The following is a 72,089-nucleotide window of genomic DNA, read 5'->3' on the forward strand; positions in this document are numbered from 1 at the left end:
TTCTTGTCCTGTTTGTACGCCTCATTTTCAAGGGTGATTAGCTTTCTCTTTAAGTTGGCGATTGTCCCCTCATATTTGCTTTTCATTTGTCGCGCAAACTCTGTCCGCCTTTCTGCATTCTCTGCCAATTGTGCTCGTACTTTTGCTAGACTAACCTCGGATTTTTCTAGGTCATCTTGACACTCAAGTACTTTCCTTCTTAGACCGCTTATAAGCCTTTCATCTGCCCGGCTTCTTTCCGGGTTTCTAGCAGCCATTCGCATTTTATGGATTTGAGCCTTGAGAGCTTCATTTTCCTGAGTTAGCCTTTTCTTTTCCCCTTCATCCGCGGCAGCTTGGATACTGTGGCCGAATTTGAGGTCCCTGATTTGCCCCTCTAATTTACTTATCTTAAACCTATAGCTTTCTTCTTTTGCCAACCAGCCCCACTGCTCCTGCGAGTCGTTAGTGAATTGATGGAAAGGAGGTCTCTTAGCAGGTCTCTCGGGCTCTCGAGGAATTTGAAATCTTTTGCCAAACCAAACCATATAATTGGGGTCCACCTCACCTCTAGCTAGATCCCGCAGCATAGTCTTGGGTTCGAGAAATCTGCCCTCATTCCAAACTTGGTGAACTCTTCCTTCTGGAAATACAGCCTTTGGGCCCAATTCGATGACATGCACACTCAAATCTTCGTCATGGGGGACGGTTTGAAATCTTCCTAGTTGGCGCAAAACCCTGTGAGGAGCATATGGCTGAATGCTTCGGATGCCCATTAGGAGAAAGTAGCATACTTTAGCTGACATGTATCTGACTTCGGTGGCAGGGAGCCATCCAAACGTCCAGTCAATTTTATCCGACATTAAAGAACTCAAATGGGCAAGCCAAGCTTCAGTACCCTCTGGAAATTCAACTCCCACCACTCGGCTTTCAAATTCTTCGATGCAATCCAAACCGGTCATGTCGTAGTTCATATACACGACACGGTGGCAGAGATGTTCCAGTATCCACAGTTGTAGTAGTAAGTTGCAACCTTGGAAGAATTTTCCCCCTTCTCGGCAGATGGTCAAAGCGCGGTAAATCTCAGATAAGATCAGGGGAACTAATGTGCCATTAGCTTTCTTGATTGCGACATCCACCATTCCTATGAGGCCCAATTCTATGTTGCCATCTTTTGCGGACATATTACAACACCCAAGAATGCTACTATAAAAACCAAACCCCGTCTTGCTTCCCATTTATCTTTATTTCTGGCATGGGTCAGACCAGTATTCGGTGCTTCAAAACCTTGGGGATTGCCATAGCATTGGTACAAGAACTGGAAAGTGCAGAACCCTTCAGATAAATTCCCATCTTGAATGTCCCGGCTAATACTCAACATATCCAGACACTTGTGAGGAGTTACTGGTCTCAGTGACACTGGGTACCGACTTCTAAGGTTTTCGCTAAGGCCGGCATAACCCGCAATTTCCTCTAGCATGGGTGTGAGCTCAAAATCAGAAAAGCGAAACACATTGCGAGTCGGATCCCAAGAAGGTATCAAGGCTTCAATCACGTCCAATCTTGGCTTGATGTTAAAAAGTCCGCCAAGACCACCCAAAACTTTATCACAGTTCCTCGGCTACCTTTTCCTAGGTCATTCCACCACATGAGGAGCTGTAAGGGGATCTCTTCAAGAGCTGCGAACGGTTCGCTTTCATCTGTGCTCATCCTGCACATTTATTAGGGTGATTTAATTTAAAATGTTATGACTCATTTTGACTCAAGGAAAGGTTATCACTATTTTATTTATTTTTAAATTTTCATAAAAAAACCGGCCTTGCAAATACGGCCTTTCAGCACCTCGGGGAAGATGATTTTAAGGTTGTGTTTGCTAAACGGCCAAAACCTTAAAAGTGGTTGTTCTTGCAAAAACGGCCTTCCAGCGCCCTTTTGTGGACATTCAACTATTTTAGACAAGAATGACACCACTTTCTTATTTACAAATCAAAACAAAAAAAATTTATTCTTTTTGGGCTATTTTTACAAAAATGAAGTTGGACCCAATGGGGGTTGCCTACGTATCCCACATCCGGTGAGAATCAAACTAGCGTAGTTCGCCAGTTTTGACAGAACATGGTACTTGAAAAAATTGGCTCATTTGGAAATTTCGGAATTTTCTAAATACCTACCTCTCATTCCTATATTATTATTATTTATTTTTTCTTTTTGATTTTTTGATTTTTTTTTTTATTTTCTTCCTCTATTCTAGAAGCCGGTCAACATGCAAGCCGAAACAAACAGATGCGCAAGTAACACGTAAGATGCATCAGGATGGTCTTTTTCAATTGGGTACACCTGTCCTAGACAGACCCAACCCCTGTGTTAAGTCTCCAAGGTCAAATGCACATGATGCAAACAAATGTTTCTACTAGGGATCGGCATGAGGCTTGTTATACTAAGTTTAAAAACCTGGGTTTATTGTTCTAGACCTGGCTTACCCGAGCAGACAGCTCGAGCCGAGGGGGGGTAGCGTACCGGAAATACAGAAGCTTCACCGGCTTTGCAACTTGTCCGAACCTCGTTCTTAAAATTGGGATAAGACTCTAACATAAAAGAAGTCACACGAAGTGCACACTTCCCAGATGATTTAGAAGACTCAGAGAGAGGAGGGTTTCGTAGCAATTTATATACAGTCCAAACAATATCAAAGCGGTAAAAATTGCATTTAGCACATTAGGCTCAACATGTAAAAATCAGATAAAACAAGCCAACTATAACAGTTATTCTAAGCTCGAATTCTTGAACCCTGAACCGAAGTTCTGGGTCTTGTCCCTAGCAGAGTCGCCAGAGCTGTCACACCTCCTTTTTGCGCGCCTACCCCGAAAGATAAATGCGTGAGGGAGTTTTTCCAATTTAAGTGACAATATTCGAAATGGGATTATTTATTTAATTCAGAGTCACCACTTGGGAAAAGTTTGGCTTTTGGTGTCCCAAGTCACCGGTTTATCTTGAATCCCAATTTGAGGAAAATATTCGACTTTCCAAATGAAGTCTGCGAACCATAAATTCTAAGTAAGAAATTCTGTTGACCCGAGGGAAGGTGTTAGGCACCCCCAAATCCCGTGGTTCTAGCACGGTCGCTTAAATTGTTGTAATGGCTAAATATCTGATTTTTATACATGTTATAACTTGTATGCTTTTATTAAGTTTAAACCGCTTTTATTATTATTTTTTAAATAGAATTGCAACGTCGTGAAAATGCATCTCGAACCACGTCACAATCAATGCACCCGTGGATGTTAATACGTTCCGACTCCGTTGAGATTTGGATTTGGGTCACATAAATGCGCACCCGAATTTAAGCATGTAATTTAATTAAAATCGCGTCTAAAGAGTCTAACGCGTTATTATCTTTGGGGAAAGCCGTGAAGTTCGCTAAATGGCCACTCCCGAAATCTAAGTAATTATTAACATCTATTGAGGGCCCCGCAGTTTGTGCGTCTTTGTTTGGCGAGGCTCGCCTCATTTATTTTAAGGATATCCTAAAGTGACTACATTTCTATTAAATTCGTTTCTAAAATAAAAGAGAAAAAATCCTAATTAGTTACATGCTTAAAAAAAGGCGTAACATATTAAATGCTAGATTAAGACAAATGTTAACGGAAAGGAATATTACTAAAATTGAAATTATAAATAAACTACGGAATCGATAAATAATATGTTCAAAAGAAACTAATTATCCTATAACTAGATTAAACTCGCATTGTTAGATGACTTGAACCGTTGGAATTAATTATTTACGACTATTTGAAACTAGAATCAATCTTAATTACTAATGCATATTCGAAAGTTTATTAAATTCAAACGTTAATTCGTCTTGTTTGAACTCAAATCATGCCATAATGCCTAATTCACGAAACTAATTTAAATTCATGCTTTAACTAAATTTAGCTACATGTTCACGATTAATCTACTGTTGACAATATTAAAACCTTCAAGCTAGTGAACTAACCAGTTTTACCAAGCCGATTCACTAAAGACCAACTTATGTTATTTTCCTCTTACTCCAATTGTTAAACAGTTTGACAGTAATGAGCATGCTTAAACATATACTACCTAATAACCAAACTAAAATAGAGTATTATTTAATACATCACTACAAGATGCCTAGTTATGCAAAGCAACCGAAATTTACAGAATAATAATACATGAGATAACCTAAACACAATCAGTAAAAGAGACAAAGAAAAAAGCTAAATTAAAACTTCAAAGTTCCATTCTTCATATGTATTCATGCTTTCACATTTCAGCTTACAATATCGATAAGGTTACGGCCATGTACCTGGTATTGGAAGTAAAAGAAGAGGAAGATCAGTAGAAGCAGCAGTAGCGTAAATACACAGCAACAACAGGTTCAGCAACAGCAAAACCAGTAACGACCAGTAGAATAACCCAGTAACAGATTGAAAACCAGCAATACCAGAATGCAATCGCAGTCAAAGCAGAAGAGAGACGGATACAAGACGCAATAGTTTACTGATTTTTGAATAACACTCAAGGAAAAGCAACCTGAAATTATTCAAGTAAAAGTTCAGCTTGTTTTTCTCTTTTTGCTCTCAAATTCTGATTTCTCAAAATTCAGTCAACTCTCTCAACTTTCTCCTCTATCCTCTTCCTCACTGTGTAAAAAATGACTCTATTTATAACCAAGACTCTTGTCTTGAACCACTAACCCGAAATATTCCCATAATTGCATGTCTTGCCCCCACTACTTAATGTTTTTCTTATTTAATTCCCTTGTTCCCCATGCCTACATGTTTTGTCCCCCACTATATTAAACAAATACATTATTCTCACTCCATTATGTCTTGTCCCCCACTATATTAAACAAATACATTATTCCCACTACATTATGTCTTGTCCCCCACCATGTATTATTGTAATATTATTAATGCCTAGTAGACGGAGCACTCAAAATTAAGGCTCGTTTCCCATTTTACCCCTGAAATAATTTGAAATTACCATAACTCCCCCATCAGCTATATCCAAATCTTAATCAATTAACCGATTACGACAGCTATAACCAATTCCTAATCAAATTTCATCAACAAATTTAAACTAGAAACTCAGATTATGTCAAATATCATCAAAACAAAGACTAAGGATTCTATAACAGTAACTAATTGAACAACATTTTTAACAACAAACATACTTTCAGATTCAATAACAGTAACAAATTGAAACACAACAAATAAGTAGATTCAAATCACTAGACCCAATAATCAATTGAACTTCAAATTAAATCTAACAACATTACAACCAAGATGAAGGATTCAAGTGATTAAACTAACACACTTCTGTATTTAAAACTAAACAAGAAAAATGAATAAAAACAAACTAAAGAAATAATCAAGATATGACAAACAAACGAACAAGAAAAGAATCAAACATATACTGATTTCAGATCCGAGAATATCAAACAAAATACGGACAGAACTGAAACTTAAACCAACTAACCGGATCGGAACAACGACGAACTCGAACAGAAACAAATCTGCCTGGAAACTTTGAAAGGAAAATAACTCGGCGAGTAGGAATGCAGCAGTGGCGGCGCTAGTTCGTTTGTTTTGACAAGAAGAAGAACGAAGCAGCAGCAGCAACGCTGCTCAACTGGACGGGCGATAGAGGCGACGATGCTCATTTGGACGTGACGATCGAGCTATGGTCATTTGTGGCTGGAGGCGAAGGACAACTGTGAAAACTGTGGGTTGTTTGAGGCGATGTGGCTGGAGCTCGAAGCAGTGGCATCCATAGTCGTCGAGCAAGCAGTGGTAGCCATGGCGATGAGGCGAAGACGAAGTAGAAGATGAAGCAGTAGGGATGGCTGCTGGAGCTCGACGAAGCTGGTTGTGTTAGAGAGGTTAGGGGTCATTTGGTCGTTCATATCTTGAGCTTCGCGGCAAGGGGTCGTTTGGTCGTTTGGACGAAGCTGGACGAAGCAGCAGCAACAACCCTGCGTTGTGGTCGACGACGAGGGTGGCTGTGTTGTGTATGTGTTGATGTGTGTGTGTATGCATGAGGATGAGGAGGCAGCCATGGTTGTTGCTCGTGTTGGGGTCGTTTGGGACGACGGAGAAGAAGATAGAGGGGGGGCGGGTAGATGGTTTTTTTTTAGGGTTTGGGGGTTTTTTTTTTTGGGGAATGAAAATGAAAATGAAAATGAAGAGGAGGAGTTGGATCTTTGGGGTTATGGGGCGGACCGGGTCGGGTTGACCCTGTATGGGTTTGTTTCTTTTGGGTTTGTGGTTTAAATTTGAAGAAAAGGCCCAATCCGGTTTTCTTCTATTTTTTGTTCTTTTCTATTTATTCAAATTCCTAATTAATAAAGCTAAAAATGCTAAGATTAAATTATAAAACCCAAAATTATCTCAAAATACTAATTAACTCCTAATAACAATTATCACACATTTAAGTAGCAATTAACGATAAAATCACACAATTTGGACGTTAAATGCTAAAATGCAACGTACATTATTTTTTATGATTTTTTCGTTTTGTAAGAAAAACTTAAATAAATATCAAATGCAAATGCGACATATTTTATATTTTTTATTAATTTAACACATTAACATGCACAAGCAAAAATACAAATAATTATCAAAAATGTCACGAAAATTCAAAAATTGCACACAAAGGAAAATTGTTTTATTTTGAATTTTTGGGAGTAATTCTCTTATAGGGCAAAAATCACGTGCTCACAATGTTGACTTTCAAGTAATAGATGTGCCAACTTCTTACAACCTGCTCCTGGGACGACCGTGGATTCATGCCGCTGGGGCTGTTGCGTCAACACTACATCAGGCAGTGAAGTTCGAATGGAATAATCAAGAGGTGATCATTCACGGCGACGGTAGCAATCCCATATACAGTTGCCAGACCATCCCGGCCATCAGAGGAAGAAGAAAGATAGGTGGGGAGACATATCACCTCATCGAGCGAGTCAACACCGTTGATAAGGACAAGTGGTGGGACAACTAAATCGAAAACATATTGAACTGGTGCGGATACGAGGCCGGTAAGGGACTTGGCAAGAATCTCCAAGGGATCGCTAAGCCTATCAAGTTGAAGAAACATGGTACTACATTTGGTTTGGGATACGAGTACACCTGGAAAGAGTTCAATGAATGGTTGCCACTATGGAGCAGTTCTTACTACCCGCTAGAGCGGCCGATACCATGTTTAGAGCAAACCTTCCAGCCAGCCGATGTTATATATGGGTCGGAAGAAGAGGAAGCATTGGCAGTAGTAAGGAATCTGTTCCTAGAAGATAATGACATGGATAGTTGCGTCATTTTCAAGGAGGAGTGGGAGGAAAGCCCTTCCATACAGGTCGTAAGCCAAGGATCATGCCTTAACAATTGGACCATCTGAACTACCAGGGCCTGGAAAGCTTTGGGGTAGCAAGGTTGAACAAAGCATCTTTCATTGTCTTTTAGTTTACTAGTTGACTTTCTTTTCGCACTTTTAATTTCGAAATAAAATCTCTAATGTTCAAAATAGTTATGGAATTTATCAAAGCACTCCAATTTCTTATGAATCTTACTCTTATTACTTTCTCTCATTTACTTTATTTATACAACATTACTATTACTTATCTTGATGAACCAATGACTATGACATGCAACGAGACAACGCAAAAAATGGACATAGACTCAGAGGAAGATGATATACCAGAAGAAATTGTTAAAGAAGTTGAGAATTTTGAGAATAGACCTAAGTCCAACCTGGACGAGACTGAGGTTGTTAACTTGGGAGACGCAGAAAATGTCAAAGAAACTCGCATCAGTGTTCATCTGTCACTGCCAGAAAAGGAAGAGTGCACAGAATTTTTTAAGGAATATGAAGACATATTCGCCTGGTCGTATGACGACATGACTGGTCTGAGCACATCTATTGTGGTTCACAAATTTCCGACTGATCTAACATGTGCACCGGTAAAACAGAACCTCAGAAAGTTCAAGCCTGACATGAGCTTGAAAATCAAGGAAGAAGTCACTAAGCAAGTTAAAGCTAAGGTTCTCAGGGTAGTAGAGTATCCGACATGGTTAGCCAACATTGTACAAGTACCAAAGAAAGATGGGAAGGTTAGAGTCTGTGTCGACTATCGGGATCTCAACCGAGCCAGTCCAAAAGACGACTTACCCTTGCCAAATATGCACATCCTAATTGACAACTGCGCCAAGCATGAGCTGCAGTCATTTGTTGATTGTTTTGTTAGGTACCATCAGATATGGATGGACGAAGAGGACGCTGAGAAAATGGCTTTCATTACTTTGTGGGGAATGTATTGCTACAAGATGATGTCGTTTGGGTTAAAGAATGTTGGGGACACCTACATGAGGGCCATGACTACCATTTTTCATGATATGATACACAAGGAGATTGAAGTATATGTAGATGATGTTATCATCAAGTCCAAGAAAGCCAGTGATCACATGGAGGATTTGAGGAAGTTCTTCAACAGACTGAGAATGAACAACTTGAAATCGAATCCCGCGAAATATGCATTCGGGGTTCCTGCCGGAAAGCTGCTTGGGTTAATTGTGAGTCACTGTGGAATAGAATTGGATCCCTCAAAGGTCAAAGCTATTCAGGAATTACCACCGCCAAAGAACAAGAAGGACGTCATGAGTTTCTTGGGAAGACTTAACTACATTAGTTGGTTCATAGCACAATCTACTATCATCTGTAAGTCAATCTTCAAGATGTTGAAGAAGGACGTCGCTACCAAATGGACTGATGACTGTCAGAAAGCCTTCGACAGAATCAAAGAGTACTTATCCACACCACCAATTTTGGTCCCGCCCGAGCCGGGCAGACATCTATTGCTCTACTTTGCAGTATTGGATGGAGCATTCGGTTGTGTTATGGGGCAGCATGATGAAACGGGAAGGAAGGAGCAGGCCATCTATTATCTCAGCAAAAAGTTCACCCCGTACGAGGCCCGATATTCTCTGTTAGAGCGCACCTGTTGTGCTCAAAGTTGGGTAGCTCAGAAGTTGAGGCACTATTTCTATGCCTACACTACATATCTCATATCAAGAATGGATCCCCTAGAAGTACATCTTTCAAAAGCCCATGCCCACTTGCAAGTTACCTAAACGGCAGATCCTATTAAGTGAATTCGACATTGTCTACGTAACTCAGAAGGCAATCAAAGGACAGGCATTGGTATATCATCTTGCTAAAAATCTTGCGGACGGAGAATACGAACCCCTAAATACGTATTTTCCTGACGAAGAGGTATAATTCATAGAAGAAGACATTGCAGAATCCTATGATGGATGGAGAATGTTTTTCGATGGGGCAGCAAATTTCAAAGGAGTTGGCATAGGAGCAGTCCTAGTATTAGAAACCAGTCAGTATTATCCGGTGTCCGCCAAGCTCAGATTCCCGTGCACCAACAACATGGTCGAGTACGAAGCCTGCATCTTGGGGCTCAAGATGGCCATTGATATGAACATTCAAGAGTTGCTAGTGATCGGAGATTCAGATCTCCTTATACATCAGGTTCGAGAAGAATGGGCAACCAAGAACTCCAAGATACTCCCTTATCTGCATCATGTACAGGAGTTGAGGAAAAGGTTCACAAAGACAGAGTTCCAGCATGTCCTCAGGGTCCAGAATGAGTTTGCCGATGCATTGGCTACTCTATCGTCTATGATTCAACATCTAGATAAGAACTCCATTGATCCCATTCTGGTAAGGGTCCATGATCAGCCAGCTTACCGTGCTCGTGTAGAAGAGGAAGCAGATGGAAAACCATGGTTTCATGATATTGAAGGATACTTGGCAAAAGGACAATACCCTGAGCTCACAAATCCCACTCAGAACCACACACTTCAGAGGTTATCTAACAATTTCTTTCACAGCGGAGGAATCCTATACATGAGGACTCCTGATTTGGGACTACTAAGGTGTGTCGATGCAAAAGAAGCATCCAAGCTACTAGAGGAAATCCATGCCGGGACCTACAGTCCACATATGAATGGTTTTGTCTTAGCAAAGAAAATACTCCGAGCTGGTTATTTTTGGATGACTATGGAAACGGACTGCATCCAGTATGTCTGAAAGTGCCATCGCTGTCAGATACATGCATACATGATAAGGGTGCCTCCAAACGAGCTTACTGCAACAAGCTCTACATGCATACATGATACCGGGGTAACCTCATATATGCCGGTTTATGGTACAGAAGCGGTCATTCCCGCTGAAGTAGAAATTCCTTCCTTGAGGATCATACAAGAAGCAGAACTCGACGATGTGGAATCAGTGAAGAGTCGTTACAAACAGCTGGCTCTTATAGACGGGAAGAGAATGAATGCAGTTTGCCACTGTCAGCTATATCAGAACAGAATGACCAAAGCCTTCAACAAAAGAGTCAAGCCAAGGCAATTCACACCGGGGCAGCTGGTGTTAAAGAAAATCTTTCCACATCAAGATGAATCCAAATGGAAATTCTCTCCCAACTGGCAGGGTCCATACATGGTTCACCGGGTTCTAACAGGAGGAGCCCTCATACTTGCAGAAATGGACAGAGAAGTTTGGCCAAAGCCAATCAATTCAGACGCAGTCAAGCGATACTATGGGTAACCTTCATGATTCATTTATGATATAATTTGAACTACGCCTGACCTGATGCCCGTTTAAGAGGGGATACGTAGGCAGCCCTATGGGTTCGGTCACAATTCAATAAAACATTCATTTCCCCGCTATTGGAAACTGGGGCAGAAGTTTGAGGTGGACCCTCAAAATTCCGAAGTTGACTTCAGTTGTTTATTGTCAGCAGTCGTCAGAAGCAGCAGCCCTATAAACTGGGGCAGAATTTTGAGGAGGACCCTCAAAATTCCAAGTGAGAAAGCTTGCAATATTTTGGACCACGTCACAATCGTTGGTTCATCTAAAGAAAACTATTATCAATTACATATTTACATTACTTTTACTAAATCATACCTGTTTGCTACCAAAATTGCTTTGTTTAGCGACGCTACCCCAGAGATACGCACAATATCACCAAATTCAAGCCGAGCAAAGTCAATGGGGATACGAGCTAACCTCCCCCCCCCCCCGCCCCTTCAAAACTCACGATTTTTCTTTGGATGTAGGCCCAAGTCGCAAAAAATCATCAGATATATTATGCACTCATATTGTCCAGAAATACAACTCTTAGAACCGTCACCTATCCATAATTGCAATCCGTATACAATGACCCTAGCAGCCACAATATCAGAATCAGCTATTAGCTAAGAGATTTTACTACTCGCCTTTTATTTCCTGCATTGCAATAGGCTACTATTCTACCTTCCGAGACTGAGCTCTGTCTCCATCCTGCATTTTCTGCATTGCATAAGGCTACTATTCTGCCTTTCGAGGTTAAGCTCTACCTCCATTTGCATTTCTACATTGCATAAGGCTACCATTCTACCTTTCGAGGGTAAGCTCTACCTCCATCTGCATTTTCTTGCATTGCATAAGGCTACCATTCTGCCTTCCGAGACCAAGCTCTACCTCCATCTGCATTTTCTGCATAGCATAAGGCTACTATTCTGCCTTCCGAGGTTAAGCTCTACCTCCATCTGCATTTCTGCATTGCATAAGGCTACCATTCTGCCTTCTGAGGTTAAGCTCTACCTTCATCTGCATTTCTACATTGCATAAGGCTGTTATTCTGCCTTCCGAGGTTAAGCTCTACCTCCATCTGCATGGCTAAAAGATCGCCACCTTTATTTACACTTGCATGGATGAAATATTGCCACCTTTATTTACATCTTGCATCAGCTGAAATATCATCACCTTTATTTACATCTTGCATCGGCTGAAATATCGCCACCTTTATTTACACTTTCATGGCTGAAATATCGCCACCTTTACTTACATCTTACATCGTCTGAAAGATCGCCACTTATTGCATCTCATGGGCTGAAAGATCGCCACTTTTTGCATCTCACGAGCTGAAAGATCACCAAATTGTCCAAAGGCGTCATTGTTCGAAGGAACCATTTTCATAGCCCGAGAACGCCATGCCATGGCCTGAGGACCCCTTTATCTTTTGCATATCATTATTCAAACGTATCATGGTTCGGAGGCATCATTCTCATAGCCCCAGAACATCATTTCATAGCCTGCGAATCCTCTATTATATGCTTCATGGCCTAGGACACCATGGTTTGAGGAAGTCATCCTAACCATCCAAAGACAACATTCATCCAATGGGAACTTGCATCACGTTTAAATTTATGCACAATATATGTTTGTATTGCTCATTTGCAGGTAAACCGGCTAGCAATGTCCGTCTCAGCAGGAGCGATCTTGCTCCAGTTCCTGTAGCCCTGATTAGACTATAACTATACACCCCAACCTGAATATCACGTTCGTTCTTGCAAAATTTCCATCGGCATGTTCCGCCGATAGATCCTGAACAACATATGGCCTGATTCATGTAAGATGAGGGATATGTAGGCAGCTCAGGAACCAGAGCACGGTCAAATTCTTCAAGTTGTTTCGTTCGGTCAAATTGGTCATCATATCTTTACCCGACAACTCTTTCATCCTTCCCGGATAAAGAATGGCAGTTGTTGACACCCAATTTTCCCTTGTATATTTTCATATATACAAAATACTTTCAAAACACATGAAAACTGCTTTTTCAATGATATCGAAGCATTTTTGCCTCACAAAGTGGTTTATGATATCATGAATAGTGGTATATTCACATCTCATCAGGAGGACAGGGGGATATGGAAAAAGAATCGTAGTGAGTCATTTATTCTCAAAGCTGGTTGGGAATCGATAAGAAATCGAACGGGCATTCAAGCTTGGACTCAATTTGTCTGGGATAAATCCATTCCTACAATAATTAGCATTTTTGCGTGGAAGCTCTTATTTGACTTTGTATGCGGGGATTTCAGAATCAGTTAAGGGAATAAATTCAGACGAAAGGTATAAGATTAGCAAGCAAATGCTTGTGTTGTTCGGAGCATGATAAATAAAGTATTGATCACCTCTTCATCAAGAGTGAGCTTGATATGGAGGTTTGGAACCATTTTGATCGCCTTTTCTCAATCTAGTAAGAGGGGTTGGTTAAAAGAGATGGATTCCTTTCTTCAATGCATTCCACCGGGGTGACTAGGGTACCTTTTTTCTAAGATACGTTCATTCAAGCTCAAGCCAACTTCTATTAGTTCAGTCGGAAGGCAACGGTCCAGTATATTAATCCATTCAAGTTATTGGGGAATTTCTGCATTGGTTGAGTGCCTAGTAGGGGAATCGGTTTCATCTGCTACGCTTTATGCGCCTGGTTTTCTGGCCAATCCTGTTAGATGAGTGGCAGTGTTGAAAGGTGCAGATCTTGGTCTTCTAGACCTGAGCATCTTTTTCATAGTGGATCCTCCGCTTGGAGAGAAAGAGATGTTAGGTGGGTAGCTATTGTTGGCCCAGTCAAGAGTTGCATGTGGTCGGTCGTCAGATGCCACCGCTTCATCGTTCAGACAGATGCGCGATATGTGAGATAGAATGCCCGCCTTTATACAATCCATTTTTTCTTGTCTCTCACCAAAGTTCATAACATATATATGCATATATAAGCATGTCCAAGTATTTTTTTCCCATTTTTAAATCAATTTATTATCCATTTTTAGTAGTATAAAAACCAATAATTATTCCCAAAATTATTATTTTGGTGAATAATTTATTTTATTCCCATATTTATACCAAAATATAGCTAACGTAATTTTTACACATTTTTACAAATTCATTTGGTATGTTAAAAGCTAAATTGCATATAATGCAACTTTAGCCTATTTTAAGATTTAATAGCATTTTATAATTAGAAAATTAGTTCCAACATTTTTAAATCAATATTTATATATTATTAACTGATTCAGTACTCTTAATTTACTTTCAAAATCATTTTACTATTTTTATAAAATAAAAAGGGAAAAAATTGGCTATTTAAAATCTGACCCATTTTTATTTCAATCATAGCCAAATTGACCCCCCCCCCCCCAATTGACCCAATTTTGAATCCCAATTGGACCGTCCCAATTCTAATCTAACCCGACCCCCGACCCAACCAAGTAACCCGCCTGGCCTTTTCTTTCAATCCAGGCCGTTGATCATTTTGATCAATGGCCACGATCACCCCTTACCTTTTTAAATTCACTAACCCTACCCTAATCCCCTCATTTCCATCTCTCATCCGCCTTTGAATACTCTCCTTCTCTCAAACTTTCTCGAAGATTCCTGAAACCCTAGCCTCTCTCACCCCCTTCAACTGCAATCTCACCGGAATCCATGGCTTCTCAAGCTATGGATGACATGTACTCACCTCCCTTCACTCTTAAACGTTTGGGGTTCAAAGTTTTGAGGTCTGACCTCAATGGTGTTCGCTTAGATCTTCTCAGATCCATGGTTTTGGGGCCTCTCTGGCCTTGATCTGGCTCATCCAAAGCATTTCGAGCCTGGTTCTAACTCATCCGACTCAGGATCGGACTTTTTCAAGCCTTTCTCATTCTAGGATTCCTCTTAAACCCTAGATATTCGAGGTTTTCTATGATTGTTCTTTTAAATCTATGTTATATCTGTGCTTTACTGGAGTTTTAAAATGCTTTCCCCAATTTTTCTTTCAGAAAATACTTCTTTCCGATCTAGGGCTTCTGAAAAGCTTAAAATGTTTTTCTGGCTCTTCCTTTTCTTTTATTCGTATGTATTTGTCTATACTATGTTCATATGTTTTCTTTTCTACCACACATGTGTTTTCTTCTGCTTTCTTTCTACTATATATGATTCGTCTATGCTTTGTGTTCTACTGTGCTTCTACACCAGGCTCACATGTTCATCCTGATGTGTTTTTCTATATGTCTTATTGATATACTTTTCTGGTATGTTGAGCCCTTTTATTGTATGTATTTCCTACTGAGTTCTTAAGTTCTTTATTTGCCTTCTTCTGGACTTTGTTTGAGTTGTTTTAAACATGTTTCTTCTATTGTTCTCTTAAGTGCTATACTATCTCCCCTCTCTTCTGAACTTGTTTAAAGTCCCAGGTTTCTTTTTTTCTTTCTTCTTAAACATGTCTTTTCTACTCTCACTATGTTTCGAATCAATTTCTTCGCTCTGTTGCTTCAAACTTGCTATTGTTTGTTTTCTCATAAGTCTTTGAAAGAGACCTATGAGCCTGTTTCAGCTATTTGTCTTCTCTTCTCTGTATCTGATTCGAGTTGAAAACCCTAGGATTTGGGGGGGTTTTGGCGAGTTTAATCTTGTGTTTGGACTAGGGTTCTATTGGGAACCCTGGACTCTCTCAAACTCATTCTGAGTCTATGTACTGAATTTGAACCTCTTTGTTTATGACTCTGAAATCTTCTATACTAGACTCTTCTAATTGCAATGATAGTTCTTCGTGTTTAACATGTCTGTATGTTTTATATATGAGAAATTTTTCCTTCAAAAGGGTTTTGCCAACTTGTGATTAATTCAGAATTTCTTTTAATAAGGTTCGATTGATTGTTACCTATTTTCTTTAAGTAAAACCTTTCTTCACTTTTTCTGACTAGATTCATTCATACCAAAACTCAGACTTTGTGATTTACTAGTTGTTGATTGATTTCCTTTCCTTATTTGCATAAACTGTGTATTACTAGACTTTTGCCTTAAATAAACCTCTATGTATTTACCTTTCTTGTACTTCTTTGGAAAAGATTTTGATCAAACTCTTTCCTTAATTATCTTTTACCCGTTTGAAATCAGAATCCTTAAATTAAAGGGGAACTTCTGTAATTGATTTTTTTTTTGAATTATTTTCTTGTCTAGTTCTGCTCGTTTTCTACACTATAAAAAGGGCACGACCCCTTCCCTTCTCAACACACCTTCAATTTTCAATATTCTTACACTTCACACTCTCAATTCAACACTCTGCTCTCTTCTAAGATTTTCTGACTATTTGCTTGCAATTTGGTTTTTACAAGACTACTGCTTTTCTTTTCTTGTTTCCCTAAAACTGGTATGTTCTAATTTAGTTTTCAGCTTCATCCCAATATGTATTTATTTTACAGCTTCTACAACCCTGTCTATTTTGGTATTTATGTTCAGTATTAAATATGCTATTCTCTTTGCATCTGTTGCTGTTGTGAATCCCCATACCCCAATTCCATTCTATGTGTTTGAGTTAAATTTCAAAGCATGGCAACATCCAAATTGTTTCTCATGTCTGGACTTGATCCTTTAATGGATCATAACTCCCAAACAATGTGGCTAACAGGCTGGTTGGGGTGTGCTAGCACTTCCAATTGCTGGGTATGACCACCAACCTATCTTGGCTTTCCCCAAAATCCCCTCTATTCACTTGAACTCTCTCTTAGATTCTAAGTTCTTCCCCGGTCCTGTGAGCCTTGCTTTGGGACCTTGAGCTCCCTCTGAACTTGGACATTTGAGAGCTGGCCCTTCCATACTGCGCTATAATTCAGTTCTGCAATGCATTTGGGTGTAAGCACTGCCCGGAGTCCATTTGAGACTCTTAGGGAACTCTGACACATCCCAAATAAGAGAAAAGCTTTAGAAATTTGATCTTTGGAGTTAGTTTACTTCATGCTTCAGACAGAAGTTTGAACCAGGCTCTCCTTGGTTGGGATTTTTAGCTTTCTGATGTAATTTTATTTTTACTTTTCTTTATTCATTCTGGGTTGTAATAATTTGTAATAACTTATGGGGTTTTACTGAAAAGGGGAGGGTCACTCATGTATGCATAAGGGTAGATATCATGTTCATAGGTATTTACTTCTACAATCATATTCTGCTCTCACTTCTGCATTTCATGTGTAGAAACCATGTCCATAGGCTTCTGCATTTTCTGCATCTTAGAAATCCTGCCAATAAATTCTGCATTTCATACATAGATATCATGTCAATAGTTTCTGCATTTCTGCATCTCATATAGAGAACATGTCTATAGGGTCTTGCATTTCTGCCTATCATATAGAGAGCATGTCTAGAGGGCTTCCTAAATTCTGCATACGTATCCATCACTAGGCAAACGTGTATATAGGTTTAAATAACAATCAGCATTTTAGATACCATGCCTATTGGAATTCTGCACTTCTGTAAAGGTTAAAATCAATAACGCTTAGAAAGCATGCCTATAGGAGTAATCAACTAATCTGAATCGACTACTCGCTTATGAGTTTAAAATCAGTAACACCATTGCTTCAATGTCTGCAGAACTTATGTTCCTGAAGTTAATAAGTCTTTCTTCTAAAATCAGTATATCTCTCACCCCTATCATTAGATATCATGCCCATAGATTTCACTTAGGCAAGCTATAAGGTGAATTAGCTAATCAGGCTTTGTTAATTCCAACCAGCAGGAAGGTCTGATTCCGGTTTCTTATCTAAAATGTGTAATAAACCAGTCTGCCTTCTCCGCTTTTAGTTTAATCAGACCATAACCAGTATATGCAAGACATGCTAAACAATCTGTCTTTAAGTGAGGAGGTATGTTTAAGCCTTTTAATTGTTATGTGTTTTCCTATATCTTCTTTATGTGTTTTTTTGTCGCCTTAGAATTTTATCCTTTTGAAACCATAAAAGCCCAAATCTCCCTTACCTTTAGGACTAGTAGTCCCAAATGCCTCCAGAACTGATATGATTGGGGCCGGTACTAGCATGCAATAAGTAATGAAACCATTCCGTCTTTTATACCTCAACGGGTTGGGAAAGGGTAGATATGGATATGATGAACGGTGCGCTGATACCACGTGTAACCCCTCTTCTGAGGAGTGATTACCGGGTATTGCATTGATGTGATCCATATTGTTTATAAACCTAGGACCCCCTTCCCTTTTATTTGTTTATTTTCAGAACTTTCTTTTAAACTATTTCAACTTCAGCTTTTTTTTGCTTTCTTTCAATCTCAACTATTTGCAACCATTGTGTGAAAAATCTATTTGAAATCCTTATGTGTCTATCTGTTTGCATTTAAGGTCACAATTGTAGCATGGCCGGGAACCACACTAGTGGATCTCGAGGGGTGCCTAACACCTTTCCCTCGAGATAATTTCTAGCCCTTACCCAAACTCTGGTTTCTAAATCAAAATCCTTCTTAGTGTCCTAATGCACTTTAATCATTAGGTGGCGACTCTCCAATTCAAAACCCAATTCCCAAAAGGGAACGAGTTGCCCTCCCAAATGTCATAAACCCGATTTCACGAGAAAAAGGGGGCGCAACAAGGGCATGTCGCGATCGCGAAGAACAATTTCGCCCAGTTATTTTAAAGACCCAAAACAGAACACTTACGGGATTTATCAAAATTTCACAAAATCTCTTCTTCTCCAAAGCTTTTAGGCGATCTTTGAAGCAATTCTTCACCATAATCTCTTGGGTAAGTAATATCTAACTCGTTTTCTTCATTTTCCATCAACACCCACTAGATTTCTAGGCCTAAAACATGTAATTAATGGTAGAAATTAGGGAATTGGGTAGAGTTAGGGATTTTTGATTAATTGTGATTTAGACCTCGTTTTGGGGTCGAATTTTGAAAATAATTATATATTTGGGCTCATGGATGAATGAGTGATTTGATTTTTGTTCTAACCTTGTGTTTTGACCAAGCGGGCCTACGGTCGATTTTTGGGATTTGGGGAAGAAATGATTGGAAAGTTATAATTAAACATTGGAATTAGATTTTTTAGCACTTATTGATGATATTGAGTCAATTATGTATAGATTCGATTGGTTTGGAGCCGAATTTGAGAGGAACGCGGTGTTTGAGGCTTGAGTTGGCCGTGGAAGTTCGAGGTAAGTGTCCAGTCTAACCTTAGCTTGAGGGATTAGGTGTTGTGTTCTATTTGCTAATTGTTACTTGTTGAGTACGACTTATAGGCATGGTGACGAGCATCTATACGTTGGAGTCGAGCATGACCGTGAGTCTTAAATTGATAATTGTTGAATTCTTAATTGATTCTACGAAAGCTTTGATTGTTGATTCTCGATACTGAGCAAGGATTTAGTTTATTTTCGTGAACTTTAATTAGGACTGAGTATTGGTATTAATTGAGCTAAGTAAATGTTGGGTTAAGATTGGTTATAGTTGATTCTCTCTTGTCGGGATGTTTGTTTTGATATTGTTGTTTCCCTTGCCGGGAAGTTATTATATTGCTTTGTTCCTTTGTCGGGAAGTTATTATGCTCCTTGTGATTTGGTATTTGCTTGAAATGGGAGCGGGTGGTACGCCTACCACAAGATTGATAAAACGGGAGCGGGTGGTACGCCTATCACAAGATTGATAAAATGGGAGCGGGTAGTACGCCTACCACAAGACTTGATGAAATGGAAATGGGTGGTACGCCTACCACAGGAATTACTTAAATGGGAGCGGGTGGTACGCCTACCACGAGATATGAGAAATGGGATCGGGTTGCACGCCTGCAACGAGATGAGTACTGAAAATGAAATCTGCCTTTTTTCCTTATCCATGTTAGCAGTTTAAATTTTTGATTTCTTTATCATTTTCTTGAGATTCTGTTGATTTTCTATCCCCCGAAGCATGTTTCCCCACCCCAGCTTTACTTGTTTATTGCATGTCTATTTTTTCGCTATATATTATATAATTGCACAGGTTTTATCTGGAAACTGGTCCTAGCCTCATCACTACCTCCCCGGGGTTAGGCCAGATACTTACCAGCACATGAGGTCGGTTGTGTTGATGCTACACTCTACACTTATGTGCAAATATCGGTGCGTAGTGTTTGAGAAGCAGAATTCGTTCGGGAGCCAACCTTCAGACCACGAGACATCGAGGTAGCCTTGCAGGCGTCTCCTCTATCTTATTTTGTATTCTGTAATCTCATGTATTCGTGACACAGTTTTAGTTTTCTTCCAGACTGTTGTATGTAGCACTCTTAGTATACCGTGGATGTTGTGACACCAGGTTTTGGTTAGAGGCATGTGTCGGTTTCGAGATACTTTGGGTTTATATTTATTTCAAACTTTCGCTAAGTTTCATATTCCGTTGTTACTTTAATGTTTATTCTTGTTAATTTAATTGGTAAAAAGATTTTAAACAGAAGTGTTTAAGGATTTCTAAATATGTGGCTTGCCTAGCTTATATGAGTAGGCGCCATCACAAATCCCGAGGGTGGGAATTTCGGGTTGTGACAAGTTGGTATCAGAGCCAGGTTGCATAGGTCTTACAACTCACAGACAAGCTCAGTAGAGTCTGAGGAATCGGTACGGAGATGTTTGTATTTATCCCTAGAGGCTACAGAGTTAGGAAAACGTCACATTTGTTCTTTCTTATCGTGCGGTTTTGTTTCTCAATGCTAATTGCCTTTCTATTTAGTTCTTTCGCAGATGGCGAGAACATGCACTTCCTCATCTACTGCTCAGCAGCCCGAGTCCCCAGCAGCAGCTCCCACGAGGGGCAAAGGGCGAGGCCGAGGCTGTGCTAGAGGACAAGGCGGGGGCAGAGCTCAGCCCCGAGTAACAACACCAATGGCGGAGCCTCAAGTTGATATTGACGAGAAGTTTTCGGCCCCAGCAGTTCCGGTGGGCCCATCTCATGTCCTATAGGGGTTTATTGCTACCCTAGTTCTTCAGGATGCTCTGGTCCGATAGTGGGCCTCATGGAGAGTGTCACCCGGGTAGGCTTGCTTCCTGTAGCACCGGCCACTTCTCAGGATGGAGGAGGAGCCCAGACTCCTGCTACTCGCACTCCGGAGCAGGTAGCTCCACAGATTCAGACTCCAGCGGTTCAGCCAGTTGGAGCAGTTCAGCCGGGTGTAGTGGCTCAGACTGGCGATGGAGTAGCAATGTCTGCCGATGCTTTGTGGAGGTTGGATAGGTTCACCAAGCTCTTCACTACTACTTTCAGCGGTGCTTCTTCTGAGGATCCCTGGGATTTCCTATACAGCTGCCACGAGGTTCTCAGGAACATGGGCATTGTTGAGACCAATAGGGTCGATTTTTCTACATTTCACTTATCTAGATCCGCCAAGACTTGGTGGAGAGATTATTGCTTGGCTAGACTAGTCGGATCTCCATCTTTGACTTGGGAGCAGTTTTCAGTGTTGTTTCTGGAGAAATTTCTCCTCATTACTTAGAGAGAGGCCTATCAGAGGCAGTTTGAGCACCTTCAACAGGGTTCCATGACCGTTACCCAATATGAGACCAGTTTCATCGACTTAGCTTGCCATGCTCTTGTCATACTTCCTACTGAGAGAGAGAGAGGGGGTGAGGAGATTTATTGATGGTCTGATTCAGCCGATTTGTCTTCAGATGGCTAGGGAGACTGGGAGTGAGATATCTTTCCAGGAGGCGGCCAATGTGGCCAGCAGAGTTGAGATGGTTCTGTCGCAGTGAAGTGGTCATGGGTCAGATAAGAGGCCCCATCATTCAGGCAGATTCAGTGGTACCTCTTCTGGAGGTAGAGATTCATATGGTAGTGTCCATCCTCCTAGGCCCTTTCATTCAGCTTTTCAGTTTTCTGACGGTGCTTCAGGTAGTCGTGATCCTCCGATGCAGTATTCTAATCAGCAGTCTTTCAGTGCACCACCAGCACATATCAGTGCACCACCGCTTCAGAGTTTCCAGGGTTGTCAGCCCCAGCAACCGAGGGCTTGTTTTACTTGTGGCGACACAAGGCACATTGCTAGGTATTTCCCTCGAGCTTCGAGCAGTTCTCCGCATCAGGGTTCCCGTGCTATGGTTTTGGCACCAAGTGTTCCACATGCCACCCAGCCAGCTAGAGGTGGGGGTAGAGGTACTAGAGGTGGAGGTAGAGGTGCTAGAGGTAGAGCTCAGGCTACTAGAGGTGGAGGCCAGCCAGTTGTAGGCCATCCTAGAGAGGTAGTTCAGGGTGGTGGGGCCCAGCCCGATGTTATGCTCTTCCAACCAAGGCCCGAGGCTGAGGCTTCAGATGTGGTTATCACAGGTACTGTTCTGGTTTGTGATAGAGATGTTTCTGTGTTATTTGATCCAGGGTCTACATACTCGTATGTGTAATCTTATTTTGCACCGTATATGATCATACCTAGTGATTCATTAAGTGTTCTAGTTTATGTGTCTACACCGATAGGTGATTCTATTGTGGTTGATCGAGTCCATCGTTCTTGTATTGTGGTGATTGGGGGTCTTGAGGCCCGTATTGATTTGTTGCTTTTAGACATGGTTGATTTCGATGTTCTATTGGGGATGGACTTGTTATCACTTTACCATGCTATCTTGGACTGCCATGCCAAGACTGTGACCTTAGCTTTACCCGATTTGCCTTGTTTAGAATGGAGAGGGACTCATGTTCATTCTACTCGCAGTGTTATCTCGTATGTGAAGGCTCGGCGTATGGTCGAGAGGGGTATTTGACCTATTTGGCGTATGTTCGTGATTCTAGTGCCGAGGTTCCCTCTATTGATTCTGTGCCCGTTTTCGTGAGTTTCCTGAGGTATTCCCTTCAAAACTGCCGAGTATGCTGCTCGACAAGGATATTGACTTTTGCATTGATTTGGCTCTGGGCACTCAGCCCATTTCCATTCCGTTGTATCGTATGGCTCCGCCTGAGTTGAAAGAATTGAAGGAACAGTTGCAAGACTCACTTGAGAAGGGTTTCATTAGACCTAGTGTTTCGCCTTGGGGTGCGCCAGTGTTGTTTATCAAGAAAAAGGATGGTTCGATGAGAATGTGTATCGATTACCGACAGTTGAACAAGGTTACAATCAAGAATAAGTATCCACTGCTGAGGATTGATGATTTGTTCGATCAGCTTCAGGGTGCCAAGGTATTTTCAAAGATTGACTTGAGATCTGGCTACTATCAGTTGAGGATTAGGGCATCTGATGTCCCTAAGACAGCTTTACGCACTCGGTACGGGCATTAAGAGTTATTGGTTTTGTCATTTGGGTTGACCAATGCCCCAGCACCTTTTATAGAGTTGATGAACCGAGTGTCCAGGCCTTATTTAGACTTGTTCGTGGTAGTCTTCATTGATGATATTTTGATATATTCCCACAGCCAGGAGGAGCATAAGAAGCATCTCAGAGTGGTTCTTCAGACCCTGAAGGATAGTCAGTTATATGCTAAGTTCTGGAAGTGTGAGTTCTGGTTGAGTTCATCTGCATTCCTGGGTCATGTTGTATCAGTAGAGGGTATTCAGGTTGATTCTAAGAAGATTGAGGTAGTTAAGCTGGCTGAGACCAGTATCAGCTATGGAGATTCGGAGTTTCTTGGGACTGGCAGGCTACTATCGTCTGTTTGTGGATGGGTTTTCATCTATTGCGGCCCTGATGACCAGGTTGACCCAGAAGGGTGCCCTGTTCAGATGGTCAGACAAGTGTGAGACGAGCTTTTACAAGCTCAAGACAGCTCTAACTACAGCACTGGTATTGGTCTTTCCCACAGGATCAGGGCCTTATACAGTTTATTGTGATGCATCTCGTATTGGGCTTGGTGTAGTGTTGATGCAGGATGGCAAGGTCATTGCCTATGCTTCGAGGCAGTTGAAGATTCATGAAAAGAATTATCCGGTTCATGATTTAGAGTTGGCAGCCATTGTTCACGCATTGAAGATTTGGAGGCATTATATGTACGGCGTGGCATGTGAGGTGTTCACTGATCACAAGAGTCTTCAGTATTTGTTCAAGCAAAAGGAGTTGAATTTGAGGAAGAGAAGGTGGTTGGAGTTGTTGAAAGATTATGATGTTACTATCTTGTATCATACGGGGAAGGCCAATGTGGTGGCCGATGCTTTGAGTAGGAAGTCAGCCAGTATGGGCAGTCTTGCTTATATTCCCATCGGTGAGAGGCTGCTTACTTTAGATGTTCAGGCCTTGGCCAATCGGTTCGTGAGATTGGATATTTCTGAGCCTAGACAGGTATTAGCTTGCACGGTCGCTCATTCTTCATTATTGGAGCGTATCCGTGATCGGCAGTTTAATGATCGCCATTTGTGTGTCCATAGAGACACGGTGCAGCGGGGAGGTGCCAACAGGTGACCATAGATGATGATGAAGTTTTGAGATTGCAGGGGCGATTTTGTGTGCCTAATGTGGATGGGTTCCAAGAGTTGGTTTTAGAGGAGGCCCATAGCTCCTGGTACTCTATTCACCCGGGCGCCGCGAAGATGTATCAGGATTTGCGGCAGCATTATTGGTGGCGTAGAATGAAGAAAGATATCGTTGCATATGTGACTCGGTGTTTGAATTGTTAGCAGGTTAGGTATGAGCATAAAAGGCCTAGTGGATTGTTTCATAGGATTGAGCTTCCCGAGTGGAAGTGGGAGCGGATCACTATAGATTTCGTTGTTGGGCTCCCGCAAACTCGGAGGAAGTTCGACGCAGTATGGGTCATTGTTGATAGGTTGACCAAGTCAATGCATTTCATTCTTGTGGCAGTCTCCTATTCATCCGAGAGGTTAGCTAAGATCTATATCCGGGAGATGGTTCGTCTTCGTGGTGTGCCTGTGTCTATCATTTCGGACTGAGGTACGCAGTTTACCTCGCGTTTCTGGAGAGCAGTTCAGCGAGAGTTGGGCACTCAGGTTGAGTTGAGTACAGCATTTCATCCCTAGATGGACGGCCAGTCCGAGCGGACTATTCAGATCTTGGAAGATATGCTCCGAGCTTGTGTCATTGACTTTAGAGGCTCGTGTGATCAGTTTTTGCCTTTAGCAGAGTTTGCCTAAAACAACAGCTACCAGTAGAGTATCTAGATGGCTCCTTATGAGGCATTGTATGGTAGGCGATGTCGATCTCCAGTTGGATGGTTTGAGCCGGGGGAGGCTCGGTTGTTGGGTACGGATCTGGTTTAGGAGACCTTGGACAAGGTTAGGATTATTCAGGATAGGCTTCATACAGCTCAGTCCAGGCAAAAGCGTTATGCAGACCGCAAGGTTCGAGATATGGCTTTTATGGTCGGTGAGCGGGTATTGCTCCGAGTGTCGCCTATGAAGGGTGTGATAAGATTTGGGAAGAAGGGCAAGCTTAGCCCTAGGTTCATTGGTCCGTTTAAGATTCTTGAATCGAGTGGGGGAGGTGGCTTATAGACTTGCATTGTCGCCTAGCTTATCAGTCGTGCATCCAGTGTTTCATGTGTCCATGCTTCGAAAGTATCACGGCGATCCATCCCACATGTTAGATTTCAGCACCGTCTAGCTGGACAAGGACTTGTCTTATGAGGAGGAGCCGGTAGCTATTCTAGACCGGCAGGTCGGTTAGTTGAGGTCGAAGAGTTTTCCTTTTGTTCGTATTCAGTGAAGAGATCAGCCCCTTGAGGCACCGATCTGGGAGTCCGAGTCCAACATGCGGAGCCGTTATCCTCATCTTTTCCCCGACTCAGGTACTTCTTTCTTCTGTTTGTTCGAGGACGAATGGTTGTTTTAGAGGTGGAGAATGTGACAACCCAAAGGGTCATCACTTGTTTTAATTGAATTTTGTGTCTCCGAGGCCTTGAAAACCTCATTTAGAGTCGCCTCAATTTGTGTATGAAGTTCGGGCGCATAGTCGGAAAACTTAAATATGAAATTCTGTAAACAAAATGCTAACTTTTGATAATAAAATGAGTAAATTTTGACTTCGGTCAATATTTTGGGTAAACAGACCCGGACCCATGATCCAACGGTCCCGGAGGGTCCGTAGGAAAATATGGGACTTGGGCGTATGCCTGGAATTGAATTCCGAGGTCTCAAGCCCGAGAAATAAAGTTTTAAGTAATATTATTTTCTGAAAATTTTTAAGGAATTTTGAAATGAAATCTGATTAGAAAGCGATGGTATCAAGCCCGTATTTTTGTTCCGACGCCCGGTACATGTCTTATATATGGTTTAAGTCATTCCTGTAAAATTTGGTTAAAAACAGACGTCGTTTACATGATTCGGACTTAAATTGCTAAATTTAAAACTTGATGAAGTTTGAGAAACGTTCTTGATTTTGAGGTTTGATTCATTGTTTTTTAGGTTATTTTAGCGATTTGATCGCACGGATAAGTTCGTATGATGTTGTTGGGTTAGTACGTGTGTTTGGTTAGGAGCTACGAGGGCTCGGGTGTGTTTCGGATGTGCTTCAGGAAGTTTTGAACTTAGGAAAATGTTGCAGATATTCTGCTGTTAGTGCCTAGGGATTTTGCCTTTCGCGTTCGCGTGGTCCCTCTCGCGAACGCGTAAGTCAAAGATCCCGGGTGCCATTTTGCTTTTTCGCGAATGTGGAGGTTGAAACGCGAATGCGAAGCTTAGGGGGGAGACCATTCACGAATGCGTCCTTCCACTAGTGAACGCGTAAGGTTGAGGGGGAGGGGTCACTACTTGTGCATCGCGAACGCGACCACTGGTCCGTGAACGTGTAGGCTTGAGGAGAAAAAGCTCCGCGAACGCGAGCCACTTTTCGCGAATGCGAGCCACTTTTCGCGAACGCGAAGGCCTAGCAGGCCTAACCCATCACGAATGCGAAGGGTGTGTCGCGATCGCGAAGAACAATTTCGCCCAATTATTTTAAAGACTCAAAACAGAACACTTACGAGATTTATCAAAATTTCACAAAACCTCTTCTTCTCCAAAGCTCTAAGGCGATCTTTGAAGCAATTCTTCACCATAATCTCTTGGGTAAGTACTCTCTAACTCGTTTTCTTCATTTTCTATCAACACCCACTAGATTTCTAGGCCTAAAACATGTAATTAAGGGTAGAAATTAGGGAACTGGGTAGAGTTAGGACTTTTTGATTAATAGTGATTTAAACCTCGTTTTGGGGTCGAATTCTGAAAATAATTATATATTCGGGCTCGTAGATGAATGGGTGATTTGATTTTGGTTTGAACCTTGTGTTTTGACCAAGCGGGCCCGGGGTCGATTTTTGGAATTTTGGGAAGAATGATTGAAAAGTTATAATTGAACATTGAAATTGGATTGTTTAGCACTTATTGATGATATTGAGTCAATTATGTATAGATTCGATTGGTTTGGAGCCGAATTTGAGAGGAAAAACGGTGTTTGAGGCTTGAGTTGGTCGTGGAAGTTCGAAGTTAGTGTCTGGTCTAACCTCAGCTTGAGAGATTAGGTGTTGTGTTCTATTTGCTAATTGTTTCTTGTTGAGTACGACGTATAGGCATGGTGCCGAGCATCTATACGTTGGAGTCGAGCATGACCGTGAGTCTTAAATTGATAATTTTTGAATTCTTAATTGATTCTACGAAAGCTTTGATTGATGATTCTCGATATTGAGAAAGGATTTAGTTTATTTTCGTGAACTTTAATTAGGATTGAGTATTGGTATTAAATGAGCTGAGTAAAAGTTGGGTTAAGATTGGTTATAGTTGATTCTCCCTTGCCAGGACGTTTGTTTTGATATTGTTGTTTTCCTTGTCGGGAAGTTATTATATTGCTTTATTCCCTTGCCGGGAAGGTATTATACTGTTGTGTTCCCTTTCCGGGAAGTTATTATACTCCTTGTGATTTGGTATTGGCTTGAAATGGGAGCGGGTGGTACGCCTACCACAAGATTGATGAAATAGGAGCGGGTGGTACGCCTATCATAAGATTGATGAAATGGGAGTGGGTGGTACGCCTACCACAAGACTTGATGAAATGGGAGAGGGTGGTACGCCTGCCAAAAGACTTGATGGAATGGAAGTGGGTGGTACGCCTACCACAGAAATTACTGAAATAGGAGCGGATGGTACGCCTACCACTGAAATTGAGGGAGTTTGGGTTTGAGTTTTGGAGAGTTTTAAGTGAGAATTTGAGAGACCAAACGGAGTCCGATTTTGATACATTTTATATGGTTAGACTCGAGAGAGAATTATGTTTATGATTCTGCTATTTTTTACTGATTCCAAGACGTGGGCCCGGTGGCCGAATTTTGGCCGATTTCGAATTTTTGGCATATTTTGTAGTTTTTATTGTTGAATTCAATTCTTTAATATATGTTGATGGTATTAATTTGATTATGGTTAGATTCGGAACTTTTGGAGACCGATTCCAGAGACCAGGGCTTTTCGGAGTAAGGATTTTACGCTGTTGAGGTAAGTAATAGTTTTAACTCTGGCCTTGAGAGTATAAACCCAGAGTATTTGATATCGTGTGACTGTTTGAAGGTGATACCCACGTTAGGTGACGGGCGTGTGGGTGAATACCTCGAGGGATGGAGACTTGGTCCGTCCCTTGAAGCCTCATGGCCATCATCTGTGTTTACGTAGTTACTTGTTGTTGAACTTGTCTGCTTTCATGTTAGAGATCATGCTTAGGCTTTATTCATGCTCACATTATTTGTACTTAGTCATAGAAATTATTGTACATGTTTACCTCAGTCTATTATTTGCTAATATGTTGTGATACTTGATGTGGGATGTGTCCCCTTATTTGTTGATGATGGTGAGGCTAGTGAGGTACATGATTGAGTAAGGCCGAGGGCCTGGTTGTGAGGATATTAATACCATAGCGCGTGAGTTGTCCGCGTAGCACGTGAGTTGATCGTGCCGGTCCAGGTATTTATACCATAGCGCGTGAGTTATCTGCATAGCACGTGAGTTGACCGTGCGGATCCAGGTATTGATATGATGGCTGGTTGTGAGGATATTAATACCATAGCGTGTGATTTGTCCGCGTAGCACGTGAGCTGACCATGCGGGTCCAGGTATTGATACCATAGCGCATGAGTTGTCCGCGTAGCACGTGAGTTGACCGTGCGGATCCAGGTATTGATATGGTAGCACGTGAGTTGTCCGTGCTTAGCACTTAGGCTTTGGGAGCCCTCCGGAGTCTGTACACACCCCAGTAAGCGTTGAGTGTTGAGTGTATTGAGTTTTGAGTTCTGAGTGGTGGAGTGACATTGTTGTGAAGTTGCATTTACTTTTGTTGTTGCTGCATTTATCTGTTAAATTTCTTTGTGGTATTTACTAAGTTATGGAATTTACCTGTTTATTCATGTTTATCTTTTTAAAATTGTGAAAATAAATAATTGGACTGTTTTACTTAGCTCGTCACTACTGCCCAGTTCCTTAGTTATTTCTGTTACTACTGAGGTGGTTGTACTCATACCACACCCTGCACTTTATGTGCAGATCCAGGTGAGTTAGAGCGCGGTGATCGTTGAGTTCAGGCCGGCTATCTTTGGAGACTGCAAGGTAGCTGCTAGCGTCCGCAGGGCCTTGTTACTCCTCTTGTCATTTCTTTTTTTGAACAGTTAGACAATTTATATATCTTCTTAGTTTATAGTTTTAGATGCTCATGACTTAGTGACACCTCGATGTTTGAGACTCGTTTTCGTATTTTATATTATATATATTTAGAGTTGGTTTAGTTTATCAGGAATTAAATTATTGCAAGTATTTTATTAAATTCTTATAATCAAATTAGTAGTAATATTTTGGGAAGTAGGCTTGCCTTCTAACACGATAGGCGTCATCACGACCATGGTTAAATTTTGGGTCGTGACAGTAAGTCCATAAAAACAACATAGTGACCAATATTCATTGCTTTGCCATGACTTTCGGGTTCATTTTATGGCGTTTCAGGGTCATGCAACACGATTTCATAATTAAATCCAATTTTTTATGTTTACTACATGTTGATTTTGTAGAATTTTTTGGACGGACTCCCATTAACCTGAAATTTCATAGGTCCATAAGAAACAACCTAGTGACCAATACTTATCACTTCACCATGACTTACGGTTTCATTTTTTGTGTGTTTGGGGTCATACAATATGAATTTGTAATTATATCCACTTTTTCACGTGTATTAGTATATGCTAATTGTGTATAACTTTTTTTATGAACTCCAATTAGCCTGAAATTTCGTAGGTCTATAGAAAACTACCTAGTGATTAATACTCATTGTTTCATCATAACTTTCAGGTTCATTTTTTGGTATTTTGGAGTCATGCAACACGAATTTGTGATTATATTCACTTTTTCATGTATATTAGTATATGCTGATTCTGTATTATTTTTTGACGTACTCCAACCTGAAATTTCGTAGGTCCATTCTTCAAATTCAGCATCCAGCTGCTTCGATTGCAACAAATTACTTTTACTATACAAAGACAAATGTTCTCCAATCCCACATACTGGTATACTGATGAACATTAAGTGTACAAATCCAACGGTAAGTTCTATCCACAGGATTCCAAAAACGTTCACTGCACGGGACTTTTTATCTTTTCTCTAGTCATGTGCAAATGTCTCAACCGTCAAAGAACTGGTTTCTTCTGTTTATCATCTTCATTAAAGCTAGATGGAATCTCTGCAGCAAACCTAGGAGTGTCACTGTTAACATAACAGTAAAGAAAATTCTTAAAGGATTTAACTCATATAAACCAACACTGTAACGAATTTTAATACTGATCCAGCATGTAGACCCCCCCCCCCCCCTCCTCTTTCTAATATGACAAACCACAACCTCTATACCCTATATTCTTTTGTTTGTAATAACACAAAGAAACACTTAATAATCGGACATCAGAACTTAATACACTCAATAATTGCTACCAGTAAAACATATAAAGCTAGAAACATTTATGTCGAACACTATGCAATGCTCAATGTCCAGAACATGGACCAGTGGCGGATCTACATGCTGATTTTGGGTGCTCAAGCACCCATTAATTTTGACAAGATTTAGTAAATTTATATAGGTAATTATAAAAATATTTAGATAAATATTGAGTGAACACCCATAACTAAACTCTTTTTTCCTCTTCTTTCATAATTTTTATCAGTGAGCACCCACGACTTTAAAATCCAGGATCCGCCAGGACCATACATGGTTCTGCAGTGTCGTAAATCAATCTTCTATGAATGGGAAAGAAATGGTAATGGAGACTTATCACTTATGAGAGGCACGATTTTCAGCCATATATTCTTCTGTTCTTTACATCACAAATATATCTTTAAAATCAGTTACAAAAGCCATTTAAGAACTAAAAAGATTCTCCACGACAAATGATATCCATTTAAAAATCTCAAAATGGAGCCATATATGTCCAAATAAGTTGTACGCTCATGACTGCATACAACACATACTGATGGAGTAGAAATCAAGATATTAAACATGGTCAAACCTCATCTGATGATTTGTCTGGGATGGCATTGTGTCCCTGATGCATTCCTCGGATATTCTTGATGATTAGGGTCTTCATCCCTTGCTCTTTTGGCAGCCTTCAAAATTTTTGTTTGAAGAGTTCAAGTAACCATAGCCATATCTAAAGGAATCTCAAACAGTAACATACTAACATGAGCTAAAAAGCTTACCCTCATTTCATTCTCCCAGGGTATCTTCACGCGATCCAGATTATAGTTTTCATCAACTGGTGGTCTGTCCACATGGATGTAATCCTATATATCATTCTCAAGGAAAACTTATCAGGATATTGCTGGATAAAAAAGAAGCAACAAAAATAGTTTATACCTTTTCAACTTTACTGGAGAGCACTCTCTCTGGACAATAACGATGCTTACTTCCCTTCAGGACAAAATTTGAAGGCTTGCGTTCAAGATCTTCCTCCTCCATAATCTTAAGGTTCGTTTCATTGCAGCTAGTGAACCTAGGCTTCACCTGCTCCCCATTGACTTTTCCAGTGCGGGGACTTCGAAAACCACTGCTAGAGCTAGTATTAGTTCTAATTTCTGCACCATCATGTTTAGCCATATACTTATAGTTGCATCTGCCATCAACCGCCACTTCTCTTCCAGAACCTTTGTGCATGTCTATTGACGAGTCCCGCCCAAGATAGTAACAATCACCATCATGAATAGAGGAATTCTGACCAGGCTTTTCGTTGAAGTAATATTCGGGATGAGCAGACTTGAGTGATTTTTTGAAACTTGCACCTTCCAAATTAGGGACATGAGAGTTTGTCTTGGAAATGGATCCATGTCCCTATCGAAACCAATGCAAAAGCAAAGAAGGTATAATTCTAGAGATTGACTTGAGTACTTCAGTTTTGACAGCAAGATCAAGATATGGTAGGAGAGAAGACACCAAATTAAGCACAATCATATATCAATCCATTTGCATTTGGGCCAGTAGAAAAATGAAAAGATGTTTGATCCCCGAGAAATGTAAGGTCCAGCTAAAACAAGTCTCCCTCCATGGTCCATGATTTTTTTTTAAAGGTCTGTCCATGGGCAAATGCAAAATATAGAAATGAAAAAGAATCACCCAACAGAAAAAAGGAAAATAGAGATCACTAATTCTCAAGAGACTAACTTTTTCAGGTAAATTAAGAAACCTTAGGTCAATACCAGATACCAAAGGTACTCAAAATACACCAAATATGCAAGCCAGCAAGATAGCACTGCAATTAATGAGTTAGAAAAGATAGTAAACAAAAGAAAAACATTTATGTCACCATATCAGTAATGGAATGCGCAGTCTAATCTATAAAGGTGCACCATCCAAGGTAACAAAATCACAAGCAAAATATGCTTACACTGCCACTATCACGCATTAATTCAAAGTACATTAAGCACTCAAAGCATATGCTACTGCATTCTTTTGTGTAGTGTTGCTATTCCACAGTTCTATATTTGGTAGTTCGTACTTCTTTGCCTCATTCATTCGAAAGATCAACTAAATGAAGTATATAGCATCTGTTGCCACGGAGTAAAAACTTATAAAATGCATAGTCTAAATTCAATTAACTATCAACTTGACCCAAAAATTAAGCATTCCTATACACATGCAGTTAGTTCATGGCTGTGAATTATAAGATCAATGTTTACAAAATCTCTAAGATCAATTTGCACAAGATCCACTTACTATGCATGAATTCGATTGCTTGTACACTTTAGAGAAATCTGGTGTAAGAGCTGGAACAGGTTCTCCAGCATATTCAGGTTCTGACAAGCATTAATAGGAAAGTAAAAGTCAGCAACTCTTTGCACTAGACACAAAGTTATACTTTCCGAATCCACAATCAGATGCAAAAACCAAGAATGAGAATACATACTCAAGCATATAAACTTGAACATGGAGTAAAATCCGGAGTATAAGTGGTATGGGACATGGCAATAGGAACTTCACTCATTCAGCAAGAAAGAGCCGTCAAACTCTTTTTTGCATCTAAAAAAGAATGATCTGAATAAAAGAAGAGTCTACACTACAGACATGCATATGGAAATTTCAAACATCACATAGTTATGATAATGGGCTCATAAAGTATTGATAAGATTGTAATTTTATTCCTCTCGAAAGAAAGAAGATGAACCAAATTTCAGAGTTTACAAGGTTCCGAGTTTTGTTCTGCCAACTCAATTGTAAGTATAAGAGCAGAGAAACTAGTAATTCTAGATAGAGAAGCATGTATAAATGACCCCATTAAAGGGACTAGCACAAAATAAAACCCTTAGAATCAAGAGAACATGAAAAAGGACTTCACAACTTGCGGATACCCTAATTCACTCTATTCGTAATTACAGCTCTGAATCAACCTAGGTTTTAATGCAAATTTAATAATATTGTCACATATGAGCTGGTTTTGTTCGCAATTTGGATCATATTAGCTTTTCTTATAAAATAAACACAATATTGCCATAATTATTTTTTTTTAACTTAAAAAAGATTATTATTCTAAATATAACAATATCTTGTTCCTTAAATAGCACAGAAATTTTCATAGCACAATTAGATGATAGAAGTAATTTTAGTTGTAGAGAACCATAACAAAATCGAAAAATCAACAGCTAAACTAAATAGGAACAGAATTAGCATGCTTTAAAGAGAGAAAGGCATGTACACAATGAGTTGAATGGATGAAAATATTGGATCAGAAAAAAAGTTAACTGCGAAAAAGACAAGAAGCAGCCATTTTAACTCACCATCAACAAGATTTTGCACTGATGATTCAAAAGCACCAGGTGGAAGTGGATCAAATTCAACACCAAGTGGTGGACCATCCTGTCGGTAGAGACTTCCCAATTGCCTCTTCACAGCAGTAATTGCAGCATTTTCTACCTGGCCTTTCACTTTTAAGTACCCGGATGGGCCAGTTCTTGGTTTCACACTCTTAAGATCAGTGGGTACATCAGACGATAGGTATCTCGATGTTGCCATATCAAATGATTCCACATTTCGTGAAAAACATGCATCACGTAAGGAAGAGCTACTTCCTGAAGGTGTATCCTCCATGAGATTAGACTTTGCTCTATACTGAGTACCAACTTCATATGTAACACCCGCAGCTGAGACTTCTGGGGCAGTTAACCTTCTACTCTCAACTTCCCGATGATCAAAATTCTTATCATCTCCTTGCTTAGTACTTCCGCAAGAATCCTGCCTAAAACCGCTGCCACGGTCCTGAATGACACCACTTGAACGATCTTGTCTTCCATTTGCATATGTTTCCCGACTTAATAGCCTCTTGTCTTTCAAGCGCCTATGACAAAACCACCCAGAAACCTGTTTTTCTGTTAATCCTAATGACTGTGCCAGTTCTGATTTCATTGATTCTGTAGGATATTTATGTTCTGAAATTTTGAAAGCTCTCTCATTGTTAAGTTTGAAATAACATATATGCTGTAGAAACTCATTGGGAAACACGAAAAATTAGTAAGATCTGTTACCCTTGTAAAATTTCTCCAGGCCTTCAATCTGAGCACGTGTCTTGATGACCTTGATTCTTGTCTTGTTTTTTTCAGTATGACCTTTGTCATCTTCAGAATGCATTACAACAGGATCTAAAGCATTGATAAGAAAAGGTTAATAATAAACCCAACAAGCTGGAAGTAAAGATCACATTCAACTGTTCCAACAACAACAGGTCCTACTTTAAATTGAACAAGTTTCATAAGCATTATATGAGATATCAAACATTCAAACCAAAGGGAAAAAACCTTTCCAGGATTAGGCCAGAATTCAGGATGCCATCGCACCATACCACATACAAGTGGTGAAGGATTATTTTTCAGTTGCAGACACAAGAATAATGGAAGGATACACCATATATCTCAGAACTCAGAAGAATACATAAAAGTGCTGCAGTAACCAAGGATGTTATAAAGAGGACCCATGTAGAAGGCAGACGAAGAGCTGATTACTTCCTCCTCCACGTCTCTTCTCAAATCAACCTAGTCTACTACTCTCTCTTTTTGTTATGTTTTTTCTTTCTTTTAGACAAGGGATTTCAAGGACTAAATTCTAGTCACACTTGTTCTTCACAAGGTCAGACTAACATAGAGCTTACAGCATATTCCACGACGAGAAGGGAAATATCACGTAGCTGCTGACATTCCCACCATGTTGTTTAAGACAGTTCACTACCTTGACTACAACAACAACAAAACGCCTCTGCCCCAAACAAGTTGCAGTCTGCTATATGAATCATCACTTCTCCATTTAAGCTCAATCTCAAGTCAGTATCATACCAAATAAAATAAAAGCGAAAAAATAAGTTAAATATATATAAATAACACTTCACGACATTGACTACGACTACAACTCAATTCCAAACAAGTTGTCATCAGCTATGTGAATCCTCACTTCTCCATTTTAGCTCGATCGCATGTCAGTACTATACCAAATAAAAAGAAATGTGAAAAAATAAGTTAAATATATATAAATAACAATTCACTACATTGACAACTACTACAACTCTAACTACGCCTCAATCCCAAACATGTTGGGTCGGCCATATGAATCATCACTTCTCCATTTTAGCTCAATCTCATGTCATCATTATACCAAATAAAACTAAAAGTGAAAATTTAAGTTAAATATAATATAAAAATAGTTCACTTCACCAGATTGACTATACTGGGTAATACACCTATAAGGAAAACATGAAACAAAATCGAAATTAAATCCGCCATATACAAAGGCACGGAAATCAAATTAAACGCAATTAAATTGATTTTGATAAGTAATGAAAAGGAAAATTGGAAAAAATTCGATACCTTCCATGATCTCTGGCCAATTTCTCCAGGGTTTTCCTGAAACCCCTATTGTCAATTAACTCAAAATTCGAACCCCAATTGGCGGAGAATGCGAGATTAAGCTGCCCTTGTGTGCATCTGTACAGAGAATAAAATTGCTACATACAAACACAAATGTACAGAGAGAAAATAAATTTTATATGCATAATTCTAATTTGACATATTAATACTTAACAAGATACATTTTCAGAAGTAAAAAAAAATTCTTGAGCCAAATAAAGGAGAAGAAAATAAGAACTGAAGAAATTTGCTAGTAGTATTTATTGTTTGCTTCTTCGGTTGAGTGCTTAGTAATCAACACGGATGTATATATTAAACTGTGAATTTTTTTTTTAAAACTCGAAGAATTTCCCCACGAAAAAAATTAATTATTTACATTAATGTTTGCCCTGGTGGTCATGACGCTAGGTTCAAGTCTTGAAATAAATAAAATAAAAATTAATATATTTTTTTAGAGTGAATTTTAGCGATGTGAATCTAAATTAGTCAGGTTGTAATAGGAATATCAAACATCAAACGAGAAATACACAAACATCTATATCTATTGGTTGCAATTTTGCATTTCTTACAAATAGACAACAACAACAACAATAACAATAATAATAACCCAGTAAAATTTCATTAGTGGAGTCGGGAGGGTAGTGTGTACACATACTTTATCCCTACTCCGAAGAAGTAGAGAGACTGTTTCCGAAAGACCCTCGGTTCAAGAAAATAAAAAGCCAAAAAGAGACAATATTAGTATCACCACATAAATCATAAGAAAATTAGGGAAAACGTGAAATTCAGAAGAAAGATGCAAAGCAAAAGCGATAGCTAGTAAATAGGTCCTGCACTGAAAAGCGAAATAATAAGACACAACATTGCTACTAGCTATCTTAGATAAAAATCCTACCAGACTAGTCTCACAAAGGTACGAAGTAAGGAAACTCGACTACCACCTAACCTACAACCCTAATACTCGACCTCCACATCTTCCTATCAAGTGTTATGTCCTCGGAAATCTGAAGTCTCGCCTTATCCTGCCTGATCACATCTCCCAAATGCTTCTTAGGTCGCCCTCTATCTCTTCTTGTGCCCTCCACAGCCTCCTTACCGGAGCATTTAGGCTTCTCCTCTGGACATGCCGGAACCATCTGAGTCTCGCTTCCCGCATCTTGTCATCAATGGGAGTCACGTGCATCTTCTCCCAAATTTATTTCTTACAAATAAAATTTGTGCTTATTCAGCTCTTATAAAATGAAGACATATCAAAAAGTGAGATTAAGTTAAATTTTCCTATTCTATTTGTGTTTTAAATAACACAAGTGGCTCAAAATGTTAATTTGATTGTGTCATTAACTAAGTTCATTAATATAAAATTATTTCTCAATTATATATGCCGACTGGAACCTTACCCAATTGAGTAAAATAACTTTTTTTGTTTCAAGACAAGCTGGTGAAAATGACCTATCAACCACTATAAAAATCAGTTGGCTTTTTGTAGTCTATTACAAATATTATTTTGAAATTTGGTTTATCTTTTCATTTTGTAGTCTGTTGCTAATATTATTTTAATTATGTGACCATTTTACTAGAGATTAATAAAAATAATACATAAGAGGTCTATAAATTTATTTTCTTTCTATTCAAATGGTAAGTGGGATGATGAGATCATTTTATCCACATGAAATATGCATACAAACTGACACCAACTTCTTCTAGAGTAGCTTTTGTACAAAATGCAATTCAAAGAATATGCATAATAAATTCAAGTAACAGTATTATTGAGTTCATTACTCAAAAGGTTACTTAACTGTCTCAAATTATCTGTTAAAGTCACTTTTCTTCGTTTGTAACAACAAAGTCACTTAACTATGCCTATAGCACTCAGAAGGTCACTCAACTAGATTTTTCAAATTTTGAATTGCCAAATACCTATTTTACCCTCTAAATTATCAATTTTTTAAAACTTTTTTAAATATTATATTTTTTTTTCTTTTAATCTACATTTTGGACTTACCTATAGAATAAATATATTTTATTTATAAAATAAAAATTAAAAAAGTAGTTTTCATCTCGTATAATGATGGAACAATAATATAATTGAGCATAATTTTCAAGAATATATAATGTCTATATAAAAATACCGTTATTTAAATAATTATTTTTATATTACATGGAATATATATTTTACAACCTTTATTTTCTTTCATTCTCAATTATGTAAATTAATTTTTGAATTTTTGTTGTTAATAATAAAATTATTATTACGAACAAATTAATCTAATTAATATTTTTTACTATGCTCATTATTTTATTATTCTAGCATTATATATGCTTAATTAATTTTTATTTTTTTAATTTATAAATAAAATTTATTTATTATATAGGTATGTACATAATATAAATTAAAAGGGAAAAAATCATAATATTAAAAAGTTTAAAAAAAAAAAAAAGATAAATTTTTATAATTTAGAGGGGAAAATAGGTATTTGGCATTCCAAAATTTGAAAAGTTTAGTTGAGTGGCCTTCTAAGTGTTATACGCATAGTTAAGTGACGTTATTGTTACAAACGAAAGAAAAGTGACTTTAGAAGATAATTTGGGATAGTTGAGTGACCATTTGAGTAATGGACTCTCATAGCGTTATTTATGTTATATAGGAGACGGTCATTCTACCTTTACAAAGTAGGAACTACCTTCCTCAAATCTCACTTATGAACATTGAGTATGTTATTGTTGTTGTAAAATTATTTTCCGAGATTTGTAATTTCCCCTTCTTTATATAGTAATCCGTCTGTTATTTATTATGATATACTTCTATTTAATCAGTTAAAAAAATAATATTTTTTGTTTAAAAATAAGTATATTATAAACTTCTTATTTTATCCTTAAAAAATAACTTATATCCAAAATAAAATTTATGACTTATTTTAATTTATATATTTAAAAGGCGAAATGACTTCCTAGCCACTTAAACTTGTCGAGTTTTTTAAAGCCGATATATAAACTTATAACTTTCTCATTTGAACACTCGAACTCGTTTTTTCCATAACTAATAAACACATCTGATCATTGACCATGTGAGCGTGTATTACACATACACATACGTGTCCATCCAGTCAGCAAATGACCAATGGATGTCTTACACGTAAGGGCGCGAAAAGTCAAGCAGCAACTCCTTCTCTTTGACTGCTTTAGCGTTCTTCTTCATCAACCATTTCAAGCTAATTCCAACACCCCTAGCAACAGAAGAACGCCTATCTCTGCTCTCTTTTCTTCCCTTCACCACACAACACTCCACTTGATCAATTTTCTTCCTCAATCAAAAGCCGAGGTTGCTGTTTGGAGGTTTGTCGTGGTTCAGTTTCATAATTTTCTAAATGTTTTAGTTCAATGAATCTATTTCTATACAAAAGCAGAAGCCAACCTTACTTGGAATTTCAGAGAGAATCTGAAGGCCCTCCTTATTGAAACTTGAAATCCCCCAGAATCTCTTCTTCTATGCATAATGTTAAGGTCTTCATTAGACATTTTTAACTAACTGAAGTTCTCATTTACAGGTACTCCTGCAATGACATCAAGGGGATTGGTTGAGAAGGACTTCGAGCAGATTGCCGAGTTCCTCCACAGGGCTGTTACCATCACCTTGAACATCCGGAAGGAGTACGGAAAGCTTTTGAAGGATTTCAATCAACGAACTTGAAAGTTATGGGGAAGTTCAAAACTTAGCTTCAACTCTACAATGATAAAATATACAACTTTCCACCATTTTCACGGTCTGAAAAAATGAAAAAAAATTAGAAATGGAGCTTCAGATTTAAAAAAATGGAGGAAGGGGTATTTTGTATTGTTGGGCGTTGGGAAGAGGGTTTTCTCGCTCCTGTGCGTCGTGTTCCTCACGCGGGCTGCTGATTAGGACCAACTGACGCCACATAAGCATAGTCAATGGTCAAATGTGTTTATTAGTTATGGAAAAAACGGGTTCAAGTGTTCAGATGAGAAAGTTATAAGTTTATGTATCGGCTTTAAAAAACCCGGCAAATTTAAGTGGCCAGAAAGCCATTTCGCCTATTTAAAAAGTCTTACTCCCTCCATCTCAATTTATCTGACAATTTAAGAAAGAAACAAAAATTCTTTAAACTTGTAATAATGTAAAATAAATCTTAGTTAATTATGTGACTACAAAATGGAAAATCCTACACATCAATTTTCTAAAAATACCATCATCAAAACAATAGAAAGGAAAACTCACATACGTTTTCCTCTCTCTTATTTTGCAAGCAAAGAAACTTAACGAGGAAGCTGCATTTCTGGTCACTAAAACTTCCATATTTAGCTAACCCTCCCCTTTCGTACAAAATCAAAAGCACGACGTACAACTAAACAGAAAAATGGATGCAAAGATCGGAAAATTCTTTGAATCGATCGGCGATTTCTTTACCGGCGGAGATCAAATTCCGTGGTGCGACTCTGATATAGTCGCTGTAAGTCTCATGACGATTTTCTTATTTTCAAATTTATTTAATTTTATTGATAGATTTGACCGCTTTTCTGTGTTGGATTATTGATTATTTGTGCATTTGATCCTTCCTTATATGATTTGAAGTACTTTATATGATTCAGGAACTCGTGGAGTGTAATTGAGTTTAAAATCTACTGGTCGTTGTTACCTGGTATTGTTTTCCGTATAGACAAGCTTAGCCAATGCCAAGTGTCGAGCTTAGGGATGAAAATCGGATTAAACGTACTTATTAAAAAAGGATTAAATGGTGAAATTTGTTTTTTTTTCTTAATCTGATAGTTGTATGATGTGAAATAATACATTTGAAATATTTTTTTTTGTTCTTGTGTAAAAACGTCTGAATAGAGAGAATTTATGCGGACAAATCGAGAGGCGGATTCAAATTTTATGGGTTCAACCTCTAAATTTTTTAGTATTGAACCAATTATATTGTTAAAGTTATGGGTCCATATCTGCTATTTATTTCTATTTTAGATCATTTTTACTTATAAATTTATGATCTACGTCAAAAGTACTATGTTCAATTGAACCGGCACCGCTACGCTGGATCCGCCCCCGGAGGAATCATAGAGTTGACTCTAACTAGTTTGGATTAAAGTGCAGTTTTTCTGGTTATTGTTCTTATCTAGAAATGAAGTTATGTGGTATGTTGTTATATGCTGGTTTTTGAGTACTTGTTCTTATTAGAGATGACTGAATAGAGCAGCATTGATATGGGTGATTTATATAGTGTATACCAATTAGTTTGGCGGCGTAATTAATTGATTGATTGTTCTTATTTAGAAGTAAAGTTTATGAGTCACGTTGTTCAATGCTTGATGTGTTTTCTATTTATGGTGGGAAACAAAGAATTTTCTTTATGAAAGATCCCAAGACCAAGAGTTAAAACATGTAGAATAGTTCGAAGATCCTAATTCAGTTTTCTAATTTCCACAGTGGTAACTTTGAAACTAAAATTTAAGTGGCGAAAGGATATCTACCCTCATTGCCACCTCAATCAATCAACCATGTCTCAACCCTAACCTAGTTGGGGTCGGATATATCAATCATCTATATTCAGTTCTACTTTAAATTTATAATCTTTCGGTCCACTTCATTCCATAACAGTAAGTAATTTCTCATGTATTTTATTTTATTTGGAGAAGGAGAGCATGCAGTTTATTTAGATACTTTTTCATTGGGTATCTTTGAAGTCAACATTAACTTTAGGTGATTTGGTTATTTTTTGCTAAATAGAAACGCGGGCAAAGGTGTTTAACATAGGACTCTCTTCATTTTATCGCAGTTCTAATTATATCTTAGAAACTTTGATGCTTAAATTGATTGGAAACATATACTGATTGAGATCCCCAATTGAAGTTTGGTTGTTGGATAGAAGTAGTACTACTTATAAATGGCATTTAAAGGTTGAATACTTATTAATGGTCTTTTAACACTGATATAGTCAATTAAAGTTGAGGTTTAACAAAATATTCAGCCAATTATCTTGGCTCCGTTATATAGAAAGCACATTATGGTACATGACTTTAATGGTTTTATTATGATAGTTATTTTTTATTTCAGTTCCTTTTTATGCATGTTTGAAACCCAACCATATGAGTAAACAGTCTGGTTTAACTGGCAGTTCCTTTGATATACAGGGTTGTGAACGCGAAGTGGCAGAGGCAGAAAAAGGTTCATCTGATGAGCTTAAAAGTGAATGCATTATGCGTTTGTCTTGGGCTCTTGTTCACTCAAAAAGGCCTGAAGATGTACAGCGTGGGATAGCAATGCTTGAAGGTCAGTGTAGTAGAGCTATTCATTTCGTTCTTCCTTCCTTTTCTTTTAGCTGGACTTTTGACACAGCTATTCATGCTGCATCATTCATTCCCTCACCCTGACATTTCCTTGCCCTGGACTTTGAGCTTCTCCATTTCCCTAGTTTATATTTCTTTTTTCCGCTTACTCCCTTTTACCTTCTCCTTTTGCTTTTGCATTAGGCGAAGGAGAGAACCATATTCTCTGACTTATATATTATCATTTGTAGCTTCTTTGGGTGGCAGTAGCAGTCCCCTGCAAATGAGAGAAAAGCTTTATCTTCTGGCTGTTGGGTACTATAGAAGCGGGGACTATCCAAGGAGCAGGCAGCTTGTTGATCGTTCTTTGGAGGTTTGATCTTTGTTCTTACCTTTACTTCACCCTTGACATTAATGCTGAGGTCTTTATCTCCAGGCTGTGAAGTTTGCATTATTTCTGAAAATTAAAGTTTTCTTCAGCCCATCTTTAGTAAAATTGCATACTCGAACTGCATCCATGCAACTCTGAAGCTCTGTTATTTCAACCGACTAGGTCTCACACCTACACAAGTTATTTTATTTTTGGGATGGCAGTTTATCATTTCTCTCGAATCTGTTTTAAGCCTGCATCCTAATTAGTCGTTTTGCGAATCTACAGATTGCACCGGATTGGAGGCAAGCCTTGACACTCAAGAAAACAATTGAAGAAAAAATTACCAAAGGTAGCAATTGGAATTCTCATTTGTCACTTTTTATCGTGTATCGTTTCAGTTGATGAATATTACTATACATTTCGCTGTGTTTGAAACAGATGGAGTTATTGGCATTGGCATTGCTGCTACTGCTGTTGGAGTTTTGGTTGGTGGAATTGCAGCTGCTTTGGCCCGCAAGAATTGACTTGCCATAAACCACTATTGTGCATAATGAACTCGCCCCTTTCCATTTGGTCCTTATTTGAAGCACATGAATTCCAATTTGTGTGCGTAAAATTTTGAAACTTTTCTTTGAATGATAGAAACAATAACATGTACAACTGAAGCAAGAAGGGATTTCATTTTTCTAATTTATATGTAGTTTATAAATTTGTCATCAAAAAGCATAGATATTCAGACTCGTTTTGGTTGTCTATCATCTTATATTGATAGACTTATTAATCCAGTAAATCATTTTACACCAGATTGAGGAAAAGAATTTGTCATTTATTACAGTATACTCCCTCCGTTTCAATTTATGTGAACCCATTTGATTGGGCACGGAGTTTAAGAAAAAAAAGAAGACTTTTGATCTTGTGGTGTAAAATGAGGCACATATATTTTGTGTGGCTATAAATTATTGTGTAAAGGTAAATTGTTTCCAAATAAGGAAAGAGGTCATTCTTTTTGATACGGACTGAAAAGGAAATAAGTTTACATAAATTGAAACGAAGGGAATATAATATAATAGTTCACATCGCTGGATGCCCAGGCACTCATTGTGTTTAACCCAAGCATTGTATTCTTACATAGGAAACAAGTATTAACATACTAATAAATTGACCGTGCATCCTTTGGTATGAAGGATAAGGGATAATTAATTTTGGGATTAAATTGAGATGATGTTTATCCTATGTTTGGTTGGGATAAAATCCTGGTATAACATATTCCGGGATTGTAGTGTTTTTTTATCCCTATGAGAGAGTGAAATAACTAATTCCAGCATAACTAATGTCAGGATAATTAATTATGGGATAATTTGTTTCCCAATCGAACGACCCCTTACAATTCTAGGTAATTGGCAGTCGGCAGATGAGCACCCGCAACTTTAAAATCCCGAGCCTTGCTTTCAATCTTAATCCTCCGTTATTGTAACATACAACTAACCTGTATTCTCATAAATATTAAGAACTGATGGGAAAATATTTATAAGAAGGGCGGGAGAACACTAGCTAGTAAAAATATTATTTACTAGAATTGTAACAACCTGACTCTGTGGCCCAATGGATAAGGCGCTGGTCTACGAAACCAGAGATTCTGGGTTCGATCCCCAGCAGAGTCGCAACGATTTACTTTTTTATTTAAATTTTTGCCAAGTTTTCAATTTTCCGTAGAAAGAAGACATTGTTTCTGTACATATACAAGAATGTAGAGATATCTATATCTATCTATATCTATATATTATATTAAAAGCACGAAGGCCCTTAGCGAAATGTCGTTCGCCTTTCTTATCCTTTAAAAATAAAGCTTATAATAGATAAAAACGGTCATTTAGTTAATCATCTAATATTTAAGACTTTAAAATCAATTAAAATTTTAATTATTAAATCTTTTCGTATTAGGACTTTAAAATCTATGAAGATTTTTTGCTTTATATAAATTCTTTCTTTATTTAAATTGTATAACATAACTATAATACCTACATATTACCCGATCTTTTCTCTTTTCATGATATTACGGGTAACTAATATATACAACTCCACATTATCTAGGGAAAAATGCTATTTTTAGAGGTTCTTAGTTAAATGTTTCTCTCCGGTGCCAACCAAAGAATTTTCATTCGTCATATCTTTTTACTTTATAGGCAGCTGGCCTTTGTAGCATCGATAATATTTTACTTCTAAACTTTTGAATCCCAAAACATTAAAATTTAAAAATAGTTCATCAATTTGTTAACAATATTGAGAAGGATAATAAGATATCTATAACAATATACAATTCAACATAACTTTTCAAGTAAAACTATTATCTATCTGTACTATATTAAAAGCACGAATGTCCTTAGCGAAATATCATTTGCCTATTTTAACCTTTAAAAATAGATTTCACACAAGACAAAATTGTCATTTTTTTTAAAATTTTTAGGACTTTAAAATCAACTAAGTTTTGTTTAATAAACTCTTCTTTATTTAAACTATGTAAGAAGTCATAATGTTTAAAACTCTAAAATCGATCCAAAATTTACCACTTCAATTCGAATAAATACATAAAAAAGAGCACTAACATTATGCAATTTACCTTACATATATAAATCATATTGAATAATGGAATAGTCATTAAGTAATACTTAATGCTTGTATGATCAAATAAGGAAGCAAATATAAATATGATAGCAATATATATCATATAGTAGTTCAAAAATAAAGAAACACTGGCATAATAATAAGAATAATGAACATAATCCAAAGGAATCAAATTAACAATAAAATTCTGACTATTTAACACAGCTAAATATGAAATAGAATATTCACTTTTATATGTTTGTTTTCCTATTTATAATTCAAGAACCCTAAGACACAGGCATCGATTTTTTATTCTTTAAATAGACTCTTAGTTGATAAAATAATTATTACAGTTAAATATTAAAAAAAAATTGAATCATAAGAAAAAATTATTTCCTTTAATAGTAATAATAAATAATTAAATCTTCAAAATACCATATTAGAAAAAGAATCTAATTCTATTAATTTCAGTATTAAGACTCAAATTTGGTAAAAGTGCTAGATAAGGATAAAAAAAAAGTAGAAAACAAAACGTATTCTAAATAAGTTTTTATTAATTATATATTTTTTTTATTACAAAATTTTAGCTTAACATTAGTTATTTTTGTACTTTATATTGTCATTTATCAATTGTTTTCATGAGTCATAGGACCAACCTCTTTCTTTCCCAAATCTCTAAAAGATAAAAAGATTTTTTCAATTTATGTTTTTGAAATCTATAAAAAAAAAATAAGAATAAATTATAGCTAACCATGTTTGTGTCCTCTCGAATAAACTTGAGAATAGTTTTCTGAAAATGTTTTCAAAGAAATTCTAAAATCTCTAAGTTATTTGTTTTTGCTGAATCTAAAAAGGGAGCATAATAGCTTGTGAAATTGAATATATTGGATGATGACTGAGAACTTTTATGGGCTATAATTTCTTTTATTTATTGAGTTAGCTATATAATATAGACTTTCATCAATTTCAGGAATTTATACCTTTTTATAACATAAACACATTTTTAATATAATTTTTATACAATATTTTTTTAGGAAAAATTCTCATTGAGATAGGATGCACGCGCAACGCGCGTACTCTAAAAACTAGTTATTATAAAAGCACGAATAACTTATGTTAAATGTTGAACGACAAATATATCCCTGAAATATTAACGAACTTATATGCCCTCAATATTGAATATTTCTCCAAAAGGAATTATTTCATATTGGATAGAATTGTAATAACTTGATATATACGATGCCTACTAGGATTCATATTCTTCAATGAATTTATTTACTAATAGGATTCATATTCTTCAATGAATTTATTTACTAATAGGATTCATATTTTCACAAATCACATGCTTATAAGACGTATTTAGTATCATTGTCAAAGTAATTGTATTAGATTATTTTTATCCCTTCCGTCACTTTATCGTTCCTGTCGTAGGATCACTACCACGCCGGCGTAAATCCGGCGACCTCTCACCGGATACAGGTAAGTCCCCCCCTCTGGTTCTCTATATCTTTCTCTTCTCATCCCTTTCTTCTCTCTCTTCCTCCATCCCCTCCTCTCCCTCTTCTAAACTGGTCAGATCTGCCCCTACTTCCCGTCTCTTTCTCCTTTCTTTGTTTCTTCAGTTACCTCACTTCTAAGGTAAGCACATCAATAGTTCACACATTTTCACAACATTAAATCTCAAGAAAGTTACATCTGTTGTAGAATATTGTAAGAACTTTTAATTTCTCCTCTTTTTGGCTGTTTTTTTAAATCTCTGTATGTATATAAATCTTGGGTTTCTTCCAATTTTTGTTTAATTTTGAAAAGAAGGTGCGGCCTATTTTAAAAGACTGTTTTTTTCCCTTTTCTTCCATTTTGTTCAAGATTCTTTGAATTTGTTAAAGCTCCAATGTATTCAATCCTTATCCTTTTTTTTTTCAAGAATCGAATTGGGGTATCTGTTAAAACAACCAATGATTTGATTTTTATTTATTTATTCTTTTCATTGTGTGCAATTAAATTTCTGTTCCTTACCGTCCATATACTGTATAAACATTGTGTCTGTTGAAGCGTAGCTTCATTTCCCTTATTATTGTCAGGGCTACACCAGTGGTAGCGGTGATAACCCTTTTTGGTTTTTGGATTGGGGTATTTGCTGTGTTTTTCAGGGAAATTCTCCAAGTTGTTAGAGACAAGTTGGGCCCACGAGCACTAGCAAAGAAGAGCAACCTGGACGAGCATCAGCAAAGAGCGGTGGGTAGCGGTGAGTTAGCGTGCAACTACATCGAGTACAACAATTCAACACAAGTTTGGTCCTCGGGACTTGGTACCTCCCGTTATACTGTTCCCCCTTTGGTGTTAGCTAAATTGTTATTACTTTAGTTCGCAATAGTTCGATCATTCAACTAGTGTACTTGCAGTTACGTGTTTCCTCTAGTTTGACTCGTTGTTCGCTGAGCACTAGCGACTATTCTTTAGATTTGTCGTAGGAGTAGTGGCTGCAGTCGGGAATGATAGATTAAGGGCATGTCCGCGGGTGGGGCAGAGTGGGGGGTCGGGTTCAGGGAGTGGGACGAGAGGCAGGGGAGGTATGGGGTCAAAGGAGCATATAGGTTGAGAATCGGGACACGGAACATAGGTTCGCTAACGAGTAAGTCTATAGAGTTGGCGAAGATCCTTCAGAAGAGGAAGATTAATATAGCGTGTGTCCAGGAGACTAGGTGGGTCAGAACGAGGGCGGTAAACGCAGATGGGTATAAGTTGTGGTACTCTGGACTCATAAGAATGGAGTGGGGATCCTGGTTGATATCCATCTTAGAGAGTCGGTGGTAGAGGTCAGGCGGGTGAATGATAGACTAATGACTATTAAATTGGTGGTGGGTGAGTGTACTTTAAATGTTGTTAGTGCGTACGCGCCGCAAGTAGGCTTGGATGAGGAGATTAAAAGGCGCTTTTGGGAGGGGTTGGACGACATCGTTCGTAGTATTCCGCCTTCCGAGAGGTTATTCATAGAAGGAGATTTTAATGGTCATATTGGGTCGTCTGCAGGTGGTTATACTGAGGTACATGGCGGCTTTGGTTTCGGGGAGCGAAATGGAGGGGGTACTTTGTTGTTGGACTTTGCCAAGGCATTCGATCTAGCGATTGCGAACTCAAGTTTTCCAAAGCGGGAGGAGCATTTGGTTACTTACCAAAGCTCGGTAGCGAAGACTCAGATTGACTATCTCCTCCTCAGAAGAGGCGATAGAAGGTGGTGCATGGATTGCAAAGTTATCCCGGGTGAGACCCTTGCAACACAACATAGGCTTTTGGTGATGGACTTTGGCATTATGATAAGGAGGAAGAAGAGGTCAATACGAGGCCGCCCGAGGATTAGGTGGGGTGCCTTGACTAAGGATAAAGCTCAGGAGTTGGAAGGAAAGTTATCGGAAATGGGAGCCTGGATAAGTAGTGGGGACGCAAACACTATGTGGTCGACGACGGCAGACTGTATAAGGAAGGCGTCGAGAGATGTATTGGGGTTAGCTTCTGGCCGTGCCGGTGGCCATAAAGGAGACTGGTGGTGGAATGCAATTGTCCAAGGTAAAGTGGAAGCGAAGAAGGCAGCTTACCTGCGGTTAGTAGGGAGCATTGGCGAGGAGGAGAAGAGAGCGAATAGGGAGAGGTATAAGGTAGCTAGGAAGGAGGCGAAGATGACAGTAACGGAGGATAAGACGACAACGTTTGCTCGTCTGTATGAGGAACTAGGAAACAAAGGCGGGGAGAAGAAGTTATTCCGACTCGCTAAGCTGAGAGAGAGGGCGGCACGGGATCTGGACCAGGTGAGGGGCATAAAAGATGAGGACAACAAAGTTTTGATGAGGGATGACCAGATTAAGAGGAGATGGCAGACCTACTTTCATAAACTTCTAAATGAAGAAGGGGATCAGGATATTGTACTAGAAGGATTGAGGAACGCCGACATCCACCATGAATTAAGCTACTGTAGGGACATTGAGGTCGATGAGGTCATCGAGGAAATGCGTAAGATGAGGGGGGGCAGAGCTACCAGGCCAGGCGAAATTCCGATTGAACTTTGGAAGTGTATGGGTAGAGCAGGATTAGAATGGCTTACTGGGTTGTATAATGTGATACTCAAGACTAATAGGATGCCTGAAGAGTGGAGGTGGAGTACAATGGTTCCGTTGTATAAGAACAAAGGCGATATCCAGAGCTGTAACAACTATAGAGGTATCAAATTACTGAGTCATACCATGAAAGTCTGGGAGAGAGTGGTAGAGATGAGAGTATGAAGGACGGTGTCTATCTTAGACAACCAGTTCGGGTTTATGCCGGGGCGATCTACCACAAAAGCTATCCATCTTATTAGGAGGATGGCAGAACAGTACATGGATAAGAAGAAGGATCTCCACACGGTGTTTATTGATCTAGAGAAAGCATACGACAGAGTTCCTAGGGAGGTCTTATGGAGCTGCTTAGAGGCTAAAGGGGTTCCGGTAGCCTACATTAGGGTGATTAGAGACATGTATGAAGGAGCTAAGACTCAGGTTAGGACAGTAGGAGGCGATTCTGAGCATTTTCCAGTTGTTACGGGGTTGCACCAAGGGTCTGCACTCAGCCCTTTCCTATTTGCCCTGGTGATGGATTCCATAACGCATCATATCCAAGGGGAGGTGCCATGGTGCATGCTATTTGTTGATGATATAGTCCTAATTGATGAGACATGTCGCGGCGTCAACGAAAGGCTAGAGGTTTGGAGACATGCCCTTGAGTCTAAAGGTTTCAGGTTGAGCAGGACGAAGACGGAATACCTCGAGTGCAAATTTGGGGCTGAGCCGACGGAAGCGGGTGTGGAAGTGAGGCTTGACTCTCAAATCATCCCTAAGAGGAGTAGTTTTAAGTACCTTGGGTCAGTTATTCAGGGGATCGGGGAGATCGACGAGGATATCACACACCGTATAGGGGTGGGTTGGATGAAGTGGAGGTTAGCGACGGGGGTCCTGTGTGACAAGAAAGTTCCACCGTTACTAAAAGGTAAGTTTTATAAAGCAGTGGTTCGTCTTGCAATGTTGTATGGGACCGAGTGTTGGCCGGTTAAGAACTCACACACCCAGAAGATGAAAGTAGCAGAGATGAGGATGTTGAGGTGGATGTGCGGGCATACAAGGATGAATAAGATTAGGAATGAAGATATTCGAGAGAAGGTGGGTGTGGCCCCCATAGAGGACAAAATGCGGGAAGCAAGACTCAGATGATTCGGGCACATTCAGAGGAGGAGCACTGATGCACCGGTGAGAAGGTGTGAGCGACCGGCTATAGTGGGCATGAGGAGAGGTAGAGGGAGACCTAAGAAGTATTAGGGAGAGGTGATAAGGCATGACTTAGCACGTCTTAGGATTACTGATGACATGGCCCTTGATAGGGGATTGTGGAGGTTGAGCATTAAAGTTGTAGGTTAGGGGGAAGCTGTGGATGTTTCTACAGCGCACTAGAGTGTGACTAGCTAGTTATGAGGTAATCTTAGAATGTTACTGATCAGCTACCGATATAGGGAGTTATTTGTTGGATATTAGTATACCTTTCATCTATTTCGTATTTCCTATATTTCTTATATTGCTGCTATTTTGTTATTTTATGTTATGTTGTGCACTGTATGTTATTTTTAGTATGAGTCTATTGATAGTACTAACTTATCGTCTCTTGTTGATGTCTTGAGCCGAGGGTCTCCTGGAAACAGCCTCTCTGCCCCCCGGGGTAGGGATAAGGTCTGTGTACATATTACCCTCTCCAGACCCCACTTGTGGGATTATACTGGGTTGTTGTTGTTGTTGTTGTATTTATGGGGTTAGCAAAAAAGAAATGTGGTGGCTAAATTTAAGGAAGAACAAAAAATCAATACCGAGGACTTGTTTACGCTTTGGTACTATTTTTACTTTCAGCATATTCCAATTAGAGTGCTTCCTTCTTTATTTACGGTTGTGTTTGATTGAATTTTTTTGTTATAATTTTTTTTTTTCTATCGGATGTACGTTGATATAAACTTGTGTGACTACATATTATATATTGGAAATACTCTCGTGCTTCTTTCTCTATTGAAGGTGTGAGTTCAGTTGATTTGTTCTAAATTTATTAATGTATAAAAATATATATTCATATTAAAGAAATGTGTCATAAAGACAAGAAATATTCATGCTCTTATCTACTAGCGTTATTGAGTTAATCGTCTTTTTACCAATTTTTATATAATAATTTGAAATATATCTACTTGCAACAGTTTTATCCTTCAATTGTGCTAAACTTTATTAATAAATTGGTTTGAATTATATATTATTATTTTTTATTTCAAGGAACTAATAATTGAACTTTATATGTACTAATAACAAGTAGTTTACTCAATTAAAAGTGTATTATTTTTGGCACATGTTTAATATTTTGCGCTTGATATCTCGTGCATCGCACGAACATAAAGACTAGTATTTATATTAAAAGCACGAAGACCCTTAGCGAAATATCGTTCGTCATTTTTACCCTTCGTTAAGTGCACTCTAAGTGGGATAAAATTGTAAATACAAAGTGAAAAAAATTTATAGCAAAAAAAAATGTCGTAAAACAAAAGGAAAAGAAGAAGAGAATAAGTGGAAAACTTTCCTTAAAAAAAGAATATCCCACACGAAGAGTGCTTGTCCTAAGGTTAAGAAAAGGAAAATAAATATAGGATATTATAACAGGAAACTTATTATATAGAAGTCAAAATTGTATAGGATAAAAAGGAAAAAATAATACGAGAATATAGGTACGAAAATTATTACTATTTAATTTAATATTCCTATTAAAGAGGTTAAGTACTCTTTATTCTCCGTGAACACTATATTATAGTTGGTAATGCATTCATCAACCTAATTTAGATTTATGAATAAGGTGGAGGTGAAACAATATCGAATATTAGAATTATTTTAGGGTTCTGGCCAAAGGTACATATTGCTTGTATCTATCATCAAGCGATTTATTTGTCATGTGCTCGCCGTTGATGAAGTTGAGAGTAGTCCTTCTCTGGTGCTACTTCAATTTGAGTATATGGAGCAAAAGTAAGAAAATTAAGTAATTCGGTATTTTTTATATTGTACAATATTTGTTGTTTTTTTTTTTTGCTTATTCTGACGTACTTATTAATATTAATCATTTATGACATGCCAGAGATTGCTACGAAGAAAGAATACGATTTCTGAAGAAGTTTATGAGTTACATATTCCTACCTATTATGCGTTGAAGTAAAATTCATCTTTTTTATCCTGTAAAAAGAGTTTTTACATTAGACAAAATAGTAATTTAAATTTTTTTAAATCTATAGGAATAATCAATTAATTATTTCTCTAATATTTAGAATAATCATTTAATTATTTCTAGACCTTCGATATGAAAAATCATATCATTTAATTCCAGTACTTTCACTATCCTTCCAATTTTTGGGGTCCTTCATATCAACTATATTTAGATTTAGCAGTTTTAGGTATCTTCTTTAAATGTTTACGAGTATTAGTGTAGTAGTCCTTGTTTTATTTTCGTTGTTTAGGAGTCCTAATTTTTTTTTCTTTTTTCCAATTTCAGGAGTTCTTTTCTAAGTTTTATGAGTAATTTTGTAAATAATAAAATAGTCATTTAATTATTTTTTAAATATTTTAGAAAATTAAAATCAACTAAAGTTTTAGTTAGTACACCATGGTTAAGAGTAATCTCAAAATTCATTGATTCCAAAATTTCTAAAATTTAAGTATCGAGCTTAACTAAGAAAATATTGTAAATTAAAGAATACAAAAGAAAGATTGGTAAAAGTTAATAACACTAATGGTTCTACTCACATAAAAAATCAAAAGTGAAATGTCGTATTGATTTTTTTATTCCTTTGAACATAGAATAATTATTGAATAATATTTATAACTAAAGACTTACAATTAAATAATTAAAACTTGAGATGAGCTAATATTAAGTTTTAGATCAACAAAAACAAATTATTAAGTCCTTGAATCAATTTTACCCGAAAAAAAGCCTTTGAATTAACTAATTATTTGACCAAAAAAAGTCATCTTTTTTTTTTATATTTATCATATAAATCATTATAATATAGTATTAAAAGTAGAATTGATAAAAATACAAACTTTACGAAATAAAGATGAAACAATATGGGACAAATTAAAATGATATTAAGTGAGTTGTCATTTTTTTTGGTATTCATTTCAACAAATGGCAACTCCCCATATTTTTCTATATATTAAGTTACTTACTATAAAATATTAACTTAATGTAGTTAAAATGATAGTAAGTGAGTTGTCATTTTTTTTTTGGTATTCATTTCAACAAATTGCAACTCCCCATATTTTTCTATATATTAAGTTGCTTACAATAAAATATTAACTTAATGTAGTCATTTTAAAACACTGTGCATGTTCTTTACTAATTGATGTTAGACGCATATTTTAAAACTTAATTTACTTGTTTTTTTGATATACTTATTTTACTGATTGACGCTAGGTACACGTGCAACGCACATATACTAAAACTAGTAGAGAGAAAGAGAGGAGAGATTCTTATTTCTTCCATGTATTCAAGTGTGTTACAAAATGACTTCTCATCCTCTATTTATAGTACTACATAGAGGTATACCAAAAGAATTCCATAAATATATCATTAAACTTTTGAGATCATGGAGGAAGATCATGGGATAGGTTATGAAGGTGTGAGAGTTACAACAATAATGGTGAGAAGTAGTGGGAGTTATCTGCTTAATGGAGAAGAGTAGTGGGAGTAACTTCTTTAGGAGTTATAGACATCCACTACAATATAAAAGAGGATGTTGTATGGGTCAAAATATGACCCCGAGATAATTAACGAGATTAGTTATATCCTAAGCTAATTCGTAGTTAATAAATGGTATGACCATTTATTAATCACGATGCCCGATTATCGGTCGACTCGACCAATAAGGATACAGCCTATCCGCCATCGCAAGGACGGAATCTCAGCATAGTCACAACCGTCATTGCCAGCTCATACATCTTACATCTATAAATACAAAGAGAAGGAACCCTAGAAAGGGGGGTTGCTTCTTCTTCCTCCTCACGATTCTCGAAAAGAGAGAAGAGTATCATTGTAAGACTCTGAACCTCTCCATGGAGAGGCAGACCAAATCATTAATATCATTAATAAAAAGCTTCCCCTACATCTCTTCTTAATACAAAAGAGTTTGTTTCTTGTTCCTTTCCTTCGGTCTTTTGATTTATTACGATCTGCTATGATTGGCCCTCAAATTATTTTGATTGTTTTATGCTTATAAAGTGTGTGAGAACTTTGGGCAAAATAATTTGGCGCCGTCTGTAGGGATTTCATAGCAGAATCGCGTAGTTCTTCCCTGGACCAAAAGGAAAGAAACGCCAAAGAACAACCCAGCTCAAACAAGCTAAAGCGGCATATCAGACAAAGGGAACTCGCAGATCTCGAATCGAGATCCAACTCCTCTGTCACTCCTCTCTCGAATAGTGCAAGCAAGAAGAAGAAGGAGCAGTCCCCCCCCCCCTTTGAGGGAGGATCTCTGTAAGGCACCTCCCGTATCTCTGATACCGGATCCAGCCAAAAATCGACATGAAGATATCTCAAACCGAGAGTCACCTCAAGCCAGCCTCCATACCCCGATTGGGAAGATAGCGCGTGAGCCGCTCAAGATCTCAAATCGAAACCGAGCTTCAGCTCTCAAACACCGACATAACAAGACTCAGGCTATGCGCCTTCGCCACCAAGAATTGCAAGGTTCAACTACAGTTGAACAACGACTTAGGCTACGTGCCTTCACTGAAAAATTCAACTACGAAGTTGAAACGGGACTCAGGCTATGCTCCTTCGCCATCAAAACTTGCAAGATTCAACTACGGTTGAATAACGACTCAGGCTACGTGCCTTCACCAAAAAGTTCAACTACAAGTTGAACTGGGACTCAGGCTATGCGCCTTCGCCACCAAGAATTGCAAGGTTCAACTACGGTTGAACAACGACTCAGGCTACGTGCCTTCACCAAAAATTTCAACTACGAAGTTGAAACGGGACTCAGGCTATGCGCCTTCGCCATCAAAACTTGCAAGATTCAACTACGGTTGAATAACGACTCAGGCTACGTGCCTTCACCAAAAAGTTCAACTACAAGTTAAACTGGGACTCAGGCTATGCGCCTTCACCACCAAGAATTTCAAGGTTCAACTACGGTTGAATAACAACTCAGGCTACACGCCTTTATCCAAAAAGTTCAACTACAAGTTGAACTGGGACTCAGGCTATGCGCCTTCGCCACCAAGAATTGCAAGGTTCAACTACGGCTGAACAACAACTCAGGCTACGTGCCTTCACCCAAAAAGTTCAACTACAAGTTGAACTGGGACTCAGGCTATGTGCCTTCGCCATCAAAAATTGAAAGATTCAACCACGATTGAACAACGACTCAAGTTACGTGCCTTCAAAAAAAAAGTTCAACTACAGTTTGAACCAAGACTCGGGCCAAGCGCCCTCACCACTGGACGCAACAAGGCTTGTTCCTCAACGAACGAAGAAACAAGCTAAGCACCCTCGCCATTCAAGTAAGTGCGACTAACTTGAACTAAGATTCAGGCCGCGTACAGTTCGGCCCCGGTCGAATTGCGAAGCCGCGTTTCCTACTAGCACGGCCAGCAGTTCAACCACGCCCGAACTGAGACTAAGGCCATGTGCCGCCATCGCCAAATAGTAGCTACAACTTGCTCACACCAAGTAAAGGAAAATGATAAGCAAAAAGCGTTTAATCATGGCTAAGGCTATCGACGCTAACAACCGACCTAGTTTTTTACTAGGGCAGGCAAACGACTCGACAACAGTCGAAGTCACCTAAATGGCCAAATCCATCAACACCATTATGGTCAAGGCCATCGACGTTACCACGACCAAAGTCATGGGAGGATTAACACGCCTGCCAGAAAAACCCTAAGGCAAAGCCCCCTTGACGGTGTGCAAAAAGAAAACACTGGGGAACATGAAAAATACAAAGTAAACACAAGGCAGAACAGAGGAAAATAAAGTCGCATATATTTACATCTTTATTTACAACGGGTCATCCCCGCTTACACCCGGCCAAGGCCGGCAAATGAAAAAGAGAAAAAATAAAACAACAAAAAAAAGAGTTATCCAAAGGGCAATAAAAACAAGGAAAATATAACAAATCCTTTTCACTCGGCGCCACCCGCACCACCATCATCATCACCAACGCCCTCGGCGCCATCATCAACCCCTGGCGTAGCTGGATCAAAGCCGTAGTCGACACGGGCCTCACGAGCCTTTTGACGGGCCTCTTCATAAGAGGCTTCAGGCACGATGCCGGCCTCCCATAATCTCTTGTACACATCAAGTTGGGCCTCAGCAAGTGTCCAAAGATCATGAGCCAGGCCGAAAGAGGCAGCCTGATCCCTCAAGTGCTGATTCTCGGCCTCTAAGGCCGTAATCCGATCCACCGCAGTCTGGGCATCCCGTTCATAGACGCCAATGCGGTCCTCCAGCGCTCCCTCTCTAAAGGCCGCAGCAACCCTCTCCAGCTCCTGTTCACGAATGCGATCCGCTGTCTCCAGCGTCCCAACCCTCGATAGGGCGTCCCTTGCTTGGAACCTTAAAGCAACGACCTCGGCCTACAAAGCGACCACCTGCCTGGTCAAAGTCTCAAAGGCCTCCGCCGCCCTGGCCCGATCCTGGCTTTCCCTTTCAGCAGCAACCCTCCTCTCGACCTCCATCTCCTCGTCTTTACGACAAAACTACTCCTCAAGAGCGTTAACCCTGCCAAGGGTCTGCTGCGTTTGAAGTTCAGATCCCCGAGCGGATGTTGGCTCGGCGGATGCTCTCCACCTCCAACAAAATAGCTACAAGAACGAGGCAATAATCAGAACAAAAGATAGACTAAGTAAAACCAAAAAAAGAGAAAAGACAAACCAAAGTCACTATACATACCTTCAGGCCCTGCGCGGCCGCTTCGACCATCAACCCAACGTCCGTTATGCCCCTCAACGACGTATTTTCCACCTCCGAGCACAACACCTCGAACAGCGGCACTAAGTTCTCCTCTTGAAGCAGCAAGTTCTACTCCGTAGGAATCTCGACGTAACAGAACCGCCCTTCTACATGCACCGTTGTGCGGGTGTGACCTTCTTGAAGCATACGGACGTCGTCAGGGTCCAGGTCGGACTCGGAGTCAGACCCTCCGCCTACGGTGCCCCTCCCTCCATCCGCCGACCGAGAAGTTGAGGCTCTCGCCCCTACCAACACATTGGCGCTTGATTCTCCAACCAAAACAGTTGGTAAGGAACTAACTCCCCTCTTAGCAACCGGAACTGTCAATTGGATCGCCGAAGCGATAGCATCACCTTGGCCTGAGCCAACTGGGGCAACCCTCACTGAGTGCCCGCCCTCAAGGGCAGACGCCGTTGCCGCATTCCCCTCCACGTCCGATGGTGGGGAATCCAAGTTGATCACCACCGGAGCTGGTGTAAATGCAACTCTTCGCCTGATAAGCGGCCTCTCCCGTTCCTCCACATCCTCGCTCAGAGGCAACTCCGCCCTAGGACGTACGATCCCCGAAGATTCTTCGGCCCGCGGTGCAGACCGTTCTGGGGAATGAGCCGCCGAAGATTCAACTGAAGTCACTCTCGGAACTGGGGGGTACCGGTATTGTCACAAGTCGTGCGGTCGCACCCGACCTACGAAAGGCTAGTTGAGGGGCCCTCACGCTGCGTGCCCTCCCTGACCAAAGAAAGAGCAAAGTTGAGAAGAGGCCAAATGGAATAAAACCATAACGGGACCAAAGAAAGCCAAAATTCTCACCAGAAGCAGGTCTACGACCATGCCTTTCCCAGAAAGACGGCTGTGAGCACGTGATTTTTGATTCACGTAAACTACTCCAAAAGAAATCGGAAAAGAAATAAAACAAGTTACCTTCGGGTACAATTTTGAGGATTTGTGTGACATTTTGATAATTGTTTTGTCCGTGAATGCTCGCCTTGCTATAGTTAAAAAATAAAAAAATACATGTTGCATGCATTTAGAAAAAATGGTACATTTGGGAATTAATTAACCATTATTTGGTTTGTAAAAGCGAAAATCACAAAAATAGGCATTTTATTCTATTTTGTTGTCATGATAATTTTATTAAATGTTTTAATTCGTGTGATAACTGTTGTTAGGTGTTAATTAATGTTTGTGTAGTTTAATTTTGGTTTTTAGAATTGTTGTTTAATTATAAGAGGAAAGTATCGGATTTGGGCCAAAAATTCAACTAAAATCAGGCCCAAACCAACACCACGACTCAGTCCAAATCCAGGTCTTCCAGGCACGCCCCAAAACGACGCCGCATAGGGCGTTTGATCTGAGCCATTCACCCATACGCATCCAACGGTCCACGCTCACGCCCGTAACCCGACCTGTTTACCCGGGTCAACCCAGCCCTTCATTAAAACCAAACGACCCCGTTTCTATACCAAACGACCCCGTCCTGTCCCTCACCAGTTAATCCAAGCCATTGAGAGCATTTGATCTAACGGCTCAAATCAATTGCCACGTTCCGTATATAAGCCTCTCATCACACCCCACGCCCCCAAACCAAACCCCCCTTCACGCACTGTGCACCATCGTCCCAAACACAAACCCAAAGCCCCCGTTCCAAACCCTAGCCGCCCCTATACACTCTCACCATGAACCCGGCGGCAACGATGCTGGTGACCACCAAAGTAACACCCCTGATGCACCCAACCACCCTGAGCACGGATCTGTTACCCCCTTGCCTCGAATCATCCCCCATCGTCTCGAATCTTAGTTTGAAGATTCGAGCCCAACCCTGATCTACACCAACCCACCCCAGTTTCACACCAGTCACTACCCTAGCCTCACTCGTGACCAAACCAAGCTTGGTTTGGTCCGAATCTACCCAAAAATCCTCAAGCCCCAAATCGGATTGTTTGGACCCTAGAATACAAGAACTTTTGGAATCCGGCCAGTTTTAACAGAGGGTTGGAGTCTAAAAGACCTTAATCGAAGTGTTCCCGGTTGAGAACACCTCGATTAAAGTCTGTTCGACCTCAAATGGGCAAATCCAGGTCAGGGCTGGGTCGTTTGTTATTGAGCTTCCAGAGTGAGTTCCCTTTTCTTTTCTATTTTTGTTTGAGTGTTGTTTGAATTTGATGACATGTTTAGTCAATTTGTTTGGTATTTCTGATGTTTTCTTTCAATTTTTCCCCATCTCCGTAAGCCTTTTTATTTGGCCGATTACTCTTCTGCTTATTGTTAAATACGTATGATGAGATTCATATTCGATTTGATTAATATCGTCGAACAGATAATTCATATAGATTCCTTGTGTCGTGTAAAATTGTTGAAGGCAGTTGATGCCCTATTCGTGTTGTTTGTTTGATCGACTGATTGTTCTATGTTATAATTAGTATAGTCGATTATATAAACGTCGTCGATTAGTTTTATAGGACTGAATGTTCAAATATTCTGATTCATATAGCTTCATATGATTGATCGAATCATTGTCGTTTAGCGGATTGTTTGACATTATCTATGAATGGTTTGTAGCTGCAATGTGATAAATAGAACTCAGTTTAGGGCAACTTGAGTTTGAACTTTCAGAAGTTCAAAATCTCAGGCTGTTGAAGCAGGGTAAAATAGTAATAACCAGGGGTTAACAGGGGTAGTTTGGGGTGTGAAAAGATCAGAAATGGTTAGTTTAAGTTGGGCTAACATAGGGTACTGAAATAGGATTAAACTAATACAATAGTGGAGAACAAAACTTGATAGCATGGGGGCAATTGAGGATTGTCAGCTGCCCATACCACTGGGGCACAAAACACATGTTAATGGGAAATAAAGGGGTATGGGCAGAGTTTGAAGGCTGGGGGAAACGAGGCAGCCTGGGGCTTGCTTGTATTTTGCCTATAAATAGGTTCACTTAAGGTAGAGTGAAGAGTGAGACATCAGAGGTTAAGGGGTTAGACATCAGAGGTTAAGAGGTTAGAAATCAGAAAGTTAAGGCTGGACAGTTTTTGAGTGTTGGGAGATAAAAAGAAAAAGCAAAACAAGGCTGGACTTTCAATAGGCTAGCCTAATTTCAGTTTAATAGAGAGTTAAGAGAGGGCTGGATTTCTGAACACAACAATCAGAAGTCTGCTTTTCTGCATTTGTTTCCCTTCTCTGCTTAGCCTGTATTTGTTGGGACACTGTTGGATTTCAGTTTAGCTTCCCTGGTTTCTTCACTTGTTAAGTACTGTTTCAGCTGATGTTTTGGTTTTCTGTTTGGACTGAAAGTTCACTAGTCCTCTGCTTGGTTTAAACCTGTTGCTGGTTCCTCCTACTGGTTAATATTGGGTTTTCCTGCCGGGTTTGTTTGGTTATTTCTGAAATTTCTGCTGGGCATTCTCTTAAGTTGCTGCTGAGTTTAGGTCTGTTATTGGGCTGTCCCTGTTGCTGCTGTTGCTGTGTTGTTGCATATTGCTCTGCTGATCATTCCCCTTCTTCTTTTGCTTTCCTATACCAGGTACACGACCGATACACTGTCAATGTAAGCTGAAATTTGAAGCATGAATACAAAGAAAATTGGAAGAGTTGAAGTTATTTCGAATTAGCTTTAGAAGTGTATTGAAAATAGGTTGTCTGCATGATAGTTTACTTTCCCTAATAGAACTATGTGGTTAGTTGTGATGTAATTGAACTTTTATACATACCATTTAGTTGGAAAACTCTATGTGTTGCTTATAATTGAAAGGGATTAATGTTGTAGTAGCCAGGTTCTATTAGTTCATTATTGTTTTGTCAAGAAACATGTTAGGTACTCAATAGTTCCTTCTTTAAACAAATGGCCTGTTTTAAGTTGGTAGGAATATGGCTTGATTAAGGCAAGCAGTACATCGCATTTCAGTTTCCCCCCTGTTTATAAATGTCAAACATACATCAAATAAGTTGAATAGGCCAAATTGGAATAAGAGTGGCCCAGGCCGAGTTTAACTTTATGCACATTGGGCCTGGGCCCGTAATATCTAAATGAATGCCCATATCCGCGTTCATGTGCGGATTTTGCAAATCATATTAGGAACCCAACTATAACTAACTTGTGAGCATGTAAATAAAGTTGAACCGTTCTTCTTCTTTCATTATTCGAGACAAACTAATAGGAAACATAGCCACTATAGGATGACCTTTTAAATAAAAATGAGACGAGCCTTGCCAGATAAAACGCACAGACTGCGGGGCCCTCACAAAAAAAATGTATGTGTTAAGTACTTAGTACTCGGGATAGGCCGCTTAGCGAACTCCACGGCCTTACCCAAAATAACAACACGCTAGTTCTTTAGGACGCGTCTTAATTAATCTTACTTTCTTAAATTCGGGTGCACATTTATGTGACCCAAATCCAAGTCTCAGCGGAATCGAAATGTGTCTCTAACCACGGGCGCATTGATTGTGACGTGGTTTGAGATGCGTGTCCATGACGTTGCAAATCCCTTTAAAAAAAGAATGAGATAAGCCTCGTCAAATAAAAATACAAAGATTGCGGGGCCCTCAGTAAATATTTTCTTTTAAAAAAAATGTGTTTAGACTTCGGGATGGACCGTTTAGTAAAATTTCATGGCCCTACCCAAAAGTAAATGATACTCTAGTCGTTTTAGGCGCGCCTTTAATAATTTAATTTTCTTAAGTTCGGGTGCGCATTTATGTGACCCTAATCCAAATCTCAACGGAGTCAAAATGTGTCGACGACCACGGGTACATTGGTTGTGACACGGTTCGAGATACATTTTCACAACGTTGCAATTCCCCGTAAAATAATAATAAATAATAATGAAAGCGGTAAAGAGTTAAAATCTGCACATAAGTTCATATTTGCATAAAATCAGATAATCAAGCCGAACATAACAGTTGAGCGACCGTGCTAGAACCACGGAACTCGGGAATGCCTAACACCTTCTCCCGGGTTAACAGAATTTCTTATCCGGATTTTTGGTTCGCGGACTGTAATACAGAGTCATTCTTTTCCTCGATTCGGGATGAAACTGGTGACTTGGGACACCCTAAATCTCCCGAGTGGCGACTCTCAAATAAACAAACAAATCCCGTTTCGATTGTCCTTTAATTGGAAAAACTCCTTCACCCCTTGCGGGGAGCGGAAAAAGGAGGTGTGACAGCTCTGGCGACTCTGTTGGGGACAAATACCCAGAACCACTGGTTCAGGGTTAAGAATTCGAGCTTAGAATAATTATTATTATTTGGCTTTATTTATTATCTGATTTTATTACATGTTTTAGCTTAAATGTGCAAAATGTTGCTCTTACCGCTTTGATATTACTTGGACTGTATATATAAACTGTGCCGAAACCCCTCTTTTCTCTCTCTTGAGAAGTGCACGCTGGTCGTGACTTCTTTCTGTTAGTGTCATATACCAAAAATAGAATGAGGATTCGGAGGAGTTGCAAAACTGGATGGCCCTTTGGTTACCGGTACACAGCTCCCATCCTCGGCTCGAGTTGTCCGCTCGGGTAAGCCAGGTCTAGAACAAACACCTAGGTTTTAAAACTTAGTATAACGAAGCCTCATGCCGGATCCCTAGTAGGAACGCTTATTTTCATCATGTGCATTTGACTTAGGGGACTCAACACAGGGGTTGAGTCCGTATAGGACTAGCTACCTGAAATGAAAAGACCATCCTGCTACATCTTGTTTGCGTTATGCATTTATTTGCTTCAAACTTGCATGTTGACCGGTTTCGAAAGATCTGGAATGTGGGAAAATTGTGAAAAAAAAGATTGAGGTAATAGTATAGAGAGTTAATTGCCTATGTTGGAAAAACCATGCCCAAATACTGTTGAAATTTTGCCGAAATTTTGGGAAAAGGAAAAAAAAAAAGAAAAAATGTTTTTTTTGTTTTATATATATATATATATATAGTTTGTTTCACTCAAAAAAGCAAAACAAAATAGTCTTTTATTTTGGTTTGGAAAATAGGATGGTCATTGTTTGTTAAAATAAATAAATAGTTTGTCATGTTTCCGAAATTTTGTTTATAGTCTCTGCCCGAACTACGCCAGTTTGATTCTCGCAGGGTGTGAGATACGTAGGCAACCCCCATCGGGTCCAACTTTCTTTTTGCAAAAATAATCCAAAAGAAAAAAATTTACTTTTATTTGAAATTAGTTAGGGTGATGCCATTCTTTTCAGAAATAACCGAATGTCCCTAAAAGGGCGCCGGAAGGCTGTTTTTGCAAGAACAACTGCATATGGTCATTTTTCAAGGTTTTCACCGGTTAGCCAACACAGCCTTAAAGTCTTCGTCTTCGAGGTGTTGAAAGGCCGTACTCGCAAAACCGGATTTTATTTTTGAAAAAAAGGGAAAAGAAAAAGTATGTCAATTTTGTCTTTGAGTCAAATGAGTCTGGATTTTTGCTTAATCACCCTAATAAACATGCAGAATGAGCACAGGTCCAAGTTTGCCGGTAACAGTTAGGAGCAAGATCCCTTTGGAGTTGCGCTTGTGGTGGGAGGATTTGGAAAAGTCAGAGCAAGACAAGATCAAACCGCATCTGGGAGGTCTGACCAGTTTGTTGAATGTCAGGCCCAGATACGACATCATAAAGGCTTTGGTTACATTTTGGGACCTGGACCACAATGTATTTCACTTCTCGGATTTTGAACTCACCCCAACCTTAGAAGAGGTAGCAGGCTACATGGACGTTACTAAGGGGTTAAGGCACAAATATCTGATCGCTCCGAGAGCCGTAAATTCGCACAAGTTCATGGATCTACTGAAGATAAGCAAGGGAGTCCCGTACTCTGAATTGGATAGAGGTTTTTCTACTTTGCAATTCACACACCAGAGGTATGGGCATATAGGAGGGTTCGATGATCCGGAAAGCGGTGTTTGCAGCAGAGGGAATCAGACAAAGTGGGATGAACATAGGCGTTTCGCCTTCATGGTAGCATTCTTGGGCATTGTGGTGTTTCCGTGAAAAGATAGCAATATTGATTTAAAGGTGACTGGAATCGTCAAGGTCCTGATTACCAACAACAAAAGCACGCTTGCTCCTATGATAGTGTTCGAGATATACCGGGCTCTCACAGCCTGTAAAGTCGGGGCAGATTTCTTCGAAGGATGCAATTTGTTACTGCAGATAGGGATGATCGAGCACTTATGTCATCATCCTTAGTGTATGCGCAATATGTCTACGAACGAAGGTCGCATCGACAGATATAACCTGAGGGTTTCAGGGCTCGGATTACCGGAAGGGTTTGAAGACTGGGTATCCTATCTCCGTGCCATCACCGCAGTACAAATAGATTGGACATTGGGTTGGCTTCCTGTTGAAGAAATTGTGTATATGCCCGCCACTGGTCCTTACTTCCTCTTAATCAGACTCAGAGGTGTTCAGCCTTATTCTCCTTACCGGGTGATGAGACAATTGGGAAGATGTCAGGTGGTACACCCAGATGAAGATCTTATTATTTATGCAGTTGAGATCAGCAACGACGGCCAATTTCATGAAAAGACAGTTCGTTATATATGGAGCGAATGCCAGTATTTGCCGGCGAATACTCGAGTGTGTGACCTATCCAGAGGTGAAGTCTCACCTGCCTATCTCACGTGGCATAGAAAGAAGAGCACTGCGAGAGACGAACCATAACGACCAACCAAAAGACCTCACCTCCAATATTTTGTTGAGTCATCGCAAGAACAATGGGGCTGGCTTGCAAAAGAAGAAAACTACATGGCAGAAATAGGCAAGCTAAAGCAACAGATTAGGGACCTAGAATTTGAAAACAATGTGCAAGTTGCTGCCGACAAATGGGAAAAGAATAAGTTGGCCCAAGAAAACAAGGCCCTGAGAGCCCGAATCCGCCAAGACAGAAAGAATGTCGGTGACCAACAGAAAAATCGGTCCAATGAGAGGTTGATAACAGAGCTAAGGAGTCAGGTCAGCAAAAGCCGAGAGGAATTGGAGAGATCTGAAGCTTGCATAGCAAGAATGAGGGTTAGATGGGCAAAAGGTACAATGGCCCGGAGGAAGCATTTGCAACAAGTCATAAGGGATTCTGAAATGAGCATCGGGCTATTAAGGAAAACGAACTCCACTCTTCAGGAGCGGATCTTCAAACAAGCCCGAGATGCCCAAGCTGACAGAAGGCACTGTTATGATGTGATGACCAGAATGGAAAAACAAATGGAAAGGTTCCAGGATCGACTCGCCGACAATGCTCAAGCATTGGGACTGAAAAAACGGCGAATAGAGCACTTATTTAGGGAAAGGGACAACATCCGAGATAGGATTGACGAGAATGGGCACTACATTTATAGGAGATGTTTGGCGTGTGAGCAGATGCCTCGTGATACCCTACTCGCCTCTGTCATGGGCTATGTTCACCAGATCATGAATGAGTTGAAAAGCTTACAAAGGGGTCTCACACCAAAGCCCGCGAAAAGGCCGAACGATGCCTCGCGAGCACCTGAGTTGAAATCCTTAATATATCCCTAGTTCGAGTTTTGTTTGTTAACTTTATGGGTCCGTTATGTTGTTTTTCTTCTCATCGAGTTAGGTTAAGAATTCTGGAATCTGTACTATTGCTGTTCTTTGTTTAAAATAAGTAGTTTGTAATAGCAAATTTTGGGTGATGAATTGAGTGATTCCAAAAGAGTTTTGTGTCTCTACTTTGTGGCAGAACTACGCCCGGTCTGATTCACGCGGGGACGTGATACGTAAGCAATCCACATAAGATTCGACCGCCACTAAAAAAGAAAGAAAAGAAAAAAAAAGAAAGAAAGAAAAGGAAAAAGAGAGAATGAAAAAGAAAGAAGGAAGAGAATAATGGAGAGAAAACGGGGGTTTCCCAAAACACTTTAAAGGCACAAACAAAGCAAGCCGGGATGACGCATGTGTTTGAAGCAAAAACATGTTAGAAATGGTTAACTGCTTAGGAACATTGCATCCCCAACGTGCTATTACCGAATCTGTTAAACTCTAACGCTAACAAGTTTGTTGTTTTTCCCAAATACCAGACAGTTAGTTGTTAAAGCGTTCTGGCAACACATCCTTATCAAACCAGATCCAAGGGACCAGTACCGACAATCATGACTCCTTCAAAAAACAGTGCCGAGGAAGAAAGGCCAGTAAGCCAGTTGCTGAAAGAGGCAATGGATAAGGTAGAAAGGATGGGATTGGAGATGAATGCGATGCAGTTAGCTTTGGCTAAAGTACAAAAGAGCCCTGAACCCTTAGGGCCTATGCCGGACTACCTTCACTCTGGACCTTCAACAAGCCTCCCGAATCACCACCATTATCAGGAGAGAAGCCCCTATGATTCCCAAGCTCCACCACCCCATCAACATCTCCCAACACCAAATGTTCCCACTTTTATGGGACCCACACCAGCCACACTGCAAAGATCAACCAGCGAGCCGTTGTTTTAGGCTCATGATGCGCAGTACTATCCCCCTGAACCCACATTCAATGCACCAGAACCCCATACCTATAATCCACACTTAGAGGTACCGGCGGAGATTGAAAAGCCGGTTAAGGTCCCAGAGCAAGATGAGGTAATGAGGAAGTTCAAAAGCCTGGAGCAATCCTTCAGGAGCATGCATGGATTGGGCAACCAGGTCAGCGTGGCCTATAAGGATCTATGCCCTTTTCCGGACGTCCAACTCCCGGCAGGATTCAAGATGCCTAAGTTTGACTTATATGAAGGGCACGGTGATCCCATGGCATATTTTGCGGGGGTTTTGCAGCAAAATGAGAGGCGCAGGCGGCAAAGAGGAGCTACTGATAGCTTATTTTGGTCAAAGCTTAAGTGGATCGACATTGGAATGGTATACTAGGCAAGATCCCAGTAGATGGTACACTTGGGATGATCTAGCGCAGGCTTTCGCGGGTCATTTCAATACAATCTCGAGATAGTCCCTGACCGTCTCACATTATTGAGGACCGAAAAGAAGCCTGGGGAAAGCTTTCGTAAGTTTGGTTTACGCTGGAGAGAACAGGCAGCCAGGGTTGACCCTCCCATGAGAGAGGGAGAAATAGTTGACTACTTCCAGCAAACGCTGGATCTAACTTACTTTGGTCACTTGGTGACGACGGTTGGAAAATCCTTCAATGAAGTAGTAAAGATAGGGGTTATGATAGAAGAGGGGCTGAGGTCTGATAAAATCCTGAATTACTTAGCGCTCAAGGCAACGACCCAGGCTATTCAGAGCGGCACAGGAGGTGCGCTGGGAAGGAAGAAGAAAGAAGAAGTCGCCACGATTGAGGCAGGCAGTTGGTCCAGGTTCGGCAAACCATACTACAACCAACCCATACCCCACAGGACAAATTATCCATACAGCCCGCCACAACACTACTATCCACCTCAAGAACCACACTTCTCCGTGCACCATGCCCAAACATACACTCAGCCTCCGGTTCGCCCGCAATGGTGCGCGCCGGCTCCCCAAAAAACATATGCACCACCACAAAACACCTACCCTCCACCAAAAAACGCCTATCCTCCACCAAGAGCATACAGGAACCCTCCAGGGGCGGGCTTTCGAGGAAGTCAAGCTGCTAGAAATGACAGGCTACAGAGACATAGAGCTTTTACTGAGTTGGGAGAGACCTATACCGCCGTGTTCCACAAATTGAGGCAGCTAGGTTTGGTGAGTCCTGTTGAGCCTAGAAAGCCAAACCCCCCACCCCAAAATTTGGACCGATCTATAAGCTGCGAGTACTGCTCAGGAATGCTAGGGCATGATACCGAAAAATGTTAGAGGTTGAGGCAGGAAATACAAGATCTTATTGATGCCAACAAGATCGAGGTCCAGGCGTCGGAGGCACCCAACATCAACCAGTACCCATTGCCAGCACACCACGAAGCTCATATGATCGAGTTGGTGTATGAGGGAGGAGAGCCGAGGAAGCCCTCACAGACAGTGATGATGATCTAGGCCGCTCCAAAAGAAGAATCGACCGGTGGGAGACCAGGGGTACAGTTGAAGGGGGGAGGTGTCAAGCCAGTGGTGATATTAGGGAAGAATCCGTCCACCGCAACAAAGAAACCAGAGCCAGCCAAATTGGTAGTATCAGGGACATCATCCACACCCGTAGTTGTATTGAAAGAAGTCTCCAGGGAACTGGTCACCATAAAGCCGGTAGTCCAATTACCAGTGATTGATAGCAAGGTCGTGCCTTGGAAGTATGAAAAGGCAGTGATAATGTACAAGGGAAAGCAAGTGGAGGAGGATAGTTGTGAGGCGCAGGGACTGACTCGATCAGGACGGTGTTTTGCTCCAGTGGAGTTGAGAAGGTCCAACCCAGCAGTAGCAAAGAAACCAATGTCAGAAGAAGAGGCTGAGGAATTCTTGAAGAAGATGAAAATGCAGGATTACTCCGTGGTCGAACAATTGAAGAAAACACAGGCCCAGATCTCGTTGTTGTCACTATTGATCCATTCGGATGAACATCACCGGGCCCTAATGAAGATACTAAATGAAGCTCATGTGCCCAATGAAATTTTAGTAAACCACCTTGAAACGATTGCCAACAAAAATTTTGAGGTAAACAGGGTAACATTCTCTGATGACGATCTGCCAGTGGAGGGTACAGAACATAATAAAGCTCTCTACTTAACTGTCAAATGTGAAGATTCGGCAGTTAACCGGGCGTTGGTGGATAATGGCTCAAGTGCCAATATTTGTCCGTTATCCACCATGAACCAGTTGAAGATTGACCGTGGTAGAATCCGCAAGAACAACATTTGCGTCTGAGGATTTGATGGAAGTGAAACGACCACTGTGGGGGATATTATACTTGAGTTGACCATCGGCCCGGTCCAGTTTACCATGGAGTTCAAGGTATTGGATGCTGCGGTATCTTATAACTTTTTGTTGGGACAACCGTGGATCCACGCGGCCAAAGCGGTGCCATCCACCTTGCATCAAATGATCAAGTTCGAATGGGACAGACAAGATGTCGTGCTGCATGGGGAGGACACTGCGTGCACCATGAGAGGTGCCATTGTGCCCTTCATAGAAACCAATGATGACAAAGGTCCCTGGGTTTACCATATTTTCGATGCAGTGTCAGCAAACAAGATTCCCGAGGGTGAAATCATTCCACACCCCAGGGTAGTTTCCGCAACGGTCATGATGGTTTCAGAGATGCTGGGCAATGGGTTTGTGCCAGGAAAAGGCCTGGGGACTGAGCTTCAGGGGATTGTCTAACCTGTCTCCTTGCCCAAAAATTTGGAGACCTTTGGATTGGGGTTCAAACCGACTGCGGCAGATGTAAAGCGAGTGCGGAAAATGAAGAAGAGAGTTTGGTTTCTTCCCAAACCCGTTCCGCGTCTCTCAAGATCCTTTATTAGAGCAAGTGCCAAGGGGTCACCGGTCCCGAAAATTCTTGGACCATTGATTGGGATGGACGGGGATTTGAATCAGAGCTTCGAAAGGCTGTTTGCTGATGTCCATGTGATAGAAGTTGGAGAGGGTTCCGACGGAGCAGACATACAGTTTTTGGGGCCTGAGGCCAAAACCAACAATTGGACGGTTACTTCTCTTCCTATCCGGGGGGAGTCCTGGTAGTAGGCTTTGATTGTTCTTTCTTGTTTTTCGGATTATTCCAGGGTGTAATCCAAATCTCTTTTTATTTTGTACAAGTGTGAAACCTGTTATCCCGCATTTTTAATAAAATTCTCTTTTCTTGTCTCATTTTAATTTTGTTTTGTTCTTTCCTCTTTCTGAACAGTTCTCTTTTTACTGGCTCTAATGGCATGGCATGCACAACGGATCTTCGACCTAGTCTAATAAATCAATCTAACTCCGACTTAATTACACAAGAGATCTGTTATGACGATGAGTCTGAATATGACGAGGATGAAGCCTTCGAAGAAATAAATCGAGAACTGTGCCAATTTGAAGAGAAATCCAAGCCTAATCTGAATGGCACCTAGGCTGTAAATCTAGGGGATGCAGATAATGTCAGAGAAACCAAAATCAACATCCACATTGAGCCAAACGTCAGGGAGGAATTAATCAAAACCCTCATTGAGTTCAAAGATGTTTTTGTATGGTCATATGATGATATGCCGGGATTAAGCACCGATCTAGTGGTTCACAAATTGCCCACTGACCCGGCATACCCTCCGATCAAGCAAAAACTGAGGAAGTTTAAGACGGATATGAGTGTGAAGATCAAAGAAGAAGTGACCAAGCAGTTGCAAGCAAAAGTTATTCGGGTCACTCGATATCCCGATTGGTTGACCAATGTGGTACCGGTATCGAAGAAGGATGGGAAAATCAGGGTATGTGTCGACTACCGCAATCTCAACAAGGCAAGTCCTAAGGATAATTTTCCATTGCCCAACATCCATATCCTGATTGATAATTGTGCTGGGCGTGAGATCGGATCCTTTGTGGACTGCTATGCAGGATATCATCAGATCTAAATGGATGAAGAAGAGGCGGAAAAGACGGCTTTCATCACACCATGAGGGACTTATTGCTACCGGGTAATGCCATTCGGATTGAAAAATGTTGGGGCAACGTACATGCGAGCAATGACTACTGTGTTTCACGACATGATACATAAAGAAATTGAAGTGTACGTAGATGATGTAATCATAAAGTCTTGGCGTCAGGAAGACCATGTAGCAGACCTAAGGAGGTTTTTTCAAAGGCTTCAAAGGTATGATATTAAGCTCAACCCGGCCAAATGCGCCTTCGGGGTTCCATCAGGAAAGTTGTTAGGATTCATCGTCAGTCGACGTGGTATTGAGTTGGACCCATCCAAGATCAAATCCATTCAATATTTGCCATCGCCAAAGAACAAAACGGAGGCAATGAGTCTATTGGGATGATTAAATTATATCAGCAGGTTCATCACTCAACTCACGGCGACTTGTGAACCCATATTTCAGCTGCTGAAGAAAGATTCTACGGTAGACTGCACGGCGGAGTGTCAAGAGGCTTTCGACCAGATCAAAGGGTATCTGTCCAATCCATCTGTGTTGGTTCCACCTGAGCCGGGGAGACCATTAATTCTTTATCTAACGGTCTTGGAGAATTCGTTTGGCTACGTGTTGGGGCAACACGACATTACCGGAAGGAAGGAGCAGGCCATTTATTATCTTAGCAAGAAGTTTACAGTATATGAGGTCAAGTACACTCAACTCGAGAGGACATGTTGCGCCCTAACTTGGGTGGATCAGAAGTTGAAGCACTATTTGTCCTCGTATACTACTTATCTCATTTCTCATTTGGATCCATTAAAGTACATTTTCCAGAAACCTATGCCTACAGGGAGGTTAGCAAAATGGCAAATTTTGCTCACAGAGTTTGATATCGTTTATGTGACGAGGACGGCCATGAAAGCCCAAGCGCTGGCCGATCACTTGGCTGAGAATCCCGTTGATGAAGAATACGAGCCTTTGAGGACGTATTTCCCAGATGAGGAAGTAATGCATACAGGTGAGCTGGAATTACCCGAGGAACCAAGCTGGAAGCTTTTCTTTGATGGAGCCACAAACGCAAAAGAGGTTGGAATAGGAGCAGTGCTCATTTCTGAAACAGGACGTCACTACCCTGTTACAGCTCAGCTACGCTTCTATTGTACCAACAACATGGCAGAGTATGAAGCATGCATTTTGGGTCTGCGACTAGCTGCAGACATGGATGTCTAGGACGTTTTGGTCTTGGGAGACTCGGACCTCCTAGTGCATCAGATTCAGGGTGAGTGAGAAACACGGGATTTGAAACCCATACCATATCGACAATGTTTGCACGATCTGAGCAAGCGATTTCGATCAGTGGAATTCAGACATATTCCGAGAGTTCATAATGAGGTTGCCGATGCATTGGCCACCTTAGCATCAATG

General features: G+C 39.8%; 3 protein-coding genes and 1 non-coding gene across 7 annotated transcripts; 3 read left to right on the forward strand and 1 right to left on the reverse strand.

The window, feature by feature from the left end:
- Nucleotides 1–29,971: 29,971 nt before the first annotated feature.
- LOC107768919 (uncharacterized) lies at nucleotides 29,972–36,315 on the reverse strand. 4 transcript variants are annotated; one of them, XM_075241111.1, is made up of 8 exons: nucleotides 35,879–36,315; nucleotides 34,550–34,663; nucleotides 33,806–34,385; nucleotides 32,748–32,827; nucleotides 31,395–31,865; nucleotides 31,238–31,321; nucleotides 31,048–31,144; nucleotides 29,972–30,230 (listed from the first exon to the last, which is right to left on the reverse strand). In XM_075241111.1, exons 2-7 carry the CDS (start codon nucleotides 34,637–34,639, stop codon nucleotides 31,049–31,051), a joined length of 1,401 nt encoding a protein of 466 aa, XP_075097212.1. In that variant the 5' UTR covers nucleotides 34,640–34,663; nucleotides 35,879–36,315; the 3' UTR covers nucleotides 29,972–30,230; nucleotide 31,048. The 4 variants fall into 4 exon arrangements, with proteins under 4 accessions (XP_075097212.1, XP_016443575.1, XP_016443576.1 ...); XM_016588089.2 differs by having other exon boundaries at nucleotides 33,806–34,453; nucleotides 35,879–36,225; XM_016588090.2 differs by having other exon boundaries at nucleotides 29,972–30,241; nucleotides 33,806–34,453; nucleotides 35,879–36,198.
- Nucleotides 36,316–40,145: 3,830 nt separating this feature from the next.
- On the forward strand, nucleotides 40,146–43,312 carry LOC107768921 (mitochondrial fission 1 protein A). Its single transcript, XM_016588092.2, has 5 exons — nucleotides 40,146–40,386; nucleotides 42,065–42,203; nucleotides 42,451–42,572; nucleotides 42,858–42,921; nucleotides 43,011–43,312. Exons 1-5 carry the CDS (start codon nucleotides 40,294–40,296, stop codon nucleotides 43,094–43,096), a joined length of 504 nt encoding a protein of 167 aa, XP_016443578.1. The 5' UTR covers nucleotides 40,146–40,293; the 3' UTR covers nucleotides 43,097–43,312.
- Nucleotides 43,313–44,160: 848 nt separating this feature from the next.
- TRNAR-ACG (transfer RNA arginine (anticodon ACG)) lies at nucleotides 44,161–44,233 on the forward strand. Its single transcript has one exon. It is a non-coding gene; the product is annotated as a tRNA-Arg (tRNA).
- A 2,269-nt stretch (nucleotides 44,234–46,502) lies between these two features.
- LOC142174872 (uncharacterized) lies at nucleotides 46,503–51,245 on the forward strand. Its single transcript, XM_075241260.1, has 2 exons — nucleotides 46,503–46,652; nucleotides 47,324–51,245. Exon 2 carries the CDS (start codon nucleotides 48,014–48,016, stop codon nucleotides 49,445–49,447), a length of 1,434 nt encoding a protein of 477 aa, XP_075097361.1. The 5' UTR covers nucleotides 46,503–46,652; nucleotides 47,324–48,013; the 3' UTR covers nucleotides 49,448–51,245.
- The last annotated feature ends 20,844 nt before the right edge of the window (nucleotides 51,246–72,089 follow it).

This window comes from Nicotiana tabacum, chromosome 20 (assembly GCF_000715075.1).
Source record: "Nicotiana tabacum cultivar K326 chromosome 20, ASM71507v2, whole genome shotgun sequence".
NCBI classification, from domain to species: domain Eukaryota; kingdom Viridiplantae; phylum Streptophyta; class Magnoliopsida; order Solanales; family Solanaceae; genus Nicotiana; species Nicotiana tabacum.

Excerpts from the sequence above, each read along its gene's own strand:
- LOC107768919 (XM_016588089.2), bottom strand. Across the intron at positions 32,828-33,805 it reads AGTGCAAAATCTTGTTGATG|AACCTGAATATGCTGGAGAA; the intron begins GTGAGTTAAAAT and ends AATGCTTGTCAG. Across the intron at positions 31,866-32,747 it reads AGCAATCGAATTCATGCATA|GGACATGGATCCATTTCCAA; the intron begins GTAAGTGGATCT and ends TGGTTTCGATAG.
- LOC107768921 (XM_016588092.2), top strand. The coding sequence starts at position 40,294 with ATGGATGCAAAGATCGGAAAATTCTTTGAATCGATCGGCGATTTCTTT. Across the intron at positions 40,387-42,064 it reads GCGACTCTGATATAGTCGCT|GGTTGTGAACGCGAAGTGGC; the intron begins GTAAGTCTCATG and ends TTTGATATACAG. Across the intron at positions 42,573-42,857 it reads TTGTTGATCGTTCTTTGGAG|ATTGCACCGGATTGGAGGCA; the intron begins GTTTGATCTTTG and ends GCGAATCTACAG.
- LOC142174872 (XM_075241260.1), top strand. The coding sequence starts at position 48,014 with ATGACTATTAAATTGGTGGTGGGTGAGTGTACTTTAAATGTTGTTAGT.